This window comes from Citrus sinensis, chromosome 3 (genome assembly GCF_022201045.2).
Source record: "Citrus sinensis cultivar Valencia sweet orange chromosome 3, DVS_A1.0, whole genome shotgun sequence".
NCBI lineage: Eukaryota > Viridiplantae > Streptophyta > Magnoliopsida > Sapindales > Rutaceae > Citrus > Citrus sinensis.
Window position 1 is genome coordinate 3,389,812 of NC_068558.1, and position 70,238 is coordinate 3,460,049.

At 33.6% G+C, this 70,238-nt stretch overlaps 7 protein-coding genes across 12 annotated transcripts; 5 read left to right on the forward strand and 2 right to left on the reverse strand.

Annotated features, from left to right (window-relative positions):
• Nucleotides 1-6,724: 6,724 nt before the first annotated feature.
• On the forward strand, nt 6,725-10,398 carry LOC102610388 (kinetochore protein SPC25 homolog). Of its 3 annotated transcripts, none has more exons than XM_006476777.4 (8): nt 6,725-7,031; nt 7,231-7,296; nt 7,717-7,863; nt 8,624-8,737; nt 8,820-8,909; nt 8,998-9,120; nt 9,320-9,636; nt 9,787-9,994. In XM_006476777.4, the coding sequence occupies exons 1-8, from the start codon at nt 6,863-6,865 to the stop codon at nt 9,925-9,927; spliced, it is 1,167 nt and encodes a 388-aa protein (XP_006476840.2). In that variant the 5' UTR covers nt 6,725-6,862; the 3' UTR covers nt 9,928-9,994. The 3 variants fall into 3 exon arrangements, with proteins under 3 accessions (XP_006476840.2, XP_052294685.1, XP_006476842.2); XM_052438725.1 differs by lacking the exon at nt 9,787-9,994 and adding an exon at nt 10,006-10,398 and having other exon boundaries at nt 6,726-7,031; XM_006476779.4 differs by lacking the exon at nt 9,787-9,994 and adding an exon at nt 10,009-10,398 and having other exon boundaries at nt 6,727-7,031.
• Nucleotides 10,399-10,664: 266 nt separating this feature from the next.
• On the reverse strand, nt 10,665-13,464 carry LOC102611079 (short-chain dehydrogenase TIC 32 B, chloroplastic). Its single transcript, XM_006476780.3, has 8 exons — nt 13,281-13,464; nt 12,236-12,467; nt 12,034-12,113; nt 11,705-11,858; nt 11,533-11,611; nt 11,359-11,446; nt 11,208-11,254; nt 10,665-11,066 (listed from the first exon to the last, which is right to left on the reverse strand). Exons 1-8 carry the CDS (start codon nt 13,399-13,401, stop codon nt 10,875-10,877), a joined length of 993 nt encoding a protein of 330 aa, XP_006476843.2. The 5' UTR covers nt 13,402-13,464; the 3' UTR covers nt 10,665-10,874.
• Nucleotides 13,465-21,722: 8,258 nt separating this feature from the next.
• Nucleotides 21,723-27,565, forward strand: LOC102611384 (FKBP12-interacting protein of 37 kDa). Its single transcript, XM_006476781.4, has 14 exons — nt 21,723-21,836; nt 21,947-21,998; nt 22,094-22,155; nt 22,356-22,423; nt 22,536-22,572; nt 23,317-23,404; nt 23,546-23,610; nt 23,703-23,780; nt 24,435-24,482; nt 24,751-24,804; nt 25,540-25,701; nt 26,216-26,285; nt 26,364-26,419; nt 27,191-27,565. The coding sequence occupies exons 1-14, from the start codon at nt 21,810-21,812 to the stop codon at nt 27,350-27,352; spliced, it is 1,029 nt and encodes a 342-aa protein (XP_006476844.2). The 5' UTR covers nt 21,723-21,809; the 3' UTR covers nt 27,353-27,565.
• Nucleotides 27,566-30,283: 2,718 nt separating this feature from the next.
• On the reverse strand, nt 30,284-35,297 carry LOC102611874 (uncharacterized). 2 transcript variants are annotated; one of them, XM_015529927.3, is made up of 10 exons: nt 34,974-35,297; nt 34,556-34,661; nt 34,294-34,462; nt 33,591-33,648; nt 33,368-33,489; nt 33,195-33,272; nt 32,662-32,937; nt 32,234-32,442; nt 31,404-31,625; nt 30,284-31,044 (listed from the first exon to the last, which is right to left on the reverse strand). In XM_015529927.3, exons 1-10 carry the CDS (start codon nt 35,066-35,068, stop codon nt 30,934-30,936), a joined length of 1,446 nt encoding a protein of 481 aa, XP_015385413.2. In that variant the 5' UTR covers nt 35,069-35,297; the 3' UTR covers nt 30,284-30,933. The 2 variants fall into 2 exon arrangements, with proteins under 2 accessions (XP_015385413.2, XP_006476846.2); XM_006476783.4 differs by having other exon boundaries at nt 32,662-32,934; nt 34,974-35,262.
• A 3,365-nt stretch (nt 35,298-38,662) lies between these two features.
• LOC102612163 (galactinol--sucrose galactosyltransferase-like) lies at nt 38,663-42,685 on the forward strand. The gene is made up of 4 exons (XM_006476784.4): nt 38,663-40,179; nt 40,868-41,045; nt 41,150-41,517; nt 41,618-42,685. Exons 1-4 carry the CDS (start codon nt 38,959-38,961, stop codon nt 42,185-42,187), a joined length of 2,337 nt encoding a protein of 778 aa, XP_006476847.2. The 5' UTR covers nt 38,663-38,958; the 3' UTR covers nt 42,188-42,685.
• A 3,550-nt stretch (nt 42,686-46,235) lies between these two features.
• Nucleotides 46,236-49,764, forward strand: LOC102612466 (uncharacterized). Its single transcript, XM_006476785.4, has 3 exons — nt 46,236-46,672; nt 46,965-47,201; nt 48,329-49,764. Exons 1-3 carry the CDS (start codon nt 46,493-46,495, stop codon nt 49,487-49,489), a joined length of 1,578 nt encoding a protein of 525 aa, XP_006476848.2. The 5' UTR covers nt 46,236-46,492; the 3' UTR covers nt 49,490-49,764.
• A 7,150-nt stretch (nt 49,765-56,914) lies between these two features.
• Nucleotides 56,915-62,210, forward strand: LOC102612766 (tryptophan aminotransferase-related protein 2). Of its 3 annotated transcripts, XM_025098154.2 has the most exons (6): nt 57,910-58,046; nt 58,180-58,335; nt 59,363-59,666; nt 60,718-60,998; nt 61,286-61,584; nt 61,689-62,210. In XM_025098154.2, the coding sequence occupies exons 2-6, from the start codon at nt 58,265-58,267 to the stop codon at nt 61,871-61,873; spliced, it is 1,140 nt and encodes a 379-aa protein (XP_024953922.2). In that variant the 5' UTR covers nt 57,910-58,046; nt 58,180-58,264; the 3' UTR covers nt 61,874-62,210. The 3 variants fall into 3 exon arrangements, with proteins under 3 accessions (XP_024953921.2, XP_006476851.2, XP_024953922.2); XM_025098153.2 differs by lacking the exon at nt 58,180-58,335 and having other exon boundaries at nt 56,915-58,046; nt 59,363-59,639; XM_006476788.4 differs by lacking the exon at nt 58,180-58,335 and having other exon boundaries at nt 56,919-58,046.
• Nucleotides 62,211-70,238: the final 8,028 nt, after the last annotated feature.

Genomic DNA, 70,238 nt, shown 5'->3' on the forward strand with positions numbered 1-70,238 from the left:
TTTGTGACAGTCAGAGTGCCTTGCACATTGCAAGGAATCCAGCTTTTCATTCCAGGACAAAGCACATAGGAGTTCAGTATCACTTCGTTCGAGAAGTAGTGGAAGATGGAAGTGTGGATTTACAGAAAATCCATACGAAGGAGAACCTAGCAGATGTTTTGACCAAGCCGATAAATACTGATAAGTTTGTCTGGAGTAGATCCTCCTGTGGCCTAGCAGAAACGTAGGCAACATGATTATGGCGAAGCAGATAGGATGGTGTGGAGATTGATTGTTTTTCAATCTAATCTCCAAGTGGGAGAATGTCAAAATTATTGGCTGCAGCATCTAGAAGGTTTGAAGAAGCTGCAGCATCTAGAAGGTTTGAAGAAGAAAAAATGGGCTGGCCGAAATGCTTGAAAAGGAAATGGAAAAAGAAGCAGTTTAAAGAAGAAAATGAAGAACACGGTTTTGACAAGGAAAAATTATTATTAATTTAATAGCCATTTTTTGGCTATAAAAGGGAGAGCTTCCCATTTCATTGAGCATCCAATTCCATTATTCAGAGAGTAATTTAGAGAGAGTCGAGAGTTGTGAGAAATAATTCTTGCAGAGCAGAGAGTCTAGTGAGTGAGAGATTGGGTGTATTGGGGTTTTGGGTTGTGAGCCAAAATATTACAATACTTGTAATCCTTATTTCACTAGTAAAATATTTCCTTCTGTTTTCGCCCGTGGACGTAGGCTAAAAGCCGAACCACGTAATTTCTGGTGTCCATTCTTTTGTGCTTGTTCTTTATTTTCTTACAATTTTACTTTAGCTGCGTGTCTGCTTCACCCACCAATTTCCTAACAATTCTTTGGTCTCAAATTCGGAGAGATAAGTACTTGAAAAAGACACTCCGACATCCAAGTTAAGGTTTAATTAAGATTAAAAAAATAGAAAATATTAGTTTTTCTCTCTCAATATGAACAAAAGGTGAAATATCCCCATTTTTTTAGACATGGTTTCTATTTATAGATGATGAGTTATGCAGATTTAGGGTTTTGTCTTGAACTCTCAATCTAAGAACATGTGTCACCCATTATTTCTATACAAGTGGAGGTGAATATAATTTAAGGAATTATTATGGTCATGTGTGTTTCCTTAGTCGTATGACCTCTGGGCGTGATTTCTTTAGACTAATGGATTGCCAAACTAATTCTCTCTTCTTGCCATTTTTTTAAGCTCAAGAATAAATTTTCCTTAAGTGTTATTCTCCTGAAATAGCTTGGATGTTATTTACCCGGAAATAATTTAGATGTTATTTTCTCGGAATATTTTCTTTTATCTAACAGAATGGACGCGTGACATAGTTTGGTGCCTTTTGGAATAAGGCACCTACATGTGTGTGTGTGTTCATTATTTTAACAAGACCAACGTGTTTGATGTTACTTTAATTTCAATTGAGTTGTTTTTTGTGGTTTAGGAATTAGGGGCATCTATTGTACTAGGATGGAACTTAGTAGATTGTTAGTCATGTTCTATTGACTCATATACACACCGGTACATCGTGTGTGTTATATCAAGCCTCATAATGTGTTTCTCTAGAGTTTCTTTTTTTTTTAAAAAAAAAAAGTTTACATTTAGATTCATAACAGCTTTTTCTTATTTTCTTTGTTGAGTATAATTTTTTGCAAGCATAAATAATCTTTGTTTGTAAATTTTTTAGGCATTTTCTCATTTAGTCCTTGATTTGATGTGCCATTTATAGTTTACAAGTGAGCACTTTTGTCCGGTGGAAGTAATTTCAATTTGCATTATACTTTTTAATTTATAAATGTAAATGAAATGCACAACTCAAATTAATTGATTTATTTATAATACATCTTTTCAATCTCAAGAAACTGTATGCCATACACTTTTTAATCTAATGCAGGAATGAAATCGATATATATTCCATAACAAAATCTACAATGTTTTTTTTTTTTCATTTTTGATCAATAAAAATCAGAATTCTTTTGGAAATGGAAACTAAGTGAGATGGAACTGAGAAAAAAAGTGACCCTCTCTTATGTGAATGACGCGTGGCCTAGACTGCATTATCCTTCAATTTCTAAAATTTTTCTTTTTAACCAATTATCCATTTTTTATATGCTTTACAGATTGCGGTAACTCCTCTTCTCTTGATTTCAGTCACAAGTGGCAAAAGCATAAGCACAGCAATTGTCTAGCTAGCTACTATATTTGATGTTTCCTTTCGTGCATGCACACATATACACATATCCTAAATTTCAGTCACAGCAATCCTCTTCTCTTGATTTCAGTCACAAGTGGCAAAAGCATAAGCACAGCAATTGTCTAGCTAGCTACTATATTTGATGTTTCCTTTCGTGCATGCACACATATACACATATCCTAAATTTCATTTTATTTTGTAGTTTGTGCTATATAGATAATGACTATCTTAGAGTTATTATAAAATAAAACATAAATCACGATTACATATGAAAAATAATAAATAATAAAACATATATTATAATTTTAATTATGTAGTTATAAAAACGTATTCCAACCTTCGAGCTGTAATTAAACCCATATATATATATTATATTTTTGGGCTGAGCTAATATGATTGTACGGATGTCGCTTTTTGTTTGGTACCAATAATTACACGATTGGATCTTAAAAGAAGTAGCTATGATTTGAGATGAGAATAGACTATGAGGTGAAAGAGTTGTTCAAATCAAAGAATAATAGAGAGTTCTACCTAATGCTACTCTACTTCCTTTCTTGCGCTGGCCCTTTCAAAGTTATCCTGTAATCTTACGGAAAAAAAATTATAGAAGACTAATAAACTTCTCCTTTTTTTACTTTTTTTTTTTTTTAATTTCTTATTAAGAATAGGGATGGACAAAAAAATCATTGTCCTAAAAAAAAGAACCGGACCAACAGTTTAGTTTGGTTCTTAAAATTAAGCAAAAGTCTATTTGTTTATATGAGAAAAAAATTGAAAACTACAAAAAATAGAGAATGCGAAGGAAATTACAATTTGAAACTAAAAAAAACTAAACTGAACCAATTCGATATGGTTCGGTTCAAATTATTATTTCTAAAAAAACAATGATTTAATTCAATTACAAACTAAACTGGATCGAACTATTTTCGTATGAAGAAAATCATAACACCGCAATACTTGACCCAACCATGTATTTCATAAATAATTGGTCTTTCTTATCTGATCCGATCAAAACATGACCGCAGGAAAGATCAAGCAAATCTTCAATATTTATTGAAAAATAAGTTTCCGCTCGAGCATACTACTTGACATACTTACTGCAAGAATGAACCCACCTATAAACCCTAATTAGATGCGGATATGTACGTATCCAGTATCCACCCCTAATTTGGTGAATTGTGAGATGTTGTAATTTTTGTCAACCTTACTTCTTTGATTATTATTATTTTTTATTGGAAAAAAAGAAAATTTTATTGCTGAATGGGGGTGGTAAACAAGTTAAATAGTAACGAAGTTTAAGATTATGCTGCCAAAAAATCATTCAGACTTAAAATGTATGAACGCCTAAATAGTGAACAACAAAACCCAATTCAAGAAGCAAACAGAACACTAGTGATAAAAATAATTGAGTTTCCTTTTCTTCAAACATTTGGAATCTTTGAACCATATATTAGATCGACCAAATCGCTAGTTCATGATCATGGATAAGGTTTTTTTTTTTTTTTGGTTGACTAAATCAAGAAGATTGCAATTAATAATGTTAGTGATTTATATAACAGTCATAGATGGATTAATAATCTAACGAAACATGCAAGATCGTGTGATTTAGATATATTTAAGATCTTTAATAATCCAAACAGTACTTGCAAATTGATCAATAATATCATTATATCAAATCAACATTTATTTTCCAGATTCCAAATCTCTCTTATATGCAATATGTTCATCTTTACTTGGTACCACAACACTCGTGCATTTTGATAAAGGGAATAGTTTCATTGATTGAATGCTAGCTTTTGAGCAATTATTGAGTAACTAACTAACTATTAGGGAAAATCCCAATGGAAATTGCTTTTCTAATAAAAGTTTAGTCAACTATAACATCATGATTTAAACCAAGAAGCTTTTGCTAATTACGGCTAATGTAGGCCCAAAAACAAGTGATGCCTCACAATTGGATGATAGATAGTTAGATACAATCCCACGAATTTAATATAACCAAAAGGTATACGTGTGCGCGCGCGCGCGCGCGCACACACACGTACTTGATTTTTTTTTTTTTTGGTTTATATGTATTATATGATTTGTTATTATTGAATTTCACATTAAGGGCTTTTGGGAAGCTATTTTTTTGGGTTTCCAATGCGCAATGCTATTTGCTTCATGTGCTGCAGTGCTCGGTGGGTTGGTTTTCCTTTTGCTTTGAATTTTTTTTTGATTACATGAGACTATTGCTCAAATTACAACTCATATACATGAGACTATTACTGATATTTACAAATCAGACTATTACTGGGACCAACTGACATCAATGCTAATGGAGCTCTGCCCAAATTTTAACCCTCACAAATATTCGAGGGATGTCTACTCCTCACTCATGGGTAAGGGAGAAGACTACCTTCACTCAAATTAATTGAGGAAGGAAATACCCCCACAATGCTTTTGTGGGGGTTCGAACTGCTGCCCTCCAAGTTGGAGGGCAGCAGCCCTGGCCACTCGGGCTACTGCCCGAGTGGTTTCCTTTTGCTTTGAATTGACATCAAACTAATGGCACCCCTTGTTCCTTGGAATGTTCTTCCCGTCTTTCAAGGTTAATGGCCTTATTGCTTTTCCTCTTTCGGCTCCAAAGAAACCATTAATTAATATTACAAAGGAGGAAAAAAAAAAAAAAAGACAGTATAATCTACATGATTGTCTTTGTTTGCTTTCTTTTACATTCACTCTTTCAATCGGGACATGATTGACACATACATACATTTTGCTTCCATGCATGCATAACTACGCATAATCGAGGCCATTCTCAATTTAAACTTAAAAGTCTCATTAAAAAAGAGAAACAGTGTTTCTCGGGAGAACAAAGAAAGAGAGGGAGATAGATTGGGGTCGGACGTTGACCTCGATCGGCAATATGCGTATAGCAAGTAAAAAAAAAATGCAGAATCAGCATGTGCTACAAATCCAAACGCGGTGAACTGATCATGGGGTTTTCGTAAGTTTAAATACACGTTACGAATCAATCATAGAGGTCAATAGAATGATAGTCAACAAATAATACATTAAAGCGTGAGCAAAATATTCATATAATTTTACTCTTTAAACACCAAACTATTTACTTATATTATGAACAAAAAATAAGCTCTCTCTCCAAAGACCCTTTAAATTAAAAAAAAAATTATTTTAATCAAATTCTTCTCTTATTGAATTTAACTATCTTCCATTTTTTTTTCAGTAATTTAGTTATGACACTTTTCTCTAGATCTTTCCCAAAAAAAAAAAAAAAAATTTCCTCTAGAAGCTTTTCATTTCTTCTTTAACAAATCCCTAGAGGATGAGATCTTTCTCTCCTTCTCTAGTGGAATCTCGTTTTTCTTTTTGTTTTTTTTTTCGTTGCAGCCTCCTCCTCTTTATGGATTGAGAATGGTTGTCTTGTTTTGGCCTTCTCCACCTTTAGATGTAAGAATGGTTTTTTCTATTTCAGCTTCCTCCTCCTTCAAGTGTGAGGATGGTTGCTGCGTGTCTATTCAGATCTTGATTTATGATGGTTATGATGTTGGTTTGTTATGTTTTTCGGTGCATAGCACTTCAACTTTTAAATTTAGAGTCTACGTACCTCATATTTGTAAAGTTAAAGGGCGTGGACCAATCTTTACAGTAAATCTATTTTGGCACCTATTGGAAAGCTTAATTATATGGTGGAGATTATATCAAGAGAGCTAGGGTGACCCAAATGGAGCTCAAATTATACGAGTACCATAAATGAAAGATTTTACTTCCAGTGTATGGTATTTCTTCCGATTCTTCAATAAGATTTTATAGGTCAATCCAATTAGTTACTATAATGGATTTCTACATTTTGATCTTTGTAATGTATGCTGGCATTATATTGCAAATTATTGTATTGTTGTTATTTGTTTAATGAAATATCATATTTTCTTGTTCAAAAAAACTATAACACTTTTCTCTATTTAATGATAATGATATAGAAAATAGTATACTATTATTTGAAGAGTAAGAAGTTATTTGGTAATATTGAAGAGATAAAAGGACAATCTCATTTGAATAATTTTTTTGTAACCCTTATTATTACTGTAGCTTTTCAAATGAGAATTAAGATCTCATTTGAAGAACCTTTTGATGATACTCTTAATAGTGGTGCTACAAATATAAACAAAAATTAAGTGATAAGCTAAGTTTTTACTAATCAATGAATTAATGGTTGTAAGGTAAGAGAAACAAAAAATAAAGTTATAACTATTAATTTAGTGCTAATCCTACAAGTATAGCTTGCACATTTCCACATGACCTGTTTCTTGCTCTTTTAAGGCTTCGGCATCTAGGTCAAATTCCACCACTTATCAGCCCATGTATAAATAAAATTGGGAAGCCCGTTACGTTGAACCCTTTATTATGCTTAAGGCCTTGTTGTATTGCACAAGCAGAATTATGCACGGGCTTGAGCGATCAGGATTATGCAACGTGTCAACATGTCGTCTGCCCATGAAACACTGACGCCTAACGGCACACTCAGCTCGCACTTCGTGGAATGAAAGTGAAAAAATAAAAAAACAAAAATTGAAAGCAAAAAAGGGCGGGCTTAGTCGATCGTTAATTCAAATCAAAACGCTCTCCTTCTCTTTCTCTATTCATCATAGACACGCTTTACAGAAATGGAGAGCAGTGTGGAGGACTCTGTACGGACAAAGATGGAGTCGATGCGTGTGATCTGCGACAGAGAGATTACGATCAATGAGCAGAAGATGGACTCTGTCACGGCGTCGTTTCTGCAGTCACTGGAGTCAATCAAGGCCAAAGCACGAGCAACCGTCCAAAATCAATGTGAGAATCTGATTTCACTTCCGCTCAATGGCTATAATTAACGTTTTGCTAGTTGCTTTTACAATTCGTGTGAAATTAGGGTTTATTGAACTCAGATTTAAGGACTTCATATCTCTAATATTTTGAACCAGTGATTTCTAGTTTTACTTGAGATCATTCAGTTTCGTGTTTCCTTTTTCCCTTTTTTTCTTTTTAACAGCGAAATTAGAGAAGATGAAAGCCGATTTGAGAAAAGCTGAAGATGAACTCGTCAAAGTATTAGCAGGTACCGCTTTGCTAATGCTAAATTGAGTTACTATGATATTTGTGTTGCTTGATGTCACCAAAATACACAAGTAAGATGTGGATAACTATTTAACGAGTATCAAAATTGATATACATATACATATATATAAATAGTGAGTGTTAGAGCATTTAATTTATAGCATCACATTAAAATTCAAAAGAAGATTTTGTGCTTTTGTTAAGTTTGTTTTTTCTTTCGCAATTTGATGATTGTAGGTGAAATATGTTTGTTTAAACATATTTCATTGCCTAAAGAAGTGTATTTATTTTTTCATTTTATATGCATTGACATTTTTAAGTTGTGCTATGATGGCATTGATTTAAGTAGTTCCTATACATTTAGATGGAAACTATAAAAATGAAACTTGAAGTTTGTGTCCTTTCTTCTTTTTCTATATAGTGAAGACACGTAAGGAGGCCAAGCAAATGGCAACCAGGGACTCCATATCTGTGACAAAAGCAAGATTAGAAGAACTTAAAAGAAATGTGGAAGCTCAGAGGGCTAGAAGAGATGAGTACTCTGCAATTATATCTCAACAATCGCTAGGTGATTTGCTTTTGTTTTACTGGCTTGTGGGCTATACCTTCAGGGTTATCATCTCACATTTTATAAGCTGTGTGAAACCAAATGAAAAATCACAGTATTTTTTTATTGGGGTGTCTGTTTTCATGAAGTTGTAATTGTTTGTATGTATATTCAGTTGTTGTTGCAAGCCAACCAGTATCAGAAATAGTGATGTCTTGGATCTGTCCAATAAGAATTAGTTAGGGCTGGTGGTTGTGGATCATAGATCTAAGGAGGAGTTATGATAATGTTATACTAGGGTTGGATGCAAAAGGTGTTAGGGCAAGGTTGAGACTTTTGGCTATTTTTCGACTCCATTTTGTGTATATGAGAAGATAATATGGACTCATGTCAAGCTGACAGCTGAATTTCAATTAATTTTATGAGTTCCCTAAATCTGAAGCTATGATGTTCGTTTTAGCTGGGGTAGACAGTCTGTTCAATTGTTAGAATTTGTGATTTATTCTTTGACTATTCAAACTTGATGCATAGGAATCAAAAGGAAATGATTGTGAGGGGAATAGGTATACATTGTATGCTTTGATTGAAATATAACAACATAGTAAATTGATAAATGGGGCTTCATATGTGTTCTTCCTTATAGTCTCTTCATTTTTCTTGATAAATGGTGAATTTGTTACGTTGTTAGTGCATGTAACCCTGTTTGTCATTGAAGGAATGGTGTCTAGTTTACTGCTGCTTCTGTGACAGTTTTCTTTCTTCATTTTGGTGCCATCCATAGCTTTGGCCACGACTGCAGAAAAGACAAAACAAGACCTTGAACGTAAAGGACAAATTCAACAGGCCATTTCGTGGTACAATAGGGTTCTTGGATTCCATATTGAAGGTGGACATGGTAATCAATGTAATTATGTGCCATTTATTTTATTTTCCTTTTCAAGTTTGATTCTTTTACTTACAAGATCCTTTTCCTGCAGGGGTAAGATTCACTTTCAGCAACATAAATATGAAAAATCCAAATGAAGGGTATTCTTTCACCATTCGCCATGCAGATGATACCTACACCTGTAAGTACAGTTTCTGTTTCTATTTGATGGTTTTCATATTGTGATACATTCTATTAGATTCCATATTAATCTTTATCGTAATCTTCAGTGTTATATTGCGACCCACCATTGAATGACATCAAGGAGTTGATCCAAGAGTTGAACAGAACAAATGGCTTATTCAAATTTGTCAGAATTATGAGAGAGAAGTTTGAAGAAGCTGCAACAGTTGGTATTTTCAGCTCATCTGCAACTGTTTTTCTCACTCTGCTCTCTGAGCTGGCCACTGGGCGGTCTACTTTTCTGTTCTCTAAAATGCTATTCAAATTTACCAATGCAGCAGATAGTAAACTTTTATCGTTTATTTTTATTTTCCCATTTAAGTTCAACTTCTTTTTGTAATCAACCTTTTTGTCATTTGTGACTCCCAGGATTGTCATCGCAGTCGTCAACTCTTCACCAAGATTCTTGCACCATCAGTGTGTCTGCTCCATCCTTTTCAGTTTCAACTGACAGAAGTGAATCTCCAGCCAAGACTAATGAATATCAAATTCAACGTGGAGAAGTCAATAGACAAGTAAATGAAGTCATCCACGGACATGAGTCGCCAACCAAGAAAAATCAGCTTCATATTCAACATGGTGAAGTTAGCAGACAATCTAAGAAGGCTAACCATGGAAGAAACGTTAATCCAGCTCTTCTATCTCCTGGATCAGCATCAACTCCACGTCGTTCTACTCGCATTAAGGTAAACTTGATTCTATATTCTTGCATATGATTTTGTGTGTTTTTACAGTAGTGAAGAAGTTTATTTTCACAAGAAGTTAGGACTTAGGACGACTATTTTCCTACCTACCTAGCGCCTTCTATAATCTTGTTTATATTCATATTTCTTTAGGACTCCAATCTCAGTCTTGGGATTAAAGGTGAAATAAGACTTTTTCACACTGGATTTGATAGCAGCTATATGCTTCAAGTTTCCAGCTTTACCTGCAGGATTCTTGTGCTTGCAGTTGTACTCATATCAGATGTCATTTGAAGGAAATGTTTTGTTGGCATAGTTAGAATGTGATGTCCGTACTTTCAGTTATACTGAAGATACTGAAATATGTATTAGCAGGCTAAAAAATGAAGATAAAGCAGATGTTGCTATGCTTCAACTTGCTTGGTTAATTGTAATCTGTGGCTTGATTCTTCGCTGGTTAACATCGAAGGCCGGAACCTTGATCAACGTACTTGTACCTGAGAAATTGTCACTAAGCTGACATGTCAGCCCAAGCTTTGCCACTCAGCAAACCATCAGTCTCACTGGATTGCTTTGGGCCTTTTTATGTATTTCATTAACCAAATGAAGAGGGGGAAAAACGAAACAATGGATGAAAAGGAAGGGTGACAAATCTAAAATTCTCTTGTATTTTCAATCTACTCTTGATCTCAATTTTTTTGCATGATTCATGAGCTAAACTTTGTTGTCTGTATGTTCTAATGGTAACCCATTTTTTTGTTGTCATGTACTATTTTTTTGTCTGTATGTTTTAATGGAAAGCTTTACTTTCTACTCGAAAAAAAAAAAAAAAAGCAACAGTAAGCTCAAAAAAGAGTTTATGTTCCTTGTTCACTAACCGAATTGTTTCAATACAAGGATTGTTGCGTCAGCATACATCTTCAATATAACTTGTCAAGATTTAAACCTCAAATGCGACACTGGTGAGGCTTTCGGAGCCTCCATTCCGTATAATGCATGAAAAAGAGGAAGAGATTGGAGTAATACTACAATAATAATGAAACAGCCACGTCTGTTATTTTAATACTCATACAATTAGAGAAATAGTTATAACGGAGAGATTCTTTTATTCCTCACAGTCGCGTATACCATTGCTTGCTACTTTTGATTAAATATACAAATCCATGATGCTTAGGTGCATTTGCATATGTACATGGCGCCTAAATTTGTTGTTTTAACTTTTACAAATGCGAGCAGATAAGTCACAAGTGCTTTACTGATGGCTGACGCAATCGTCTGTGGATCAATGCACGGGTCTGCTTCCACAGCTTTTTAGCTTCAGATTCATCATTGGCCAACGCTGAGCAGTTGCTTTCATTGCAGTCTGCAAAGTATTTCCCACTGACACCTTCTATTTGCGGGCTCAGAGCTGCGTAGCATGTCGTTGATGCCCCCTGCATCCACAAATTTCACGCCCGCCCCTTTATCACAATTTGCTCAACCAAATTAAACCCTATTTCTCTCTCTTTAAAAAAATTTAAAAAAGAATCATGAATCTTTTGAACAAAAGAGAGAACTGGCATGTCCAAACAAACCTGAGATATTGATTTTAGTAACTTGGAAGCAATGAAGAACAGAGAATCTGCATGCAAAAATAAATTTGCGGCCATTGGACTTTATATTATTAACCATTAAAACTAGAATCCCTTATTGTGAAAATTGTTGTCAACTGGAACTAATTCTTGCCTGTAATGAAGCCCTTATGAGCTCTAATAATCCCTGTCTTTACAATGCCTGGATGAACTACATTGATAGTTACTCTTGCATTCCTTGCCTGCGAAATTGCAATAGAAACGTTTTTCTAATAGTATCAAATCATTTCCTAGCTATTTTGGTCTAAAATTTGGCAAGAAGTGTTACCTTGAGCTGCCTGCTCATTTCCTTGGCATGCATTATGGTAGCCAATTTGGACTGAGCATATGCGCATGTGCCATTATAACTGTAAGCATGCAAATACATATACATGTGTGTTAACCAATGGACTGAGCTTGAAAAGAAAATGAGATAAAAAAAAAAAATTGAGAAAATTTACTTTTTTGGATTGAGGAGTCGAGTGAAGCAGAAATCATCTCTCTTAACCCAACTGTGAATTACGGAAGACAGATTAATGATTCTTCCTTGCACACCTGTCTCGGCAGCTGTTTCTATCATCTTTTCTAATACCATTTCTGTCAATAGATAATGGCCTGCCAAAAGAATATCATAATCAAATGAATTATAAATACTTCAGTTTTCCAATGTGTGATGGATTTTTATCCCACTGATTAGATTATTTTACTATGAAATTTGAGCTTTTTTTTTCCTTCAAAGCTATTGTATTAATCCTAGAGGGGCATGCATAATAAAGAAATTGAGAATTACCCAAGTAATTTGTAGCAAATGTCATCTCAATTTTGTCTTCTGAGAACTCCAAATTCTTTGAATATACGCCCGCATTATTTCTGGGGGAGAAAAAGTAAAAAATCCCCATTATTAGTCTAAAAATCTCTCTTTAACCATTTGGGTTAAAATTTAAAATAACAATAATAAAAGAAGCAGAAAACTTGTAAATATACATACTCACATGAGGATGTTAAGGGGTAGCCCTAGAGCTAGAAACTGATGACAAAATCTCTGAACAGAAACCAATGAACTCAGATCAATCTCAAATAACAAAACCTCAGCATTTGGACTCTCTCTTTGAATCCCTTCCTTCACCTCAGCTGCCCTTTTCAAGTCCCTCGCCGGAATCACAACTCTCACACCTCTCTTTGCCAGTACTCTCGCCGTTTCGGCCCCGATGCCCGACGTCGCCCCTTCACACATCAAAAAGAAATGATAACGCGTGAGGATCACGATCAGTTTTTTTTTTTAATTGTTTTGATTTTCAGAGTATAAAAAATACCCAAGTGAAACTTTTGTTAATATTAAAATACAACATGAGACAAAAACCATATCTTGCTATTGCCACAACCAAAAAACGAAAATATTCCCAACTTTATCTTAATATATATGTGACTGTATGCTGATTGTAGGAATTATGGAGAATAATAATCCAAAATTCTTGAGCTTTACTGAGATTATATATCTTCAAATGATATTATTCTTCGAAAGAGAATTAGTATACTGCAAAAAAAAAAAAATTGCATGAGCAGTTTCCGTTTGGTAAACAAGAAAGCAATTAGTTTAAGATAGATCCGTCAAAATTTTCTCATTCCAGAACGAAATATATATGAATGGAGAAAGCAATGTAACTGTAGCACGGAATTAATTGGGAAGGGTGAAAATATTTTTCAGGAACAAGAAGAGCAAATATATATAAGAAAAAGTAAGAACCATGCAATTTTCATGAATCTTTGAAGGATCCAGGAGAGAGAGAGAGAGAGAGAGAGAGAGAGAGAGAGGGGGAAAAAATTAAAAAAATAGTGAAACCATAACTATTAGATATACGAGCTTAATTTACTCTTAGATATATGACACTCGATCAATCCCTTTGTTTCATAAACTTCCATGCACGATGCATCAGCAACAAATAAAAAGAAAAAGGTGACAAGATGAAATATGTTTCCCTTCACCTGACTGAAGTTGGTTGCTTAGTTATTAGTTATAATCTTGACTAATCTACTAACCGGTGATTATGGCAGTGAGATGAGAAGCAACTGAGCCTTGAGTAACTTGTTCAGCAGTCGATTTGGAGCCATAACCGCTGGGGCCTGCAATGCCTGCTAGATATCTCAGTGTTTCCTTCATTTTTAACGCATGTGCTGCTGCTTAGAATCTCAGTCAATCGCTCAAAACAGCTCTATCTATATGGAATGGACACAAATATATAGCAGAATATATAAAAGTTCTGAAATTTTCGGGTAATTTATGGACCACTTTACTTAGGTGGTCTCAAGTCTCAACCAATGAATTGCGTCACACATCACAATTTCAGAAACCAATTGGCGAATTGATTGGTGGACGGTTGGGACCTCTTATTTGACTTGGTCGACAAACGCTGATTTCTTAAGTATATTTAATTATATTTGTTTGTAATTTGAGAAAATGCGCCGTTATTTATGGTGCTTTTATCCCTCATAATTACTGTCCCTTCTTTATATTGTTGCTTCCTCTGGGCATTTTTCTATTTCAACCGCTGCTTCATGTACAATTTATTAAAGAATTATGACGTGAAAATCTGATATCCTGACATAATCAATATTCAAAACTTCTATGTAACAACCTGGGATCAATACATGTCGAAAATTATAGGATATAGAAAATCATAGTAACCTATCAAAATAAATAATGGAAAAATGTCAATAACTCCTTGGTTAATTTAGTTAGTACCTCCTCCCCTTATCTACAAGGACTAAAGTGGATATTTCAAGTCTCTCTAGAATTATGAGAATAATATATATATAGAGATGTTCCAGTCTGAAATTTTAAAGTGCGGGAAAGTCTGGGAAAACTTTAAAAATACACAGTTTTAAAGACTTACATAAAATTACTATATATATATATATATATATATATATATATATATATATATATATATATCTATAATGTTTATGGCGACTAGAATAATTTATTCGATGGTCTCTTAGTAAATAAAACATGTAATAAACTCAAGATCTACAATTTTCATGTTAAAAAAAATAATAGAAAAATATTTTGGTCTTGATAATAGCAAAATGCAAAAATCAATAATTTTCACTTGTAAGAAATTTGAACCACGTTAAAGAAATGGAAGTGAAGAGGATTCTGAAAAACAATTGTTTTATTTATATATAAAAAGAGAATGAGTATATATATAAATGTTCCAATCCAGTATTTTAAAGTGCGGGAAAATCCAGAAAAGCTTTAAAATCGCATGATTTAAAATGCTTAAAACTGTAAGCCTTTAAAGCTGTGCGGTTTTAAAACTTTTCCAGACTTTCCCACACTTTAAAATCTCTGACCAGAAAATATATATATATATATATATATGTGTGTGTGTGTGTGTGTGTGTATAAGTATATACACCCACACATACGCGCGCGCACACTCACATACATACACATAAAGATCTTAAAAATGAGTAAATATATGAATTTTGAAAGTTGATCTAGAGAGGAAAATATTGGGCACGAAATAAACTTAATTATGAGGCATAAAAGATATTCAACGAGTGACATGATTAAACTTGAAGGCTTTATTACATTGCAAGAAACCCAAGCGTACAAACACTTCGACCCCTTTAGCTCCAAGAGTGTTCAAACTTGGTAGCATACATAACTGTGGATGGAACTCTCACACGTGCACATCTAGAATACATTATAATAATAATTATTACATGCAATCTTATGTATTCAGAATGTTTTGGCAAAAAAAGATGGACAAGAAAATTGGAGAGAACAAAACAGCTTTTGGTGTTTGTGACCACCCGTGTCACTCACGTCTGCTTTTGGTCTCCATTAATCCATGGCCATGGCCATGGCCATTTTTTTCCCAATGCTTCACTGTGGGAAATGATGGCCATTGTTGGAGATTTGATGGACTAAAAGAGAGCATTGAGGTTGACTCTTCAACAATGGAGCTATGAAGTGTCTGTGCAAAAGGGACCCTTTGGTCTCCCATTCTGCATACATTTCCAATCAATTTGCCACTAGTTTTCGAAGCAATTCTCTAGGGCTTTCACATGTGATCTTTCTCTTATACTCTCGTTGTATTCTTCCACTCATGGCGTGTTCACAAAAAGTGTCAAAAGCGAAAAAAAAAAAAAATTGATGGGGAGCACATATTTGTAGGCTAGCCATTAATGCATGCTTGTTCCAAACAAAAGCACTTCCCCCATGATTCAAAAGCTAAAGAGGATTTTAGCTTCTTGTGCCAAAGGAAAGAAAATACTAACAATCTGCCTGTGGGCAAGTTTTCTTAATTTCAACTTCATTTTTTGTCTTTTCTATTTCTCACAGGTATTTAATTTTGTTAATTGGTTGTTGTTGAATTAATGGTTGGCAAAAGGAGAGAATTAGTAGTCTACACAATACGACCAATGAAAAGGATGGCGGAAAACATTCACATTGAAACTTGTAAGCTCTCAAATTTCAAATTAATCCATCATTTACTTTGCCTTCTTTGAATATGATCATCATTTTATTGAAGGAAGTTTAGTCCTAATTAACGTTATCAAATCACTAACAACTCCACCAAATTAGTCTAAACTGAGCTCTTAAGCAAAACCTTTAAAGATTTAATCTACTAACTCAACAACCCAATAGACAAAACCCTAATTAATAAAGGTATATATAAAAATTAAGTTTAAAAAAATAATAAGCGTGTGATTAGAAGAACCCTAGGGCCCAAATGTAACTATCGTTTTCCCTCCATTCACAATTTTTTTCTTACCTGAATTGATGCTCTCAACAAAGCTAGAATTAACAGGGCCGACAACCCTAAATTTTATTCAACACAATTCTCCCTTTTGTCATCCATGATGATTAAGAAAAGTAATTATAATTAAAAAAATAAAAATAAAAAGAGCTAGTGTATATCATCTTAATGAATGCTAGCCCCACGTGCCACATACAAATCATGGGATGACAAGTGTCCCAAACACTTATGGGACTTTCATACATCTCACAAGCCAATCACGGGATATAGTGGGACACAACAAAATCCTAGTGTTCTTATCTTATTGTAACTCTAATGTACATTATTAGCTCCAAATTATTAGCATCATGATCTAGGTTAAATGATAACTAAATCACAATTGAGTATCTTGATTTGCCTTGTTTGGAAGCTTATGAGGTAAGATTTGAAGAAAAGGTTGCCTGTCATTATCTTTATCCACCATATCTGACCAAAAAGCTAGGTAGCTGGACCCTTAATAGTGACTAACAAAATAAAAACTGTACAGTAAATTTGCTGTAGCTTCCATGTTCATGGAGCTGGAAGCTGGGTGAAGAACATGCAAGGTGGTACATCATCATCATTACCGACATGAAATTGAAACATTAAAAAAAATCTTTCAAAGTTAGGATTACTTTAAATTATTTATTAACAACTAAATGAGCAATTGAAGATCAAAGCAGTATAATTCAAAGACAGTATAATTGATGTGTTTGCCATTTCTTGGTGGGTGGACAAAATTTATACATGGAAGGGCAATTTCATTGTCATATATGTGGCAAAGAAAATGCAGCTAGCTTGATCATTCCTCAGATTTCAAAAGAATAATGATGAGTAATTTGTTTAGTTCAATGTTTTTTTTTTCAAAAAAAATAATAATAATTCAATGTTTCTTACCCGAATGAACAATTTTGACCAAGTCCTAGACCAATGAATTGTTTAAGAAACAATATGTTGAAGATATAAAGTGGTTAATGTGTAACGTGTACTCAAAACAACCAATTCCACCAAAATTTACAAAGCTGTTGATGTTCAACCCCTATTTGAGTACAAAGAAAGCTTGCCCGTGTAATTCTGCCACGACACGGTCCCCCTTAACTTTGTAGGGCTTGAAAGGTTGGACTATAAGCCCACTCCTAGGATTACGTTAAGAGAGCAAGAGCAAGGCCGAGATATGGAAAGATTTAAAAGCAGGAAGAAACGGGGAGCCCGCCCACAACAAATTCGATTAATTTTTTCTCCTTTGAGCATTGGAAACCCACGAACTTGGTTTGGGCCTTAATAACATATACCCCTATAACTTCTACATCTATTTTAATCTCTACTTTATACTGAAGAGGTAGATGCAACAGCTAATTAAAAAAAAAAAAAATTCAAGTTTGCTATTAGCTAAGTTAAATAAATTAAAACTTATAAATTAAAATATAAAACATATACTTTCACAACAATCACGTATCTAATTTTGACTACACATCAAAGTCTCAAATGTGTTTGGATGAATTCTGAATGAAGTCTATCTCCAACATGTTTGGATGAAGTTTATTGCGATATAGGCTTACAAATCGATCATCAGTGCTGAAAGCAGATTTAGAAGTAACAATGATAATTGAAATCGCCAAAATATCTCTCGCAATTCAAGACAATATAGGATAGTTACTACCATTTACCTTCCACCAAGCTAAAATATCAAAATGTTTCTCAACATTAAATGGTACTAACTTTTCACCCAAATAAGTGTCTAACTCATCCTTTATTTTATCATTACCAACATTAACAAAACTAGTAAACCCCAAAATCCATTCTGTTGAACTCCTATGGGAACTTAAACTCGACATGGAATGAGAAGTACTTAAAGAACTAAAGTTATACCTAGGAGAACTAGCAGCTGATGCATATCTAATTTTGTACACTTTTACTATATTTTGACAATCATCATGTACTATTTGGACAAGAGAAGTAGAGCTTTTAGAGCTATCTCATAAAAAGAATGAAATAAAATTGTTAAAAAAGGAAAAAAAAAATTAGACATTTCAACATCTACTCCCCAAAGCCCAAAGTTTTTACTTTTATTTGTAAAGACAACAATTTATTTAATTTTCAAATGCTCTACTAAAAAAAAAAAAGAAACGAAAAAATTTCAAAAGAACTTATAGGATAAAATATATGTTTATAGCCATTAAATAAGAAATACCAAACAAGCCCTTATTTATAACTAGCCCAAATTAGGAATGTGATTTTTTATGATTGCGTAAAGGTTATTTATATATAGAGTATCAATATAATGATGGAAACTTACTTTTACATTGTAATAATTATGTGGTTTTAAAAAATGTACTAATTTTTTACTTATGTCTGTCTCTTTTGTCAATAATTATATATTAGATTTGACGTGATCTATTAATTAATTTTTAATATAGTGCATATTTTCCTTTTATATCACTTGTACTAAAGATAGCTAAACCAATACAATAATCTTGTGACTACACCTCTATTAAGTTATAATTGCTTCATAATAATAATATTAGTTTGGTCTCAATATTATGGCTGTACAAAAATTTTACTACATATAGTTAAGGTTCATGTGAATTGCCTTTGCAAATTAAAAAGTCTAAGTAAAAAACTTAGTAGGCAAAATATTAGATTGTTTCGATTTCTCTAACATTCTTGAAACTCGTCGTTGAGAATTTCTTAGCTCAGAAGTTGAAACTTGACTATCTCGGTCTCGAGATTAAAAGTTCAATTCTCTTCACATGGCTGTGACGGTAGAATTTCACATAATTTAGGATAGGCCACTAGGCCTCTAAAATTTTTGGACTTACTCTTCCCTTGTTTGGGCCAAAATTTGGAGCTGGGCTTTGTATGAAATATGAATCATATATATGAAGGTTTGTGCATAAAACCGACTCACAGAGCATACAGTATAATACTTTTTAACTTTGAAGCCGTGATGGCAATCCGTCATTAAAGATCAAAATCACCATCATATAATATATAGCTTATTCTTTTGTTTATCTTCAATGTGTGCTTGGCCTACTCTTCTGGAAGGATTTTCATTCGACACTTTTCACTACATAAAGTATATGAGCTAATTGTACAAATATATTCTGGCAAACAAAGAGAGCAAAGTGTAAATACTTTACCTAAATAATTTTTTTAGTCACACATGTTAACGATAGTCCTTTTATTTAGTGGGTCAAATCTGTCAACAAATAAATCTCACTCTTAAGCGTATGTGGAGTATAGGCTGGGGGAGAATTATGACTTGTGTAATTCCAGCCACTGGTGCTGAATTAAACAAAACATCAAAGTTTCATGGTTATTATAAGACATAGGTATATGTATTCTTTTGATTACGGAGATTAGGATTTGTGTCCAAGGACATGCCACACTCGAATCGAATAGCTTGATTGCTTAAGGGTTACTGTAGTTCATGAATCAAGTTAGATGGCTTATGGCTAGAGGTTGTTAGTAGCAGAAAATGAGTAAAGAGGTAAAATTATACGAATAAGTTGATTTTAAAGAGGCTTTTATAAATTCTTTCAGCTATAATCACATCTATATTGGATTTTTCTAATTAGCTCCATTATTTTCCTTTATAAAGTGCACTTGCAAACTTGCACGACAAATATAAATTGTTATCGATATGTGTGATTACTTCAAGCATTACTTATGCCTATTTTATTTATGAATTTGCAAACACTTAACTCTTTGTATTTAATTTATTTAACATACGGGGATATTGCCAATGAACCTTTGGCCCAGCGGTTAATCTCTATTCTTACATTTAAGAAGGATTGTGAGGGTTAAGCATTATGCATGAACTCAAAACTCTCTTAATTAAACATTATGCATGATTATCCCTCGCCTGTGAGGAGTTAGATATATCTGATTATCCCTCGCTGGTGAGGTGATTGTAAATATCAGTGTAATGTCAGCTGTAATAGTAGTTGAGTTAGGTATATCTGATTGTACATAAATTTGAGTTGAGTTAGGTATATCTGATTATAAAAATCAGTGTAATGTCTGCTGTAATAGCAGTTGTAAATATCTGTATAATACAGTAATCTGATGTGTAATCAGTATTTAAAAAAAATACAGGAATATTAATGTCCTCGTCGCGTTGTAGTTGCTTTACTTGCTTGCTAACTTGTATTAGATAATGGTAGTGCTATTAGTTCTTAATTTGTTCACAAATTAATTCCCTGACTGAAAAACGAATAAGGTTATTGTAGGAATTTAAGATACAAGCTTAATTTATGGATACAGATAATTTTCAGTTTCATCCCCTGAGATTTGAGGTCCCTTCATTTAGATAGAATGTATAAGAGTATCTCCACTTTGCACCCCTACTGTTAGTATAAAGTTTAGTATATATTCAGTATGTAAGGGCATTTAAGTAATTGTATGTTAAATTGATTAAATATTTAAAAACGTTTTGAATTTTTTCACTTTGGAAAGTGGAATATGTCATAAACATTGTTATATTCAATGGGTAACAGTAAAAGCATGTTAGTATTCCACGAGTTTTACACCAAATCTAAAAAGAATCAATATATGCTAGATAATAACATAAGCATGTTAGTGTTCAATGGGTTAACAAATCTAAAATAATCAATATATGCTGGGCAATAAGATAAGTATGTTAGTGTTCAACGAGTTTTACATTAAATTGAAAACAATTATTTGTTTAATTTTTAACTTCACAAATCGAAAAAGTAAATTCATATCACCATTACAGCTCCTAACCGAATTCCTTGTTGTGATGAACAATATGTCAGGAAAGAAATCAGAACCAAGTTTGACGGGAGCTGATGTAAGAGTTCAAACTGATTCAAGGGCCATGAGCGAATACCGGCGACAACGAAGAACTCACCCACTTGCAATGGAGCGGCATGCCAGGTAACTAAAACTTTCCTTGTTTCTTGTATTTTTTTTCCTCCTTTTTACAGTGTTGGGATGAGCTAAAACTGAAGCTGAGTTCAACAATAATACTGATGTGGGTCTTCTAAGTTGGTGCATATGGTTTTTTTTTTTTCTTTAGATCATGAAAATCGATGATAAAAATTATTGTTTTAGTTGGTTATTTCTTCGTTGGATACTAATTTTGGAGGCTGACTGCTGCTAGGATTAAGAACTTGGCAATATTAATTTTATTTGGGTTATATGTTTTTTTCCCCAAATTATGAATATTCATTGCGTAAACAGTTGCTAGGTTGTTTAACAACTTAACATCTTGTTGAAGATTGATATTTCGGGCAAGATTTAGAGCAATAATATGAAAAATGCATGTATTTATTTATACTAATAAAATCTGCACCTGATGTTCTTTTTTTTAGTAATTATTAATTGTCCAAATTATTGAGCATGATAATGTTGGTTTGTAGATTGAAATGGGAGCTTGAGCCTATTTTTTGTTCTACAAACTTAATGAAGTAAAACAAATTTGTGAATGATCTAGTGACCAGTACATATCTTCTATTGTGTACTGACGCAAGGGTATTTTAGTCATTTACACAGTCAATTAATAGTCAACTAAACTTTATACTAACGGTAGGGGTGAAAAGTGGAGATACCTTTATACATTCTATCTAAGTGAAGGAACCCCAAATCTCAGGGGATGAAACTGAAAATTACGCTTACGGATACTTAGATCGCCACGTCATCAATATTAAACACGTACGTAACTCGTCAGACGGGGACCCCGCAGCTGATTTGTTTTTTTTTTTTCACTTGCATCGCTAAAATACGCCAAAATTAATTAAATTCTAGGGTTTTCCGTTTCCATGGCTTCACGGACTCATCTCGACGATGTAAGTGCTTCAGTCTCACTGTTACTGTACACAAAAGCATACATTATATGCGTTTTCTATTGTTTCCTTCAACTTAGGGTTTTAAATTGGATATATTTTTTTGAGCGTAGGACGACGATTTTGGCGGCGATTTTTCTGCTAATCATAATTCTAGACGTTCTGGTCAGTTCAATTTTCATGTAACGCAGTATTTTTTTTTTTTTTTTATGTAGAATGTGATTTTTTATTTTAAAAATTATTTGAATGAAATTTTATAGGCTCGAAGAGAAGCTTCGGTGATATTGAAGATGACGAGGACGATATTTTTGGTTCAAGAAAGGTATTTACTCAATTAAAACTGACACTGATGTGAACTAACTATTTGTGTGGAATTGTTGTAACATTGGACTTAACTGATTTTTGTAGCTCTCCTAAGCTCCATTGTTTGTATTTGATTGATTATTTTTACAGTTTCAGAATATTGAATTGGAATTTTCGCACTCTGTTTGAGGGATAATGTTTTGCTTGCCCTTGTTACAGGCTAATTCAAAAGTGGAAGAAACTGCTCCTGGAGTTGCAACTGGGATGATTTTGTCTCTGCGTGAGAGGTTTTATAAAACCACTGAAATCTCTTACTTTGCTGCTTAGATTCCTAATACTAGTGGTTGTCATGTAGTATTCTTCAAAGCTTCATTTTATTCTTGGGATTTTCTTTTGCAGTCTTCAGAACTGTAAGGACACACTTGCAACATGCCAAGTATGTATTTTCTATTAATTGGCATACTTATACATATATTAATTCTCTCTCTTTATATGAATGTGTGTCTTATTTTTAGTTGATGCGTGTCTATATGTCCTTGATAGTCCTTGAAACTACCAAGTTACTTGCGCTAATGTTAAAAGATAAGGCTATGACATTGAGGATTAAGACTGCAATCTCACTAAATTTGGATAAATTTTCCTTTGGAAAATCGGTATTTGCAATTTGTTCTTAAGGTCTGTAAATCTTTTTTTTCTTTCGGTGTGTATAAATTTTACAACATCTAAGAAAATCAGTCAGTTTTCCTTTAGAAGGACCAATAAGGTATGAAGGCCGGGTGTTGAACCTTATTTATGATGATGCTGAAGTTAATACATGGTACTCTCGGACCATGCAAACTTACATGGGATGTGGTTTGGTGATTGTTTTAAATGATTCCCCTTTGATTCTATTAGATTTGGCTTGGTCTTTTTAGAAAATCTTCTGTAAAATTGTCCTACTTTTAGGCTGTTGAAGCTACAAACTTGTATTAGTTATTCGGGACATCAAACTTGTATACATTACATGTTGGATGGTGTCACAAGTGTTCCAAGATTGCAATTGTCTCTAAATGGAATTTAATTTTGAAGATTTCGTGCTATTACTGGAACATGCTAAACGGTTTGGCATAGAATATGGTTCTGCCTCCTTTGATGCCTCCCAGAATTTTGTTGAGTTATTGAATTATGGCCATGTTTCCAGTTGGAACTTGAAGCTGCGAAGTCGGAGATTCAGAAGTGGCATTCTTCATTCCAAAATGAGCTCTTCATACCTCCTGGGACATCTCCTGGTTAGCCTTTCCATAGATTGTTGTACTTGCTCATTTTCAAGTTTATTTAAACGTGTAATTTTTCTTTTCTTTTTGGTAATCATATCATAAGTTCTTTATTTACGTTTCAGACAATTTATGTCTATTTTCTATTCTTTGTAGAACCTAGATTAGTCATCAATTATCTTCAGACCCTAAAATCCTCCGAGGAGATGCTGAAGGAACAGGTTAGTTTTTTTAAATTCTGTACCCGTAACAGGTAATGTGAGAAGGCATTTTTTCCTGCATGATTTCATCCATGTTTTATTCTTGTTATCAGTTAGAAAAAGCAAAGAAAAAGGAAGCTGCCTTCATTGTAACATTTGCAAAACGGGAGCAGGAGATAGCGGAGTTGAAGGTAAGACTTCTTTTTGTTCCTTTCCCACCACCCCCCATCTTTTGGTTGATGTGTCTATTTGTTAAAATATTATTAACATGGATATTATGATTTCATGTTGCATTTCCTTTTGGGAATATATTTATTAGAAAGAAGATTAGTTCATTTGAACCTCACGTGAGAGATTCGTTTGTCATGGTTCATTTTGCCTGAGTGCACCAGGGCACCTCAACTAGAGAGTGAGAATTACTTATAGCTTCCTTCAATCCCTCTTATGTGTTCACTGTCATGTAGGCCAAGTTCCTTGAGTTTAAGCTAATTGAAGATGAAGTATTATAGCAGGTGAAACTGATTGACTGATGGTCCTTTTTAATTGATATTATTCTGGAGATGCATAGGTTATTGGGTGAGACTTGAACAAATTAAATTGATGTTTTTTATTTCTCTGTACAAATAATAGGTTTGTCCTTTGCTAGACATTGGTATAAGATTTTCATGGATGGAGTGTGGGTATTCTGAGTGATGGAAATTTAGCAACTTGTAACTTGAGGCATTTTTCCTTTTTGTTTTTCAGTATTTTATGATGATTCTGAACTTTTCTCTTCTGTTAAGCTTTATTCTGCTTGCTCAATTGATGTTATGCTCCCCTAACACTGATTGCATCTTACTGTTCAGTCTGCGGTTCGAGATTTGAAGGCTCAGCTTAAGCCACCATTGATGCAGGTATTATAGAATATTGTAACAGGGGTATGCGGTATTTAGTTCTTGCTTCAGCTTTTTTTATGTTGTGTTATTCAGACTTGGATGTTTATATAGAATAAACTTATACTGTGTCATTTCCTCGCCATTGTTTGATAAGAAACTATAAATCTATACCTATCAGGTGTCTCCAATAAAATTGTGTAGATCAATCAAAAGGCTGACACTAATTGCTGTCCTGTTTTAATGATCTTGCTGGCTGCTGATTTTTCTCTGGTGTTTTATGTGTTAGGCAAGGAGGTTACTGCTAGATCCAGCAATTCATGAAGAATTTAGACGTTTGAAGGTTTGTGCTTAAAAATCGTGATTGCTACTTAAATTTCTCTTTGCCACAGTTCATATATGTGTTACCTTATTTTAACCAGGTTGGGTTCTTTGATGCTATATTTGTCATCGGAGTAACTTGTCTGAAAATTCTGAGTAATGCGGGGCCACTTGCTAGGAAACCCTTGGTTGATGCTCTGCAAACATATGTTAATATGGAGCTCTCGCTCATCCTGAAATCCTTTCTTTTGCATGTGGATATGGTTTCAATTGAAGGAAAGAAGTTGAAGGATTTTTAAAGGACTAGAGACCATAGGAAGCTGATAAGAGTTGCACTTTTAGCTTTGTAGAACTAATGGTTCTGCTTTCATTGATGATTGTTGTTGGGAAAAAAATCACTAATTAAGTTTTTTGAAACATCATTGTCGTTTTTATAAAAATGAAGATGCTGAGTGCTTTACCTGTGAGCCATTTGGCTGCTTAGAAGATTACATCTAACAATTGCTTCACTTGCTGTCAGGAAATGCTTTAAAAGGTTTTCTACAATGAACTGATGTTTAAATTTTTTAACACTTTGAACTTTAAAGTGAACTTTTTGCTGTCTTATCATGATGGATCTTTAGTTTTATTGCCATTTTCACCACTATTTGAATGATACTTGCATGTAAAAATTTGGACCCTTCATGTGAGCTTGCTTTTGTATGCTTTTTGCTCATCAGACAAGTTGTTGATGGTTTCTTTGATTCCACAATGCTAGAATTTGGTTGAGGAGAAGGACAAAAAAGTGAAGGAGCTGGAGGAAAATATAGCTGCTGTTTCTTTTACTGCAAACAGCAAGATGGGGAAAGCACTGATGGCAAAGTGTAAGACTTTGCAAGAGGAAAATGATGAGATTGGTCGTCAAAATGAGGAAGGCGAGGTATTGTAACTTTACTTTTTTCTTTAGAAAACCATTTTTATTTTTCTTTTTAAGTAATATTTTCTGCGAATATCATGTTATTCCTGAGTGGTTATTTCAAGGATTTGTTAATAAATCTTATTAGTGATAATATTTATTTTGTTTCCAAAAGAAATTTGATGGATAATTGTGTTTGCATATGCATGTAGAAAACAATGGCATGTCTATATATAGAAGGGTAAAAGAAGGTGGGCGGTGTGGTTCTCTGGTGTGGTAAATAAAGAGCGAAAGTTTGTTTTTGAACATGCGAGTTCCTGAAGTAGGACAGGAACATGTTTACTGCTGAGGATGGCTAAATTTCGATATTACTTTTTTGTTGAAAGTACTAAAATATTAAAATGCAATTTTATGTGCTTGAATTCAGAATTAAATTCCGTGACGCATTCTACATGACATTGTTGAAGAAATTTCGACATATCTATATCCTTTGCTCTAACTTATTGTATTGATTTCTTTTCTATATGTTGTTCTGCAGACACATCAATTGTCAGTAAAACTCGCTTTGCAAAAATCTCTAAATGCAGAACTTAAAAGTCAATTTGAAGGTTAGTGACTCTTAAATTGTGTTGCAATATGTCATCAGTTCGATCCCATTGAATCATTTTTCATTCTGTTGCTTGCAGCACTCTATAAACATATGGATGGACTGACGGATGATGTAGAAAGATCAAATGAAATGGTATCATCATTCTCATTCCTTTCCTATTATTTATTCGTATACTTGGATGAAACATAGCATACTTGGGGTTTCGCAATGAAGCAGCACAATCCTCTGATAGTTTGCCTAATGGGGTTGAAAAAAGAAATGGTAATTAGGGTTTATAAGTTCTATTTGGAATCTAATTCGTGGACAGAGATAAAAGAAATCTTGTTGGTGGGAATTTGAAGCAAGTAAAAATTGTTTCAAAGAGGTTGAATCACACCATTCCTCATTAACAGCAAAACTTCACAGATTTTGTCACCATTGATTTGAGCACATATATTTGTGCATTTGTGCTTTGTGTTTTATGCTTACATATCATCTATCATTCATTATTGAAGTCCTTGGATCCCTAAGTAGGAACTATATAAATATGAACCTTGATCAGGAAAACCCATACAAAGACCATGTGTCCCATTAGCTGATGTTCTAAAAAAAGAGTTCTTTTGGCTGACGTATTATGTCAAACCTGGAAATTCATGAGTTGCATCTGGTTCACAATTGAAGAAAAAAGAACATGTAGAGGGATATCAATTTGTCTAATGGTGGTTACCATGGAAGTTGATGAGGAAAAGCTATTAGACATAAAGAAGCCCCTTGTTTTAAGAATTTAAGATTTATTTAATGTCTGAACAAGGTCTGTTATAGTAATGGCTGCATAGCTCTGTAATTTGTTGAACATCTATTGTTGAATGAGTGCATGTGAATTTAAATACCCATTGCTTGTACACTGATGGCATTTCCGGTCAGGTGCTTATGTTACGAGAGAAGCTAGAAGAGAATGATCATGAACTTGAAAAGCTGAAACATGAGTTGCGCCAGAAGAGCGTATTGGAAGAGGACAAGAATGATTCAGTTTCTGATAAGAATATTGGAAATGATGTAACAGTATCTGGGGAAGCTGTAAGCTGAGATGTAGACTTGAGCAATTTTGTCGGATATTTATAGTTTTTAAGCTTCCCCCTTGGGCTTTGTTGTTTGTACTGTGTACATTAACTAGTTTATTTTTTATTTTTTAGTTTAATAGTAATTCTCGAATCTGAGTAGTCCTTTGGACGACTCCGAATGATAATATTCCCTAATTTTCAATTCAGTGCATTGCCCTTTAAAAAAGAAAAAGAAAAATGGTTAGTGCATTGCCAACTATTCCTGTAAGAGCCTCGGGCCATGTTTGAATCGAGTTCACATTGTCTTTAGAAGAAACTTGTTACCTGGTAGTGTAGTAATATTTCCTTGTGTCTCTCCACGTTTGAAAGCTTTCAAACATGGTGTATTTACTTACGGGAGTAGAAGTGAGATTTCCTTATGTCATTACACGTTTGGAATTTATAGGGTATATTTACTTATTGGAGTGGAAGTAAGAAGTGGGGTTTTTTTTGGTTTACTGTTTACATGAACATGCTTATTTAAGAGAGAATTTCGCTTCGTTGTTTCCATTTACTTTCGAAGTGAGGTGTGTGATACTTATTCTCACAGACACTTCTAACTTTTCCTTTTTTTATCATTTTCTTTACATGTAGTATAATTATATTTATTAAAATCAAATATTAAATATATTATAATATTACTTTATTTTAAAATAAAATAATATTACATTTATTTAAAAATAAAATAATATTACATTTATTTAAAAATAAAAATATCATATTTATTTAAATACTATTATTATATTATTTAATAATATTACATTTATTAAAAATAATAATTTGCAATAAGTTAAAATTATTTAAAAATATTATATTATATATTTATTTAATTATAGCATTATATTTATTTATATTAAGAATTAATAACAATGAATAGTTTATTCTAAGAAAATATTAATTTTGCACATTGCTATTAATCATAATGCTTCATTTATGTTGCTCCTATCAATAATTTTTAATTTACATAACTAAAATTAAAATTAATAAAAATTTTGTGATTTACATAATTAAGAATATTAATAATAATTATTAACTTATATGACTAGGGATGGCAATGGGCACCGCCCGCAGCGGGTTTGCCATTACCAAACCCAAACCCGCACAAAATTTAAATTACCAAACCCACCCGCAACCCGCAGCGGGTTTTAATTTTTTTACAAAAACCCACCCGCAGCGGGTTTTAACAATTACCAAACCCGCAATGGTATCCGGCGGATTTTTTGCGGGTTTTCGTATTTAAAATCACAAATGTTTAATATATAAATTTATAATAATAACCTCAAATTCCATATAACATACTCAATTTTATATTTAAATAATGTAAATGAAAAATTAAAATTTCCACATCAATTCAACACAAATTCTCAAATTTAAGTATAAATTACACAAATCCATTTAAAAAACACAAACTAGTATCTAAAAATAATAATTACATTTCATATTATCATTTAAAACAAGCTCCAAGAGAAGATATTCATTTCATTCACCACCATAAGCACCCATCCAACACAATGCCTATAATAATAATTAAGATTAATATTTTCAAATACTAATTCGAAGGACTTTAGATTATGACTTTAGAATAGGATATAGGCCACATACACACATACACAACTTTGAGCCTTTGGCTATTTGGTAATTTAATTAATGACATTATTTTCTTTATACATTTTTAGATTAAAATTAAATTAAAAATATTTGAAAAAAATATTACGGGTTTGGTGGATATCCATGCGGGTATCCACCGGATATAAGGTTAATACCAAACCCACCCGCATCCATGTGCGGGTTTTAATTTATAATACTAAACCCGTCCGCAACGGGTAAAATTACCCGCAACGGGCGGGTTTTGGCGGGTGGGTTTGGACGGGTTTGGGGGTTTGCGGGTACAATTGCCATCCCTATATATGACTAACATTAATCATAAAATAAATAGTTTATTTTAAAAATATTTTTTTTCACTTTGTAATTTAAAATTACAATTCTTTAAATAAGGAAAAATTATAATTTAAAATAATTAACTCTCAATCCGAGATAAAGTAAACACATAAATTAGATTTTGATTTTTATTCCACACTTCCATTCTAGTGAAAGTAAATAACTTACTTATACTTCACACTTGCAATCTCAACAATCCTAGAATTTTCACTCGTTAAGATTCTCAATCGAATCCAAAAAGTAAATTCTACTTTAATTCACTCTAACGTGATGCGAGCATTAATAATTCATTATTTTTTGCGATGACCAGTGACAATCTGAATAAAAATATGTTTATTTGAATCAGAGTCGCACAAGTAAGTCTTGTGATAATTCGTCTAATAATCGTGTTAAGTAAAGGATTGTTGTTTACCGACATGTCAACTAGTTTACAATTTAGGTGTAAGTTATGTTCAAAGCTATTAGATGTTATCAGAGGGCAAACTGCAATTTATCCCAATTAAAATAATAATCTTTAATTTACCTCTAAAAATACTATTACAAATAGAAAAAAATTCAATTTACCTTTCACATATCATTATTATTTTTTTGTTAATTTTTACAGTTAAGTGAAAAGTTCTCAATGGTCAACTAACCGATAAAAAGTTAAAACTCAAATTTTTAATATAGTTTAAATTTCTACATATACCCAAGTTTTTAGTAAATCCTAATTTGCACCCAAGCTTTCAATAAATTTCACTTTATACCCAAATTATTAATTTTTGTATTTTTTTTCTTTCTTTTCAAAATAAGAATATAGATTTCTTTTTCACTTTGTTCTTTTTTCTTTTTTTTTTCATTTTCAAGCTAATTTTTTCATCTTTTCCATTCACTTTTTCCTTTTCTTTATTTCTGTCAAAATTAAATATAGCATCAAGCAATTTAAAAATCCATCACTCCTCGCCACCGTCTCATAATCTTTTTCTATAAGGAAAAAAAATTAAAAACTAAATAATATTAATTTATTTTTTGCATTAATATAAAACAATACTATTTTCTAGAGTACCGTCCATACTAAAAAAATATTTTAGTGCAACTTAATGCACTATATTAAAATACACTACACCTAATGCCAAATGAACCCTTTACTCAGTACACTAGCACACAGTCAAAGACAGAGAAGTAGGAGTGTTTCTCACAATCACAAATGGGACATGTCTGCCTCCACAAGCCAACATATTATTTTCAACCATTTAATTAGAAGTATCCGACACGTGTTCAGTTTCGAGACCCAATTCTTCCATTTATCAGCCATTTCAAAGCACCCTGTAAACACTCTGTTTTGCTGAGTTCTGACAACGCCTCACCTCCGAGATGGAATAATTATCCACTCTTCTCGACGACTTGTTTCAACGCATCAACTTTTAACTATGCAATTCCTTGCTAGGTTTGCTATTTGCTCTCAATCCGCTGCCATGAGGAATGGGAAATCATATTGGAAGCAGGACAGCGGTCTCGAAGTTGTCCAGTAAAAATTTCTGTTGCTCAACCAAAACTCAAGTGAACGTCAAAAATCATACATTCACAGCTCTCGAGTGAGACTACGAAGGTAGTACTTATATTTTTACACGAGATGGATTCTGATTGTTTTCAGTGGTGCTTTGTTCTTCCCTGCGGCCATCCTAAGCCAGCATTCCCAATGTTTCCAATTGCTTCCAAAGGCTCCACCAACCCCTTTGTTGAGTTGCCAAGCGTCTCCCCCTGCAGAGGTTTTCATATCAGAAGAAAGAGATGAGAACAGCTTCAAGCTCATCTTGGCCGTTGAGTTGGTCAACAATCTCATTTGTTAAAACCGTTAATTTGAAAGTTGGCACCAAAACAAGCAATAAATAGTCCCAAATATTTTGATTTGAATGACACTTCACACTAGTGTTGGGGCCGATTAAACTATTCTTTTTACCTAGTTCAGACACATTGTAATAACAGTGTAATTATATGCAATATAGACTATTTTACTTGGTAGAGGCTCTCTAACTTCGATTATTTTCTACATAACGATAGATTCTTATTTTTATTGTCTTCAACAGAATGTCAGGAAAACAATACGATGATCTGATTACCTCTTTCCAACCCATGCTTTCTAAAATATTTCTGGCATAACTACCAGTTCCAAATGACATTTTTAAGGCTTCAGCTGCAGCATCCTCTGTACGAGTAGAATCAGGGGATAATTCTCTTCCATCATCACCGATTGCAGCTCTCTTTTGTCCTGGACCCACACCAATACCACCATGCAAGGTTCTTCTCTCAGCTGCTCTATCCCTATATGCACAGCTTCTATGCTGGCAATAGAGCGGAAAAAGCATTACAAGGAAACAAGGAAAAGGGGAAAAAAAAATTGCATGTGATTACTAGGCTATATATAAGCAGCAATAGCAGAGCACATTTGAATTTAAGATGCTGACATACATCACTCATGGTGCAAAGTCAACGTCGACTCAAACATGATGACATTATTGATGCAGAATATGCAGTGTCCTACACATTCTCTCAAAGGAAAAAAGAGTCCTATACATAAGATACTGAGGTATATCCATAAATGAAAAAGCGCTCAATTGATAAAAAAGTTGAATTCGAAAAACAGTTTATCAACAACTCCACTGAACAATTTTTCAAATGAATAAATGATAATCCTACTAATATCCAGCTGACACAAAATGCAGAAAAATGACAATGAGAGATTGGCCTATCGCAATGTTTTTGAAGAGCAACAGCATTAGTTACTGCCAATAGGGCAATTCACCATCATTATTACTCAAACCATCTTCCTTGAAATGTTAGTATGTCTTATCACAAGTAAAACTAATTCTTCAAGTATCTTTTAGGCACTTTCTATACAATATATATTCGTCAAAGATATATAATAGGTATCTCAGCAACAAATGATTACCTTTCCAAACGCAGCAAGATGATCTGGCAAATTGGGTGTACCCTTGCACTCAATAACTTCATCAGATGATTTTGATTCAATATTTTTAGTCGGTTCGGACCGAGGAGAAATTTCTGGAAAGCCCCAGTCCTTTGTTGGGTTACAAGAATCGTAACATGACAAGGAAGCTAGATATTTTGCACTAGGAGTCCGCAATCTGTACACTTGTCCTGAATGGGGTATATTGAAAAGCAGCCACATAAGTTCACAATTATCAATCATATAGTCACAAACAACATTGTAAATGTTTTTTAGAATTTCAAATCACCACATTATTTTTCGTTCTTTTTGTCCTCAACAAATGAAGCATATAAAATAACAAACAATAACGTCCCACTTGAATCACTAGATTGTACATGCTTTTAAATGGACAAAAGGCATATGCAAACCTGTTGTAACTCGTACCAGATCTCGACGAACCTCACATATTGGAGCGGTTCTCAAAAGACCACCACCAGAAGGCATTGAAGGATGGAGCTTCACCGACCGTCTCACCAAGTACCCAACCAGTCTAGCCACCTGATCTTTTCCACGCTTTCTGCGTTGTCTAACTCTTGACCATTCCCACAACTCAACAACTGGGAGCCCCAGATCTGGGTTTTCCTCAGGTTGAGTAACTTGACCATACTGAGATCTCCAATTTTCTTCTTCCCAACAAACACCTACTAAAAGTTGCTCGTAAGTTTCAAGCTAAATGTATGCATTTTCTTTTCATTTTATGAATTTATAAACGTCTTCCAAAGAGAACAAAGAGTTGATAATTTATGAGTCTTAACTGAATCTAGCTGAAACATTTTTCATATCTAGCAAAAGGGGTACAAATCTGTGCTTTTTGGACGACAACACATAGAGATTAAACAAGCAGTGGATTTAGGAATCAAAATGGATATGAAGTGATTTATAACTGATAGAAGGGATAAACCTTCTTCTGAGACTTCCTCACTTGAATGAATAAAACCATCCTCCGGGATCCATTCCCCTTCTTCTAGCTCACTATCTCCTGCATCCAAATAATATAGAACAGCTTATGCCTATTTGAAATTATTACAGCAATTAAATTTCAGTAAAATGATGTACAGAGAAAATGTAACCAACCATCAGCTGAAACCTTAAATTTCTCCCCCTCATCAGTCCCCAGAGTTATCATTGCACCATCATCAGCAGTGGCTACTTGGTTATAACCAGACAGATAAAGGTCAATCAGTGTTTCTTCTAACCTGAATCCAATGAAAACCATCATTAGGAAAGATATATTGCAGCAACACCACACTAAAAACAGCAACATGGACCAACAACAGGAGTAGCTGAAGTAGCTTACCATGCTGATGGTGGAGGAGGATTTTCAGGCGTTTGATTGATAGAGTGCTCCATATGTCCTGTTGATGAAAGGACTAGTTAATTGATCGAAGTCTCACCACCGAAGAAGAGATGCCTGTTGTTAACTAAAACTGTAAAAGATACTTTACGAAGTAGGCTCACTAGCTGCTTTAGCAAATAGGAGATTAACTGTGTGTCAGATAGAATAATAATTGATCATCTAACTTTTTCTTTTCCCCTTTTAATATTAAGTATAACGATGGATTTATCAGTATCTGATGGAGGAGGGCGTGTCTCAGTACCCAACTAGTTCCATTGGATTTGGAAGCTCAAAATTCCAACCTGGTAATTCTATACTGAGTTAGGTGAAATTAGATGCCTAACATGCATGACTCTCTGGCAAAATTCTTAAAGCGAACCCATTACTTCTATGACAACAGCAATTTACAAGCCAAAGATGCAGTTAAATGGATTACCATGATCATTTGATCCAGAAAACATACACTACAGATACAAGCACAAACCCATCAAAATCGTCAACCATCAGCTAACATGTTGTTTGTACAGCACCATGTAAGTTGTGTTGTATATAACTACATTGCCAAGCCATGCTTGTATAGAAATCACGAATTGGTCTTCCTAAATCACATTTTACAACACAAACAACATGGTACGTATGATACATAACAGTCAGCATGGCTCACCTTGACTGGACTCATCCTGACCACTTCTTACGCACATGTAATCTTCAGATTCATGTAGCTGGATTGACGAGTAATCATCACAATCACCACATACTTGTTTCCTTTGCTCATCTTGAACAGGATTCTCAGTGGCAGTTCCTTCACGTGAACTTCTATCACATTCATCAACCTGACAGTTTACGAAACCAGCGCTTATGATTGCTACTTGAATAAAATAAATAAATAAATAAATTTAAAAAAAGAAATCTAATAAAGGCGTTACCTTGTAAGACTCCAACAGCACATAATTGCCATTCTCAAATTTGTAATAAAGACCATCTCTACTACTATAGTACCATCCAGCGTTAGGGTCATGGTAAAATCCACTACTGCAGCAATTTGAGACAGAGAAAATTAGAATTAGAATTGTAAAAAAGTAATAGTAATAGTCATAATAAATGATAAATGGTAAAAGCATTTCAATAACATATTTTACTTTACTTAAGCCGAGTAAAATCCAGAAAATATATTAAACGCAGATTCGATTACAAAAGTTAAAAAATTTAAACGGTGTAATTCTATATGATATTGCTATGGCAACGAGACTCTCGAAGCAGCTCAATAAAAAAGAAAGAAATAAAGAAATAAAGAAAGAATCTATAGGTAGAAACACAAGAACAAGAAAAAAGAAAACCATAAACCTGGCATGAAAGAAGAGCTGACTTGCTTCGTCCCACACAAAGAGATCGCTGCTTTTTGTTTCTTTCGAATCATCTGGTTCGTTTGTTCCCGCCATTTCTTTTACCGCTTCTCTCTGTTCAGCTCCGAAAAGCTGAAGTTGGAAGAATATTCAAAACTCACCCAGCGTTTTATTGACAGGCGGAGTTTTTTCTGAAATTAGCACTTTTTTCGGGCTCTGGTGACCTCCCAGCCAAAATCACAAACAGGTAAACCAAAAACAAATAAATAAGTTGAAAATTCGGATTAGTAGTGGGCTGACTGAGGTTTGCACGTGCGCCTCGCGTGAGACCAGAGCTCAACTTTCTTTCCATATTTAAGTTAGGTCACGGCCCAGGGGAGCAAACCCCCATTCCCGTCAAATGAGGAGAAAGGTTCGAAAAGTTGCGATTGGGCTTTGGAAGCTTAAAACCTGAAACGGGCCCATGACGAGGTAATGTACTGCAGTCACGACAGGACATAATACGCCCAAGAATGTTGTATGTCCAATATGATGTGTCATAAGAAGAGAACAATTGAATGGATGAGGTCGTGTAATAATAATTACAGGAGACAGAGCTGACGAATGAACCATAGTGTGCACAGTGACAAATTTCGGGAAGGGTACATGATGACAAAGTATCGGCTTCGGCGCCCAGGAAATACAAAATTGTCTATCATAACTTTGTCGCTTCTGATAATCGGTGGGTTTATTTTGTCTTTAATTTTACCTTATTTTAGAAAGGAGACGAGTACTGGACAGAGGACATATTAACAAACGCGCGCGTCGAGAATTGGATAAATAGATTGGCTGGATTGGTACTCCCTGCATCATGCATCCACCTCACTGCTCTCAAACTGTTGATCAGCATTAGTAAGGCCAGACTTGACTTGCGACGTGGCATCTGCTTAAACTGTATTTGTGGCTCGTTAGCTGCACCCTCGCCTCGTGGACTGAATAAATGCAGATATTGCCGCATCCGTGTCACGCTCGGCCTCCTTCATGTCCACGTGCTCCTCAGGACATGGCACGGACAAACGCAAACCCCGCCACTTTGCGTTTCTCATTTTGTGATTTTTAATTAATGTTTTATAAAAATCAACCTATACGTACGCGGACTTGAAAATGGAGAAATGCCCCTGCCTCGGCTGCGCTGGCTAGTAGCTACTAGTAGTAGCTTCACCACTACATCCGTCCATGCGCGTGCGATTCGCGCTAATTTTCTGCAATCAGGGACAAATTAGTAAATACAATTCAGTTAGGCTTTAAGTTTGTTTCGCTAATCTATGGCGCTAGAGCTGGCAAAATTTGACATGACTCGATTATCCGACACGAATACGACAGCAATAAATAGATATGAGTTGTTGAATTTACACGATTATTAAATGGGTCGGGTCCGGATTAACACGATTTTTTTCCGTATCAGGTTAGGGTTAAAATTCTTGACCCATTTACCTGATTAATGACCCGATTATATTTTCTATTTTAAAATAATTTACAGATTCTTGTCATCAAAACTCAAATATTAGGATGATTTTTTTATTTTTTAAAAGGATGAATATAGACACAATATTTTATTTATAAAATTTTAAATACATTTAGAGCTTTAATAGTGTAAATGTATAAAATATTGGTAGACATGTATATTTTATAATATCGATATATAATATTATTTACACATATATAATTAAAACCTCAATAGTGTATGTAATATTTTAGTAGATATGTATATTTTATAATATTGATAAATTATATATGTATGTATGGATGTATGTATGTATGTGCATACACATGTATGACAAATTGTAAATATTTGATGTAACTTTTGTTTAATATATAGATATTAAGTGGGTTATTGGGTAATTCGATTATTTTTTCGTGTCGGGTTTGGATCTCAATATTTTGACACGATTATTAAATGGACCGAATTTAGGTTGACCTAAATTTGACACGACACGAAACTGACATGACACGAACATAATCCAATGACCCGTTTTACCAACGCGACTGCGGCGCATGGGCCCGGGGCGGCAGCAATAACTACAGGCCTCCGTTAGCTAGAAACTTCTAAGGGACCCTGTAAAATCATTTTTTTAAAATTAATTTTGTGAGGATCCTCTATCTTTATAGGGATTGCCATTTTCTGATAGGTCTATGCAACTCCCACTTTAATTTAATTAATTGCATTCACGTACAGTCCAGTCGCTTACACACATTTCTTTGCCTCTTTGGTGTTATTACTTTGTGGTACGACTAATCAAATTGCACTGAACAATCTATCTCTAAAATTCACTTTCTCAATCACAATTCTCTCGTCCTAAATAGTATGACATCGCGGTTTGTACAGTGCGCTACTCAATAAAGAAAAACTATTCGACGGCATCAACCATCGTGGATTGATCTAATCAACAAATCTTTTGGTTTTTAGACATTATATACAGCTTAATCTGCATTTGGATTGTTGACATTTCGCTACAAGTCTAGATCTTGAGACAGCCATTGATAAAGCCAAAGGATGAGAGTAGAGCATCCATGCAATTAAGACTGTGGCGTTAAGAAGTGTGTGAGATGAGAGTCTCCTTGCAGTTAGTTGCAAGTTGGCTGCAATCGAGACATATACAGTAAAGAAATTCGAGAAACATCTTGAAAAGCAAAGTTCGACAACTTGCAAATAAAGACGTAATTAGAGGGCCGGCGACTGGGTGAACAAAGAAAAGATTTTCCAATATATTTTAGTTCCCTGAGGCTTACTTTACATTACAATATCTTTGATCTTTCAAAGGGGAAAGGGCAAAAAGAACAAAACAGCTTACTTCATAATAGACCCCGCTTTAAGAAAAATGGTCCCCCGATCCAATACGTTTCCAAGCTAGAGGTACTCATTCAATTCTCAAATCTTGAAACCACACTGGATTTCTTGACCTTCGCAAACGTACATTTGCACGTAAAATTTGCTATTAATATTGGATCGGATTGATCTTCAACTCAAGCGAATAATCTCCAGGGTCTCAATGTATAACATACACCCACGAGCTAGGGATTTTGAAGAATCAAACTCATGAATTTGAGGGGCATAAACGTATGCTATTCTTAGCTTCATACTTCTGTAACATCCAAGACAACAGTTGAAATATTACCTTTTAGCGGTAGGTCTACGGATACTATTGGAAATATATATCTAAATATATATATATATATAGGGTTTTATCACTTTGAGGTCACCCATGGAGAAGCATGACCAAGAGTAAATGATCATTTTGAATTACAACTCTATAATATCTTAAATATTATAGTGAAATTTATTAAGTGATCATTAAGAAGATGATTAATCCAACAATTGTTTAAACTTATTTAGTGATCATTAGGAAGATGATCACTACTCTTAAAATGTTATAAATAGAGTGTAAATCTATAGATAAGAGGTTAAGCAAAAAATAAGTAAAGTGTAATTTGAAGAAAATTCAAATCAACAGAAGCTTAGAGGGTTCTTGCAACATGAATTGAGAAGATTTTCCAACTTTATGATCATTTTCCGACCATAAATCAGCAGTACAACCTTAATTTATTGGTTTTCCTCATATAATCTGAATATGTATTTAAATTCAAAATTACAAATTTTTATGTTAATTCTGACTCGAAAATCAATAGACACATTCTTTAGTAAAGATTAGAAATGGATAAACCGGAATCACAGTTATACCCCATAAAAATTTGTTAGTTGAATGACACAAGAAAGCAAAAGTAACTCCAACTTCTGCTTTGTTTCCACACACAAGCAATTCACAACCAAGCTTCTACTATAACCTAATGTCACCTATAGATTCCTCGATCTTTCCCCACCTGAGCTTCTATATATAGTATGCACCACCGCTTCTGGCCGTTATGACACACACAAACTAATAACTTAGAGACGTCCATAATAAAATCTCTCCAGTCCTCTCAATTAAACTTTCTTACAATTACTGTGCATGGCTCCAAGCTTAAGCAAAAATGTGCTTGATGCAATTGGCCTCCTTGACAGTCAAATACCACCATCTATTTCTCTGGAAGGTTCGAACTTTCTCGCCAATGGCCATCCAATTTTCACCCAAGTACCCATAAATATCATAGCCACCCCATCACCATTTACCTCAGCAAACAAGACCAAGCACATGGCCGGCTGTTTCGTGGGGTTTGACGCTGACGAGTCAAGTGACCGGCACGTTGTACCCATCGGCAAGCTCAATGGTATCAGGTTCATGAGCATATTTAGGTTCAAAGCCTGGTGGACCACCCACTGGGTTGGCAATAGCGGAAAAGACATGGAGCACGAAACCCACTTGATGATCTTGGACAAAAATGACTTGGGCCGCCCCTACGTCCTCCTTCTTCCAATCCTGGAGGGACCCTTTAGAGCTTCTCTTCAGCCTGGAACCGACAACTACGTGGACATGTGCGTGGAAAGTGGGTCCTCACAGATTCGTGGCTCGAGCTTTAGAAGCTGTTTGTATATGCGTGTCGGTGACGATCCTTACAGTCTTGTTAAGGAGGCGATGAAGGTCGTAAGGGTTCATTTGGGGACGTTTAAGCTACTTGAAGAAAAAACAGTGCCAGGTATCGTAGACAAATTTGGTTGGTGCACTTGGGATGCATTTTATCTTCAAGTGCACCCAAAGGGTGTTTATGAAGGAGTCAAAGGCTTAGTGGAGGGCGGGTGCCCTCCAGGACTGGTCCTTATTGATGATGGGTGGCAGTCCATTTGCCATGACGATGAACCCATCATTGATCAAGAAGGAATGAATCGAACGAGCGCTGGCGAACAAATGCCATGCAGGCTCATAGATTTTGAAGAGAATTATAAATTTAGGGACTATAAGAGTCCCAGGGTGCCCTCCAATAAAGGGATGGGTGCCTTTGTTAGGGACTTAAAGGATGAGTTTAAGAGCGTAGAACATGTATATGTATGGCATGCATTGTGTGGATATTGGGGTGGGATTAGACCCAATGTTGCAGGCATGCCTGAGTCTAGGCTCATTGCTCCTAAATTGTCGCAGGGTTTGCACACGACTATGGAAGATTTGGCTGTGGAAAAGATCGTCGATAATGGCGTTGGATTGGTCCCGCCGGAGCTGGTCCAAAATTTGTACGAGGGACTTCACTTTCATCTCGAATCAGTGGGGATTGATGGTGTCAAAGTTGATGTTATTCATGTAAGCTGTTACATTCTTAACCTCTTTTTTATAGTACAAATTATAAATTAACACTTTGACTTGGATGCTTCTAGAAGGCTAGAGAGTCATTAATTAGGGGACATTAATTAATTCATCTTTTAATTTTACGGTTTTAATGTCTGCGTCTGCGAGGTGTGCCATTATAGCTTGATCCAATGAGGTCATTGAACTATGCTTTCATAAATTAATTTAAAAATTAGATACAGGACAAATAATTACGCTTGGGAACAGTGTGACGATATTGAGGCATAATATAATAACATATATCTATGGAAATTGAATGTAGGAGAGTGGCATGATGAAATGATGAAAACGACTGCATGTGTTATTGTAAATGAAATTGCAGGATATAATGCCACCTACGTGAAAGAAATTCCCTGTCATCTCACTGTCATGGCTCGTGTCAATTCAGTGAGTTGCCTGCTAGCTTATCATCCTTGGGTGAGTATTAGGAATCTTGTCTTGCTAACACATTGTTGAAAGCACTTTCGACTTTGGGATGATTTTGTGCATTAGCATCCCAAAGTTCTCTTCTCGATCATGTTTATTATTAACGAATTAAGTTGGACCTCAGTATAATTGGTTTGAATTAATTAAGGGTTCTTGTTCTAACCTTAATTGGGTAGAAATTTCTAACTGGAGCAATTTTTCGGGTACATATAAACAGTTGCTTGAGATGGTGGCTGAGGATTTTGGTGGTCGAGTTGAGCTTGCGAAAGCTTATTACAAAGCACTAACTGCTTCTGTCAGGAAACATTTCAAAGGGAATGGTGTGATAGCCAGCATGGAGCACTGCAATGACTTCATGTACCTTGGAACAGAGACCATATCACTCGGGCGCGTGGGTGAGTCTATGTAAAAATTGCATTCAGATACCTCTCCTCTTCTACAGCAGCAACAATAATATGATGGGCTAGCTAACGTAATTTTATCTACGTATCCTGCACAGGAGATGACTTTTGGTGCAGTGACCCAAAGGGCGTAACAAACGGGACATTTTGGCTACAAGGTTGTCACATGGTGCATTGCGCTTACAATAGCTTGTGGATGGGCAATGTCATTCAGCCGGATTGGGACATGTTCCAATCTACACACCCTTGTGCCGAATTCCACGCAGCATCCAGGGCTATCTCCGGAGGACCAATTTACATAAGCGACTCTGTTGGAAACCACAATTTCGACTTGCTCAAAGCCCTGGTGATGCCCGATGGCTCTATTTTACGATGCCAATTTTACGCTCTTCCAACCAGAGATTGCCTCTTTGAAAATCCCTTACACGATGGCAAAACAGTGCTCAAGATTTGGAATCTTAACAAAGTAAGTACATAAACACTACATCACGTTTCTATTAATGAACAATTTCCTTGACAAAAGTTGATAATTATCACATTTCTAAATTCATATACATTTGCAACAGCATACGGGGGTGCTGGGGCTCTTCAATTGTCAAGGAGGAGGATGGTGCTCTGTAACAAGGAAAAATGTTGGCTTCTCTATGTTTTCAAACACTCTGACATGTCTGGCTAGTCCTAATGACATTGAATGGAATAATGGGAAGGACCCAATTTCAGTTAAAGGAGTGGATGTGTTTGCTGTTTACAAGTTCCAAGAAAATAAGTTGAAGCTGTTAAAGTTTTCAGATGACTTGGAGGTCACCGTGGAGCCATTCAATTTTGAGTTGCTTACAGTTTCTCCAGTAACAGTCCTGCCAAAAGGATCAATCCAATTTGCTCCAATTGGGTTGGTGAACATGCTTAACACTGGCGGTGCTGTTCAGTCTCTTGCTTTTGATGATGATGAGAATCTGGTTAGAATTGAAGTAAAGGGTTGTGGAGAAATGAAGGTGTTTGCTTCGGAAAAACCATTGATGTGTAAGGTTGATGGAGCAAGTGCTGAGTTTAGTTATGAAGATCAGATGGCCACAGTTCAAGTTCCGTGGCCTAATAATTCTTCAAAATTGACCGTGGTCGAGTTCTTATTTGAGTGACTCAAAAAAGCCGTTTGTTTTTTGGAAAATGATAAGTGAACTCTAGGACGACAAAAGGAAGACAGAAACGGCAGCCACTTGCTGCCGTTTCGTTTACTTATAATTTCTTTTTTATTGGGCCCACAAATAATAAAATAAGTTTAAAAAAGAAAAATAATATTCTCGCAAAGCTGCCATCTCCAAGCAAAGTCACCTTCGCGTTTGGCTCTTTTCTTTCTCCCTCATCACAACTCTTGCTCTCTCATCTCCAAGCTGCCAGCCGCTGCAACAAGCTCCACCGCAACAGTCCCTTTTCTCACAATAATCGCAGTAGTATTTTGAAGTGATTTGACGACTCTTTCTCTCACATCTGCGATTCAACTCTTTAGAAGTGATTTCACAAAATAACTTTGTATTTGTTTTTCTTTTTTTAAGAATGAAGGATGCGGTAGTGCTTTTTTTTTCCTTTTTTTGGATTGTATTACTTGGTGCTTTGAACGAAATTAATTTGTTTACTAAGTTGTGTGCTTTTGCTTAATCTTTTCTGGCCACTTACATTTTACTTCGTTGAAATTGTAATTAATCTTAGAAGTATCCTGCTGAGGATTGCAACACAAAGAAGCAAATTAAAACAAAACACGGGAAAAGAAGAAAAATAATTAATTAAACAACATAGTCGCTTTAAACACTACAAAAATTACAACAACAAAAAAAAGCTTCACTTTAACTGACAAGCATGGGAATTTTGATCAAAGTTATAAACTCTAAGTTTTTTTTTTTTTATGGCAACGGTGGGCAATAAATTTGATAAACAAACTAGAATAATTTGACCAATATACATAAAGATCTAAGCTCAAGAGGTTGCAAAGTTGATGGAAGAGATAAATGGCAAAGTCAAGAACAAAAGCCAAGAACAACAACAACAAAAGGCTCAGTGATGACATTATTACTAGATCCAAGCTTTTGGAAGTTGGAGTGAAGCTTGATCGCCTTGAATGACTTCTTCAAAACCCACCCTCAAAACCCAACTGATGTTAACAGATCGATTCGTTGGATGAGACAGTTGTGTATGTGAGGGTATGAGAGCAAAGAGACTTGTTGTTGTACTGTTGGGAATGAGGCAACTGCATGCAGACGGGAGAAAGCGGTTGCTGCGGTGGAGCTTATGGTAGCGGCTGGCAACTTGGAGACGAGAAAGAAAGAGTTGCGATGAGGGAGAAAGGAAAGCAGTGTAATGAAGGAGAAAGGAAAGAGGCAGACGCGTGAACTTTGTTATTTTAATATTTTATTTTCATTATTTTTATTTTTTAAACAGAAAGAGAAATAGAAGTAGGACTTACAAAAACGGCAGCGCCCGCTGTCGTATTTGTCGTCCCTTCGTTCATTTAACACTGCTCTTGTTTTTTTATATGAAATTTAAATGGCTCTTAATGAAATATAAATAGGTCTAAATGTATATATTAAAATAATATATTTATATTTTTTAATTTTATGATGTCTCAAGTAACAAGTTTGTTGTTTTTATAACATCTATACTTGATGTAATAATTTAATATTTCTACATTTATGATTTTGAAAGTGTTATATATACTTAAAGTTTGAATAGATATATATTTATTGTGTTTTCTAGTACAATAATTTTTATATGTTATAAATATTTATAAGGCAAGCATATGATATATAATTTATAAAAAAAAATTGATAGCATTATTTTTTACAATTTAACATAGTATCTTTGTATAAAAAAATTATTATTTGTTCGTAAGAGAATTTGTTTAAAATTCAAACTGAATGTATGTTGAGTATTTAATACCAAAGTAAAATTTAAGATTAAGGTAAATTCTAATATGATATTTAATAGTTGGCAGGAAATAAATATATTTCATGAGAGTATTTGTGAGAAAAAAATTGATTATCTATTTAAATATTTTATTCTGAAAAAAAGTATGAAAATTTGTTTTTTTATTTGGATAAAAATGTTTTATAATAAGATTTGAGTACAAAAACAAACAAATGAAAATATCAAACATTTTTAATTAAATTAAATTAAAACTTTAGACATCAAAACAAACAAGTTCCCTGTATTTATTTATTTATTTTTTAATAACATAACTTGCATTGAGTAATGTGGCTATAGTTTTTGGATTTTCGTTAATAAAGTGTTTTTGTTTTTGTATCAATTTATATACCGGCCAATTGTTGTACAAACACTTATACCACACACAAAAAGTAATTGTTTAACTCACAAATTGCACCTTGATTAAATTAAAAGAGCCACATTCAAACGCTCTCTCAATAAAATACAATACAAGATATTAGAAAAATTATGAGCAAAATGTTTGCCTTTTAAAATCTATGCAATTTCTCTCCCAATATTATCGAGGCAACATAACGAATGAGTGAATAATATAGAAATGAAAAAACAAATCGTTCTTTAAAAATCGTTTGATACTGATTATAATGATTAGTAGAGGGAAAAACAAAAAAAGATTTATTGTCTACGAAACGAAAAATCTTTAAACGCAAAGAGCTTGCTATAATCACAATAACAACAAGATTAAGTTCTTTTACCTTTTAAATTATTTAAAATTTGAGTAATATTACTCGTATAATGTTATTGTTGTAATCCAATCTACGAAAGTTACATATATTATTTTTTCAGATATACAAATTAACAAAAAAATTAGACAATTTATTGATTAAATTAACCACAAAGATTGGTTTTAAGATGAGTTTTATATAGGAAGTGGTTATTTGAACCCATGATTTCACTCTTTAGGTTCATTAATTAATAAATTATTTAATTGAACAAAATTACATTTTTAAGGATAAGAGAATTCAGTTAAAAAAAATAAAGGTACTTTCCCACTATGAACCATATCTTCTCTCTCTTTCTTCATTGATGAACTTTATCTCTTCTCTCGAAAATTTTTATTGGCAGTTCATTTACATTCTAACTTGCTATGATTAACGATAAATTCTCATCAATCATAAAGCCTCTATAATTTCATGAGAACATAAATTAATGGGCTCAAATTGTCTGGGTCTTTTATTTAATAAGTTTACCTTTTATAATATAAGGTGACTAAATTGTCTTAAAAAATATGAGATCTTATTTTAATAATTTTTAAAATTTAATTATGGCCTCATTTCAGATTGAGGTTGAAACTTAATAAGCTGTTTATTTAATAATTTTCTCTATTTTGACGGTAACTTTTAAAAGCATATATGAATTGTTTTTTCTAAGCAATTTATTAAATAAGCTACCACATCTTTTTAAAGTTTCTATTATAACCTTAATTAATATTTAATAAAGATAGTTAGTCATATTTTTGCATACACGCTAATATATGAGCCATTAAATATAATATTACCACCACAACTACTATATATTATCTCTAATATTAAAGTTTTGATCTAGTAAGTTCATATTTTTCATATTATACTTGTATTTTCTATAAGATTAAAAAAAAGCTTGTATATAATTATATAATTTTTTTTGGCAAGGTTTTTTGAATTATGAAGAATTTCACATGAAAATTAACCATAATTTTTAAAATCAATTTCATAACCATGGCTTTTAACATTCAATCTATTTATACTTTTTTTTATAGTTATAATGTTTATTGCAACAAGTTTAAGGCAAAAGTAATGCATATTACTATTTTATTTTATCTAGATTAGATATTAATATGAATTTTTATCATATTTTATGTAACAAATTATTAAATTTTTTTTACTTAATATAATTTTAAGTGTTTTAAAAAGAAAAGGGCATGTCTATTTTTATCATTATATAATAAAATAACACGTTTGTAGTAAAATTTACTAAACGCATGTACACTGCTTTTCAAACTCACAGTAATAGCAACAACACAATTTATCAAACACTAAATTATTTTTTTAATTAATTACTTATTACATCGACACATCATAAACAACTTATTTAACCAGTAATCCCAAACTGCCCTCATATTTGATTAACTCTGTAAACTTTTTGTTTTATTTAAACTTTTTTAAAATAATGTAAATTTATTGTAATTATCTGTTAAAAGTGGGCCGAATTTGGAAAACTTGCTGGACGGAAGTGCGATCAACGTGAGGGAGAGAATAGAAGATTCCGTGAAGTGTCGTACTCTATCTGGCCTTTTAATCTTGATCACGTTGTATCCCAGCAAATCACTAACTGTGCTTTGTGAGTGGCGCAGGGAAGAGAAGTAAATTGAAATTCCCTAATCACTGTTCACGATCCTCGGATTTGTTAAACCAACATCAGCGGAAGAGGAGATAATTTTTGAACTTAAAAAATTGAATTACAAAAATACAATGAGAAACTCAAATTCGTGGACTTATAAAGATAAGGAAATCACAGAACTTTCCAGAACGCATCATCAAACTGACGATTCCTCAGACGAAGCAGATGGCGGAGACTATGGATTTCAAGCTCTTTCCTCTGATTCAATTCAGCTTCGGCCCAAGCACAAACCTACACGGGTCAGCCTCAGGGTATTTCCTCTCCCTCATTACAATTTCGTTTTCCTTTTTCAATTCCGAGGAATTTCTTGTTTTTAGTTATTAAAGACTTCTTTTTCTTTTTCTTTTTTTTTCCCTCCCCTTCCGTATTGTAATTTTATTTTTATTTAGTTCATATTGATAATAGATTTTGGATTGTTTGATTTTTAAAATTATGGCTAAGTTCCACGAGAAACGTTAATTTTTGAATAAATGTTGTGGCTGCTTTGTGTTTTCATTGTTGGTTATATGTATTTGAAGTGGTGCTTTGAATGATGGCACGCAGAGTAAGGGTTCTGTGGATGGCGGTGAAGCGGATTTGATCTCTGAGATTGATCAGAAGATCAAGGAACATGTTGGTAGTGTGTTACATGAGGTGAGCGGTCTGAGTGCACGAGTGACTCAGTTAGAGAGTAGGATGCGTCGAGTGGAGAATTCTGTTGACGATTTGAAGGTAGCCATCGAATATAATTATGGGAAGACTGATGGAAAGCTTAGGGAGCTGGACAATATTATGAGAGAGGTATTCTTTTACATCCAAAGTCTTTTGTTTTTTGCGATGTTAATGCTTAGTTTGTAGTTTTTGTTATTAAATTTCATGCATATGCTGAAGTTGTAAGAATGCAAAATTGTTTATTCAACCCATCTTGTAGGAATCATCAGGTGGTAAAGCAACATAAAAAAGCTAGATTAATCAGTTTTAACTTCATTTAATTATTGATATACATGAGTACCCATAGAATGCAATCTCTCTCTCTTGGCTGATTGTCTGTGATATTGTTGTACGTATGGTAACTGTTAATCATAATGTTAATGATTGTGCACATGTATTGGTAGTATCTTTTCACATTGCGTTGGAACAGTTTATCAATTGCTATAAACTTTTTGTTTCTTCATTTCTTGTGGTTTTTATTTATTTATTTATTTTTCCGTTTGAGGATTGTTGTCTTATTATGCAGTTGGTCAGTGTAAATTTGTTCAAGGTCACTATCGATCCATCTGAATCTTGCAATTCAGTCCTCTAGGCTTTTCCTTTGTATTCAATCCTTTAAAACAGTTTTCATTCTACAAGGCTGCCTTTGGAGAAGACTTTCTGCCATTAATATCTTTTAAGAAGTTGGTTTGCTGGGTCACATGTTTAAAGACATCTTCTTCTCAAGCTCCTGTATAAATTATCAGCAAAAGGGTATGGATTAGTTCTAGAATTAAGTGCTGGTAATCTTTTGAGTGATTTTGGGACATAAACAGTCATGGATTTTCTTCGTTTTTATCTGTCTTCTATTTTGGCATACTTAGTGTTTTTAAGAGAGGTGAATTTAGTTGCAATGGCAGTTGATTTCTTGACAAGTCTGTAATCTGGCCGAATACATGTTCACTGTGTTAATATGCAGTTGTGCATCACAAATTTGCATTGACAGACATGATTTATCATTGTCTTTTTTGTAATATACTAATATATAATGATTGACTTTTATTTTGAATGTCAATGGGAAGCAACAGAAACTTGTATGTTCAATAGAATCAGAATTTCTCATGGAGGTTCCGTCGACAATCAACATCAGATTTTGTTTTGCAGTTTTATGTTGGTGTTAGCTGGCATTTACTTTTAAAGGTTTGTGTCCCTGTGCAATCTAATGTGATTTCTTTCAGGTTCAAGGTGGTATTAAGGACTTGAAAGATAAACAAGAGATAGCAGAGGTTCAACTGCAGCTGGCAAAACTTCAATTGTCCAAGGGTGACCCCCAATTGGGAAAGCAGAGCAGCACCTCTCAAACTGATTCATCTAAAGAAGATGCTCCTTCAAATCCTGTTGCTTCTCCACCCCAACCTGCTTCTCTCCCTTCTAGTATTCCTCATAACCTACATCATCAGAACCCTCTGCCTCTGCCTGCAGCAACTGCTCCACAGCTTCCTAGCCAATTAGCAGAGAATATTACCCCCTCTTTTGTGCAAGGACCACAATACGAGTCTTACAGCCCATCAACTTTTCTGAATCTGGAAACCACACATCAACAATACCATACGCATACAAATCAGCAGTCACAGCCACCTGCTGCTGCACTGTATCAAAATAATCAGCCAAAACCTATGGAAGCCACACATCAGCAGTATCATTTGACTTCAACTCAGCAATCACAGCCACCACCTCCAACACTGCATCAACCTTATCAACCATCACCTCAACCTCCATCAGTGTCACAGTTGGACCAGCAGCCTCATCTGCACCCACCTCTCAGTGCAGCTTATTTTCAAGCACATCATCCATCAAGCCAGCACCCTGGACTTGTTTCTTACTTGCCATCTCAAAGCATCCGACAATCCTCTTCCTCTCTAGCACCTGCTGGGTTTTCCCCAGCCCAACAGTTAAATGTGGATTCTACTCAGCCAATGCATGACCAAACTCCGAGAAGGCCTTATTCAGAGTACCGTTCTGGGTATTCATTGATGCCAGAGCACTCAAATTCCAAGAATCTCTATCCCTATGGTGAATCACCTTTTGGCTCCAGCGGTACAAATATGAAACTTTTGCGATCTTCAACATCTCCTTCGGAACCTAGTGGTGGAAGTAGTTTCTCTCAATTGCCAACAGCCAAGATATTACCTCATGCTATTCCAATGGCATCTAGTGTGGATAGTGAATCAGCTTCTGTTGGGAGTGCAAACAGGGTGCCTGTTGATGATGTTGTTGACAAGGTTGCCACAATGGGCTTCCGGAGAGACCTGGTGAGAGCAACTGTGAGAAAACTGACAGAAAATGGGCAGTCGGTAGACCTCAATGTGGTGCTGGACAAGCTGATGAATAATGGGTAAGTCCAGCCTTGGAATGATAGGTTAGCTTGTGTTATTGTGTGTTCCCTCTGGGCTTGGTTTGATTTGGTCTGTATAAAATTCGAACTACATTTCTGTATCAACATTTTCGAGTTAGGAGATCATTCATACTGTTTTTTTATTGGGTTGATGTGTAATTTAACATATTAATGTGGTACCAACAAATCACACTGAATTCTATTGGGAGAGGAAAAAAACACACACACACTGATTATGCATGCCAATAATAGTTCTTAATAATGTATTTTCTTTCTTCATAGGAGTTAGTTCACTAATTCTCAAGATTCCTTTAGTTCACTAATTCTCAATATTTCTTCTTAAGCAATGGGGATGTTAGATTAGTATTCATCTTGAACCCAATTCTCATCCGGGCAAAATGCCCTGAAATGCCTTGCCTTTTTTATTAGGCTGTGGCCAAGATTTTAGGTATATGTTCCAGTCAATCACCCTTGGGACAACCCTTTTTCGTCCCGTGTTATGCATGGCTATATTTTAACCATTTGTGGTGCTGCTATAACAAAAAATAAACTTGATCGGTTCTGGGCCGCAGTGTAAAAATTGTTTGCCCAACTTGTGTAAGTTTTCTCTAAAGAGTCCGGTTCATACCTTGTTCTGTCTAAACGCTAGCAATGATGCGTGTGGGCAAATAAATGGGAGAAAGTGCAATTAGGTGGAAATCATCCTCAGAAAAGTTGATATCTTGTATGTCAGTATGAGTTGCCCCTTTCAAGATCTGTTGTACATGGGATATTAAGGCCCCATGTCCAGTTGCTAACCAAATTTATTATTGGGAGAGCTCTTGATAATCTCGCACTTGGACTTGGGTGATACTTTATCACTTTTTGAGGTGTCTTTTTAATGCCTTGGTATTGTTGGGTCCCACGTATTGGTTGGCTTTAAGCACTTCCGAGTCTGAACTTAGGTAGAATGAACACTTTGCTCCTAAAATTTAGGCAATCTTTTCCCAGAAATTTGTCTTTAAAAGTCAAATGATGTGATTCAGACTTTAAAATCTTTCATTTCATGCTGAAAATAGAAACTGAAGGCTGAAGCCATTATGCAGCTGATTTCTGCTTAGATTTGTAAATTAGACCGCTGTTAATTTGCTTAACGTTACTTTTCTTGACATGCAATCAACTTATCTAGAGTTCTTCAAACTGTTCAGACAAGACCGGAGGTTAGGTTGGTCCAAGCGACTCAAACAGGTCCACTCCATGAATTACATAGAGCTTACATTAGATTTCTAGTGGCTCAGAAGAACTTGTGACGATTTTGTTCTCTTTTCTCTGTTGATGGTCCTGTCGTTTGGTGGGTTTGAGTTCATAATCTACCACCCATGACAATCATTCCACGGATCAGAAACCCAGTAGGGGACCTTGACAAAATGCCCGCTTCAATGGTCTTACGATTTGATTGGCATTTTGCAACTTGAGAAGGACCATCCCCTTAATTGCTGCAGCTTCAGGACTCAATAATCAATATATTCCTATATAGAGGACCACATTTTGTTATTGTCATAATTATTGTTATCATTTTTACTGTGACCATCCCTTTGATTGCTGCTAAGATTAGCCATTAAATCATGTGAAGTAGGTTTATGATCAATTCGTGTAATTTTTATTATGGTTACTCCCTACTTTAAAGAAGAAACTAGTCTATCTTTTGGAGGGAGAAATAACTTCCACTATAAAGAAATTGAGACTCATTAGGGGTGTGTTTACTTATTGGAGTGGGAATATGGAGTGAAGAGTCATCCCACTCAAGGATGGCAATGGGCACCGTCCGCGGCGGGTTTGCCATTACTAAATCCAAACCCATACAAAATTTAAATTACCAAATTCACCCACAACCCATAGCGAGTTTTAATTTTTTTAAAAAAACCCATCCGCTGTGGGTTTTGACAATTACCAAATCGGCAATGATATCCTATGGATTTTTTGCGGGTTTATACATTTAAAATCACAAATGTTCAATATATAAATTTATAATAATAACTTCAAATTCCATATAACATACTCAATTTTAAATTTAACCAATGTAAATGAAAAAATAAAATTTCAACATCAATCCAACACAAATTCTCAAATGTAAGTATAAAATACACAAATCCTTTAAGAAAAACCACAAACTAGTATCTAAAATTAATAATTATATTTCATATTATCATTCAACACAAGCTCCAATAGAAATATTTATTTCATTCACCATCATTAGCACCCATTCAACATTATGCCTACAATAATGATTAAGATTAATATTTTCCAAAGAATAATACTTTTCAAATATTAATTCGAAGAAAAAAATTATTATAATGAAATAATTCATGCATTAAGTTAAAGAAAAATAGACCATACAAAAAAAAAAACATTGTTTATTTTGCACTTTGCACAATTATATATATATTTTTAATTAAAATTAGATAAAAAATATTTAAAAAGACATTGTGGGTTTAGTGGATATCAATGCGGGTATTTACCGGATATTAGACTAATACCAAAATCACCTGCATCCAAGTGCGGGTTTCAATTTGTAATATCAAACCTGCCCACAATCTGCAAAATTATCCGTAGCGGGCGGGTTTGCGGGCGCATTGCCATCCCTAATCACACTCTAGTGTTTACATGCTTAGTTAAGAGTGGGTGTGAGAATCTCAATCTGTAGGTCACACCTACTTTTGGAGTGTGGAGTGGGATTCCCACTCCCATGGGGGAGGTGAGAGTGAGATATTATTTTTTAACCCTTTTTCTTTAAATATAACATAATTATATTTATTAAAATAAAATATTAAATATAATATAATATAATATAATGATATTTATAAAAATAAAATAATGTTACACTTATTTAAAAATAATTATATCATATTTATTCAAATGATATTATTATATTATTTAAATATTATATTTATTTATATTATTTATTTATTAAAAATAATAATTTGCATTGATTCTAAGTTAAAATTACTTTAAAATAATATGATTATATTCACATAGAGTCAATAATATTACAACATAATATTATTATTTGAAAATATAATATTATTATATTTATTTAATATTAATATATAGTTTATTCTAAGAAATATTAATTTTCTCCTATATTATTCATAATAATATTTTATTTATGTTGCTCTTATCAATAATTTTTAATTTACAAAATTAAAATTAATAAAAAAATTATGATTTAAGTAATTAAGAATATTAATAATAATTATTAATTTATATGAATAAAATTAATAATAAATTAAATATTTTATTTTAGAAATATTTTTTTATCCACTTTGTAATTAAGTATTATAGTTATTTATATAAGGGTAGAATTATAATTTAAAATAATTCACTTTTAATTTAAGACAAAATAAATATGTAAATGAGATTATGATTTCTAGTTTCATTACAATATAAATAAAAAATTTATTTGTCCTTTATACTCTCGATAAAAAAATTCTCACTTTTCAAAATTCTCAATTTAATAAAAAAAGATAATCGGTATTTAAATTGAGTCTTATGCATCAGGTAGGGGTGGCAAAATGAATAAACTAATTGAATCGTAAACGAATTAGGTCAAAATTCTATTGATTCATATTCGATTCGTTTATTAAACGAATTGAAATTTTAGGATTCGGATTTGATTGGTTTATTAAACCAATATTTGGTTCGATTCGTTTAGTAGAATTAATAAATGAATCGAATCAAGTCCGGATTCGTTTATTATTCGTCCGGATTCGTTTATCCTATTTCCAATCCATAATGAATCAAATTGAATTGGGAATCGTTTACAATTTGTTTAGAAAAATATAACTAATAAACAAAATTAAGCAAATAAAATATAAAAAAGCCACAAATTTAATATCCTACAACAAAATACAAATAACCCAAACCATATTCTAGGATTAAATACACAGTCATCCAAATTACAATATTAACCTTCAAATTTTAAAAAAATTTCAAATAAATTTAAGGACAAAAAAAGTAATTTAATTAAACGAATTTTAAACAAATCGACATGTATTGGATTTGTTTATAATCCGTTTGTTAAACGAATCTTAAACGAATAAACGAATCAATATCTTCAAATTCGGATTCAATTCGTTAATATTAATGGTTTTGAATTTAAAAAAATTGATTCGTTTAATAAGTAAGTGAATTCGATTCGATTTGAATCGAATCGAACTTACCTATTTATTAAACGAATCAATTTTTTTAAATTCAAAACCATTAATTCGCATTGAATCGAATAAATGAATCCTCACTCATATTGCCACCCGTAGCATTAGGGTGTGACTGGGCTGTGGGGGCCTAGTAGGGTTGGCAATGGGATGGGATGAGATGGGATTTACCAATCCCAGTTCCATCCCGTATATGCAAATGAGATGAAAAAACGTCTCAATTCCATCCCTATATTTTTTTTGGGACAAAAATATGTTTCAATCCTATCCCAAAAGAGATGAGATCATGCGGGATCCCATCCCAATTGAAAAAATTTTCATTCTTAATAGGTAATGAGATGGGATGAGACAGAATTTATCAATCTCACTCATGTCCCGCATATGTAATTGAGATAAAAAAATATTTTAATTTCATCCTTAAATTTTTTTATAGGATAAAAAAAATTTATCCCGATCCTATCCTAAATGGGATAAGATCCTGATCTCATCCCGTAGAAAAAAATTGCCATCCCTAAAATCGAGGATAGAGTTTTGAGAGGATTACCATTACTGAGCTCTTAATGACATCAAAACTGGTCCCGTGTCTTTCAAGAATCAAGACCTTAAAACCTTCTTTATTATTTTTGCATGATTGATTGATGATCTTTGTGGACCCTAAATCTGAAAATCAGCTTGAGGTCCAGGCTATTTGTACGTGAGGAATGTGGTTGTGTGATCCCTTTCATCTTTAATGACATTTCTGATAGAATGGAAAAAAATGAAAAAAGAACAAATCAATATGGAGATGGCACTGAACCTCTACATTGACCTCCGGCTGAACATCTTGCAATAAAGAACGGTTGAGGAGGCAACACTTCGCAAAAGCTAGCATTGACTTCTGTTTAAAATAAAAAACATACGGCTGAAAACTGAGAAAAGTAAAACACTCCTTGGGTACTAATAATGATTGTTTTTTGGCACGTTGCAACGGGAATCTCGTGTTTTCATGCTTCCAATCTCTGGAGTTCCTTAATTTAATTATTCAAGAGGTCAAAGCAAGCACGATCAAGAAACAAATGAATTGGATTCCAATTGTCGATCGGGTATTCATCTTACTGCTTTTACTTGATATTTAAACTCTTTGATTCAAACAACATCAAGTCAAAATACAAATGATAAGGGCCAAATGAATGCCTCAATTGTTCATGGGACGGTGTTGGAATGTGCGGCTTCTAACAGACCATTATTATTAACACGAGTCCCAATAATTATTTATTTATTTATTTGGGAAAAAAGCTAAGAAAGTATTTAAAGATGGCCAACGGGCGGGTGGCACGTGACACAGCATGTGTCTGTACAGTACGACACGATACGAGTATGTGGAACGGCACAACGCGCACGTTAGTTGGGTCAGACTTAGAATTTTAGGCACGTGAAACTTAAAAGCATGACACAATTAGAGATGAGCTAAAGCACAATACATAAAAAAATACTTAATAAACACTCTTCATTGGTGGGCCAGCCGAAGTATATCAAAGTAAAATCTTTTAATGAAAAATAAATATAAAATGTTATGATTTTACAAATGTTTTGAAATTAAAAATTTTAATATATTTTATTAGCACATAGGCTTTTAAAAATTAATTTAAGTCTTAGAAGTCGTTTGTTTTTTTGACTTAATGACTTAATTGACTTAATTTTATTCAGTTAAATGATTAAGTCTATTTGTTTATTCAACTTAATAAAAATTTCAGCCATTAAGTTATTAAGCAATTTTTTAAAGTTTTTTTTTACTTAATATGAATGATATCATTAAAAAATATTCTCCAAAGTATCACTATGAAATTAATTAATTTTTAATTTTTTCCTAAATAAAATTTAATAATTAGCATTATTACTCATCTTTAGATAACTTGTGATGATATATAGTGGTAGACTATTATTATTATTATTATTATTATTATTATTATTATTATTATTATTATTGTTTTCTTCAAAAATTAGCATTATTTATTTTTATAATTTTATATGAATATTTTTCATATGAAAACTTCAGAAACTATAATAAAATTGATTAACATATATAATTTAGAATATTAAAGAGTTGTATTCAATTAAATATGATTTATGTTATGATAATTTATTAACTTATTTATATTTCTTAAGATATTTATTATTTGTTTAACATTTACAATTTATATGGGCATAAATGTAAATATATTAGTTTTCATATTTTTTAAGTTGAAAAAAAAACAACTTAATATTTATTTTTAGTGTTTAAGATAAAAAATAAGCATATGATTCAGATTCAAACATCCAATTTTATTCAGAATTCAGACTAATTCATCTCTATTCAAGTTTTAGACAAAAAAAAAAAGCAATCTTAGTTTTAAAAAAATATTCTAATTGTTTTATACTTATTAAATGAATAAATGAAATTTGAATGATTTGTTTGAATATTTTTATATTTTGGCCGCTTGAGTTTATAGATTTGTATTAATCATTGCTATAATTTAAGGAATTAAATTTATATATTGTTGTATAATAATTGGTTATTGTGAAATTAAATATATAGTTGTGAAATTGTGATAAATTGATAATGAAATTCTAATTGTTCCTTTAATAAAAATTATAATTATTGTTATTATTGTTATTATTATTATAAGTGCATAGGCTAATTTATTTGAAAAAGCACGCCACACATGTGAACTTAAAAAAAATATATTGGTGGGTCTTTTTTTGGCACGGTCCACGACATGAGTGAATTCGTGCTGTGTGGGCTGTGCTGGCCTTAAAAAAAAATTTAGGCACGGCATAACACGACTTGTTCACTTAGTGGATCATGCCATGCCGGCTCATGGACCCTAATGAGCCTTGATTTGATGAGTCGTGCCGACCATTGATCATCTTTAACAATATTCATTCATAGAGGATAGTTGTTTTAACTTTTAAGATTAGATAAATTAAGATTACATCTTTGGGTCTAAGAATTTTTTTTTTTTTAAAGTTTTTGATGTAGAAGAGAGTTTGGAATTTATCCAAATAAAAATTTTCAAAATTAACCAACGGAAAAAATGGTTGTTGCTGGGAGTGGGACATATCACAATAAAACTCAACTCAATTTGTTTTACAACTCAGAAGGAGTCCTTTTGAAAACAGAAGGCAGGAAATAACCCACAGAGATGCCGAGATGGAGTGAAAATTACAAAAATAAAAAGCTAAAGACAGAAGTTAAAGAGAGGAAAAGAAAAAAAAATGGAAAAGTATAGTGATTAGTGATTACTGCAAGTGCAAAACTGTACATGAACTGAAAGCAACTTTCTTTTTGCTAACCCTTCTTTCTCGCGCTTCTATGTAAACACAGTCCATAGTCTATATATACACACACACACGGCACACCCCTATTTATATTCACAGACGCACACTAACTACATACACTACTCGAAAAATGGAACAGTGATCTACAGTTGGTTCTGTGCTTGTTTTCTTCTTGTTATTTAAAAGATCTGGGGAGTGGGAGGCATCGAGAAACTGAGAAAATCTCAGTGGATTTCTTGATTCTTGAGAAAATAAAATATCTTGTCGGTAGTCAAGGCTTCTCTGCTTCTGTGCTCCATACTCCTCCTTCCCCAGCTCTTTCATCACTCCTTTTCTCTTTCTCTTAAGCAAAATGGTAGTAGCACTGTTTTTCTATTGACTTTTCTTCTATTCAAGCTCCAAAACTGATGGAACTTCTTGTCCTTCTGGTGTTCTTTTAGCTATCAATAAACACCCATTTGGCCTTTCGAATGAACTCACACAAACCTTCTTTTTGAAAATTTTCTCAAGTTCAAAAAAATAAAAAATACAAATTTCCATGCTCAAAGGCTGAGTCCTTTATTACTTTGTCAAGTTTGCCTCTTTTAGTTTAAATACACACCAGAAGACAAAATGTTTTATTTACTTGTTTTTACTTACCATCTTTCGTTTTCATCTTCTGGGTATTTTCTATAAAGACTCTTCTTTACTCTCCACAGGTTCACGTTCACCGAAACAACTTTATACTCTTCTCTTGCACTCTGGTTTTTTACGTTGTTTTTAGAAGATGGCCAAGATTACGCCTTTGTTCTCTTTGAAGAACCTGTTGGTGGTATCTCTAGCCTTGAACGTGAGTTTGATTTGGAGGGCTATGCATGAGAGTGAAAAATGCAACTTTGATAGTAGCTTCTCTCTGCAACAGCAGAGACGTTCTGTAATGGCAGGCTGTGTCTTAAAAGAAAAGGAGCACGTTAGCGAGAGGACTCATCTGTCTCTTTCATCTTCACCATCACCATCACCATCACCATCATCTTCGCTTACTAGTACTGACATTCAATCTCAAGACGGAGGGGAAAGAATTATCAATGTTGACCAGTAAGTGTTGCAATAATAGAGTTTTAGTTTTGTTATGTTAAATTTTAGTTTATGGGTAAAATTGTCCAATCCAAGGGATTTACGGTTTAATGCACTTGCTTAGAGGGCTAAAAGGGAATTGTGGTATTTCCAGTTGGGCATCTCCAACTTCACAGTTGCTATTTTTCTAATGTGCTGCTGCTGCTGGGACAGTAAGGAGTTAACATTTCCCAGTATCAATGCTTTGTCCCAGTGATGCAGTATTTGCCAGGGTAGACAAAGACAGCTCAAACTCAAAGAGTCATTGTTTGTAAGTTGAGATTCTCAATGGTGCATGTTAGAATTGAGCTTTTTTTTTTTTTTTTCGTTTTTCCCCCCTTTTTGGGTACTTGATGATTGTTTTTGTCCTCTGTCTGTTCCCAAGTTGAGGGGCTGGGCTTATGCTTGTTCTTCATACTAACGTGCAGCATAGGTGGTACTCATTGACGATTTTCCATGAGCAGCATCATCATGTACCTTAGTTTGTGGACCTCAAATTCTCTACCCAAAAAAAAAAAAAAGGCTTCAGTTTTTTAGCCAGTTGAAAAGAGCTCCTAGATGCACAAGATAGCGCTTAGCACAGGTCACTATAGCTTTTGAACAAAGTGCATGTTTGTGGCAGGCTAATTGAAAAAGAAAAGAAAATAATAAAAAAGATGCATGTTAGTTTGTGGGGCCAGATGGCTTTGTGCACACTCATATCATGCGGATTTCTTTTGTAGTTGTGGCCTTTGAGAAGATCTAAAAGTCTCATTAAAGGATTTGATTTGTCTGAAATCTGTGAACTTTGGCCGCTTATATTGCAAATTGTTGCTTTTAAAGTCTCTTTTAGGTAAATGGAACTGGGTTGTCTGGATCTTGCTCCTTGTGGGGTCCTGTTTTGATGTATGCCTATTACAAATACAAACCCATCTTTTGGTCTTTTGGACATTTAGTGTTATGTTGATATGATGTAAGCCTTGCATACACATATCTAATCATTGATCTGTTGATATATAGGGACGTGCCAATGCTGCCTTCCCATATCCCTGATGATAGCTTAAGAATCCCAATGCAGTGACTGTTCTTACAGTTTGTACAGCTATCACAGTGCTTTTACAGTTTCACTTCACATATCATAACCTAAGCCTAGGACTATTTGTTAGCACGAGTTGTATATCGACTATATTCTAGCTCAAATTTGATATCAGAATATATTTATTGATATTATGTTGTAACATACATGATTTTTATATGCTTAATTTACTACCAATAGTTTGCTTAAGGTTTTAATTTTATTTGTATTTTGTTTCTTACAGTGGGGATCCAACTATGTATGAAAAATATTGGCAAAAAGTGGGTGACAAGACCACAATCGTGATTCCTGGCTGGCAATCTCTGAGTTATTTTTCTGATGTCCGTAACTTATGTTGGTTCCTGGAGCCTGAGTTTGCAAAGGAAGTTGTTAGATTGCACAAAGTGGTTGGAAATGCAATAACGGAAAATCATCACATTGTTGTTGGAACGGGTTCAACGCAACTCTTCCAGGCTGCTCTGTATGCTTTGTCTTCACAGGATGCATCGGAACCCATTAGTGTAGTTTCTGCAGCCCCTTATTATTCTGTGAGTGTGAATATAATATGTTTGATTCTGTCTGCTAGCTAATTCTGACATTATTGTCTTCTTTAATTAAGTAGTCATGGAAATTGCCACTCGTTCCAATATTACTTAGTAAAAGTAGATGTGCTTTTTTCTTATTGATACTTCTTATTGTGGTATTAATGAATCTGCGTTCCAATATTACTTAGTAAAAGTAGATGTGCTTTTTTCTTATTGATACTTCTTATTGTGGTATTAATGAATCTGCCATCGTGGTTGATCTCAGAATGTGTCATCTTTTAACATTCAAGTGCATTGAAAACATAGTTGTGTTACTTTGTAGTTGATTTTGTGTCCCCAAAATACTGCAGAAAAAATAATTAGTGGCATTATAGTTGCTCCTCCCTTGTAATATTTACAACCTTTAAATTTTGGTTTGCTCTCTCTCTATCATGCTAACACGTGCATGTGACATACACAGATTTTGCATATTTCCATGTGGGAAAACTGTATAAAATAATCTAGAGTGCATATGGTTATTCATATATTTTTTGCACTTTCAGATTACTTGAATTTGGAAGTTAATAACCTGCCAATGGCTGACCTTTGTTGACTTTGAAATGTGATCAATAGAGTTCAACTGTTTGAAATAAATTTCTAGATCTATAGATACATGAAAAGAATGCTATGGATGTATGAAAAACAAGTTAGAAAATCGAGATCTTGCACGTTTATATACTTTTTCTTCCAGACATTGGGAATTACTTGTACCATACTTTTACACGATAGTACAAGAAGGCTATTTGACTTTTTATCCTGTGTTCCTCTATTATGTCAAACCAAAGGATTCTTAGTCAGAATAATTCCTGCTCGATAGAATGATGGTGGTTTTATTTGTTGAAAAGTTAATCATAATGTTCGTGCTAGTCAAGCATTATTTGCCAAAGGACATAGAAGATAATATAACCTCAATGTTTTTATTCCATATACCAATGTTGCTTGCACCACATCCCAGCTGGATGTTTAGAGCTTTGAGATATGTTGGCTTGATATTGATTTTGCTAATTACTTGCAGTCTTATCCTTCCATTACCGATTGCGTCAAATCTAGGCTGTATAAGTGGGCTGGTGATGCTAAAAGATTCAACAAAGATGGTCCATACATTGAACTAGTGACTTCCCCAAACAACCCTGATGGATCTGTCAGGCAATCTGTGGTGAATCGCAGTGGAGGGATATTGGTTCATGACCTTGCATATTATTGGCCACAGTACACTTCGATAACCTATCCTGCAGACCATGATCTTATGCTGTTCACTGTCTCCAAAAGCACTGGCCACGCTGGGACACGAATAGGGTAAGTTGATCACACTGCTTGTTGTCATGACAACTGTTTGCTCACTGATTATCATATAGATGAAAAATTAGTTTCTTCCAAGGGAGATTGAGTTTAGCATTATAAATACATAAACTTAATGGTTTCACAGCATAGTGGTTATTAGGAGCAGTCCTTTTGGGTTTCTGGCTACAACTAACCAAGAATATATATGAGCATGGATAGGATATATACAAGTTTAGGAAAGAAAATGACTGCATATGCAGTTAAATTTCTAACATTTCAGTGCTACATCTTTAATCTTACAGTTGGGCTCTGGTTAAAGACACGGAGGTGGCAAAGAAAATGACCAAATACATAGAGCTCAACACCATTGGTGTATCCAAGGATTCACAGCTTCGAGCAGCAAAGGTTTTAAAAGTTGTTTCTGACAGCTGTAAACCATCCGGCAGCGAAGACGAGTGCTTCTTCGAATTCACCAACCATCAAATGTCCACGAGGTGGAAGCAACTGAGAATGGCAGTGCAAAAGAGTGGTCTATTCAGTGTGCCAGAGTTGCCCTCCCAATTCTGCACATTTCTTGGTCGAGCTTTCGAGCCTCAACCTGGTAACAGTTCAGTTAATGGTTTTCATGTGACATTCTTATGAATTACAGCTCTCTTCAATGCAGACTCATGTAGTGACATTAACCTAGTAATTGATCACTTTCAGCTTTTGCTTGGTTAAAGTGTGAGCAAGAGATAGAAGATTGTGAAAGCTTCCTTAAGGGCAACAAGATCTTGACAAGAAGTGGGAAGCACTTTGGGTTTAGTCCAAAATATGTTAGGATAAGTATGTTGGATCGAGATGAAAACTACAATCTTTTTGTTCAGAGATTGTCGAAGATCCTTTCATGACATTGCTCATTAGATAAACATGTTGAAGATCCTTTCATGACATTACTCATTAGATAAACGAGAGAGAAGGGAGGCTTGAACCATTCTTGTACGTGTTAACAGAAGAAAGCGACACAATTTTACTGATCTGTTTGTAAGAGCTCTACTAGTTTTGATTTGTCCTGGAGTTCATCATGTACACGTAGAATAATGAGCTGGAGTCTACTTTTTTTTTCCCCTCTTTAGTTGATTATCAATTCCAGGTAGAATTGCTATAAGATCGATGTAGAAATAATTTTTGTTGATGCTTCTGCATAGTGATCTTCTAAAAGCATCTCAAGGTTCGTCATGTTTGATATTTTCCAGGATACAATAAGTGGAAAAAAAAAAAGAATTTAAAGGAAAATGAGGTATATCATGACAAAATTTTCAGTGATACATACATGTTCTCGAACAACTGCAGAATTGGTAAAGCTTAGTTAACACCAGAAGCCTGTGGGCTGTGGTATTGTATGCAAGTAATATTGCGTATTTGTAAAACTTGCCACCTCCATATTACTTGCATAAGGTAGGTCTCCACCTTCATATACCTTAGGATTGGAATGTGTTAAGAAATTTGTCTGTTTTTTAAATAAAGATGACTAAGTAATTTTCCCAAATAGATACAACTTATACAAAAAATGAATTCTTCTTTTGTAAAAAGTAACTATTATTATATATAGGGAGGCTGAATCTATTTATTTGCGTGACACAACAATAATTTTCTCTGCATCTAGACATTTCTAGTGTGAGAGAAATGTGTTTTAGTGTAAGATAAACGATAGGTCCAATGAGAAATTAGGTGTTATTGGGGTTTTGGGTGTGAGGAAAAATACGAGAATGATTGTAATTTTACGTAGTCAAATTTTTCTCTCGTTATCCTTTATAGTAGTGATTTTTCTCTATTATAAGGTTTTTTCACGTAAATTCTTATGTTGTGTGATTGATTTTATTCTCTATATATTTTTTATTTATTATTAATTTTATACTTTTACTTATAAGATTTTGGGTGGGATTAAAATTTCCCAACGAAAATGTGGTGTAATTTTGAAGAATAGTAACATATATGAAATGTTTCGGAAATTCTCCATCTTGTGAGAGTGCATGGTTCTCCTCATACTTAGGCCATTTGAACTTAACCCTAATTCATATTTTGAGCCATAATGCATCAAAAGTAAGAACATCCTAACATGCTTTGAACACATCATTAACTCGACGGCCACCTCAACAAGGTAACATATGGAACTCAAGCATTCTCAAATCCGAGATTTAGAAATCGATTCTGACAAACTGTATTATGACACTCTTTCTCTCTTCATAAAGCCTATCTTTATTCTTCAACAACTGGTCAACTGTATCAACTTTTCTAAATAAGATTAACATTTAAACGTAAATGAAAATTTTAAAAGATCTATAACTCGATGTCTCAATTGTGGGTGCTAATTGGTAAACTCTATTAAAAAAAAAAGGAAAAAAAAAACACTTTGATCTAGTTTACAATTGGGTTACCAAACTGAAGGTAATTTATGCAATTGCACATTCACACTGCACGTACGAGAACTCACTTAGCTTATTATCAACCCCTGCACAGCCCTTTGTTTAATTGGACCCACGCACTGTATAAACTAACAAAAGAACTTCCAAGCAATCCTTACAAGAAAATGAATTATACACACTATCACTTTTGTGATTATATGTTTGAGATTTCAATAATGTTAGGGTTCCTATTATTCTAACATTTCAGTCTCAACTAAGGTAACTATTTATCTATGTAACTACCGCACCAATTAGTCAACAGTGTTTGTTTATTAGTTCATCATGAATTATAATTTTATCTTTATATGATAAACATTAATAAATAACATATTGTGATAATTGTAGACAAGTTGTCAAATTAACCGGACAGAAAATATTAGGGTAGTAGTTGAAACCCTAACCTTCATATTTAGATTTAATTTATTGTTTGTTCATGTATAAAACAAGCGACATTAACAACCTAAATATAAACACCTGATATCATATGACAAAGCTAGTTATTGTATACAAATGGATGGCATGGGAAATTCGAGAGCCTTGATGTGCTCTTGCATAACGGAGAATTACCGAAATATTTCAGGTTAATTTCTCCGTAGATGAGGTGTTATATAATTATGAATTATTACTTAATCAAATTAAACAGTTTATATTTTTATTTTATAATAATGAATCAATATGGTAAGATTCCATCAATTAGCATGATGCGTGTAAAGGTAACATGGGCAATCAATCTTGATATGTTCTTAATTAATTTGCTGTTGTTTCCACTTTCCAGCCTCTTGGAAGACACAGCTTGGGGGAAGCTTCGACAGCGTCAACTTCTAATCTCCCTCTTAAGGATGTTAAAGCTTCATTGAAGTACGTAAATTTAATGAATCAATTACGTGTCATCATCATATATAAAACTAATAGAAATGAAAATTAATCGGAAAATATAATCCATTCTCCAGAAAACTTTATATATAATATGCGCTTCATTTTAGAATTTGTAACTGAGATCCAATTTTTGTATGAATAATTTTCTAATGAATACTCTATGATATATAATTATTTTTTGGGAGATCGATGAAGAATTAATAAAGAATGAGGAAAACGAGGTACTGAATTGACTATTTGATATTGTTACAAAGTTTCAGTAATAAGCTCCGCACCGTAAACATAATTGCGATGAACATCTTATAAAGCACTTAACAATTCCACCTCCTCCATTTTATCAGTTGGTCATATTACCATGAAGATTAAGTTCCATTTTGGTATTAAATTTAAGTAGTTATAGTTTAAAAGTTACACACCAAAGTATTTGAAATGCCTGCGGTAGTTTGGAAACTAATTAAGTTCATTTAATCAACCAATTTTGTAATGAAAAATTTATAATATTTTCATTATTTTTATTAAAATTATTATTTAAAAATCAACTTTATTATACACTATTTAACTTTTATTATATAATTATAATTTTTTTTTTTATGCCGGCTGTAACTTTAATGTTCCCATATCTTAATACCAAAAAACCAATAAGGGTCGAAGAGGGGAGAATAAAAAGCTTCTCAAAAGAATATTCGTCCTTTATAGCTTCTCTCCCATCCCTAGATGACTAGATCTCGCAACAAAGAATCAAATTGATTACCCAAGGCCTTAATTAATTGTGCAATATATGCTAGTACTATTGATGTTATTGATTCATTTCATAAATGACAAATGCAGTCGATTCATGTTTTTAAATGATTTCTTCCATTCATAACAACTAAGTAAAAGCTTTAAATATTATTTAACATTGGAACGATAGCCAAATTTACGTCCTTTAAAAAAATAAAAATAAAGAAATTAAAGCTAAATCTATTTTTTAGATTACAACTGTAAAAAACCTACTTGTGTGTGTGTGTATTGTGAGAGAAGAAATAAGGTGATATATTCACTTTCCAAGGAAAATAAAATAAAATCAGAATATGATAAAATAAAAATAAAAATAAAATATGAACCTCTAGATCGTTTGAACTCTGAACTATTGGAAAGTCAAAAGTAAAAGGGACTCACATATTAGATTCATTTTGAATGCACCGAATCCGCATGCTTTTCTTGACAAAAATTGACAATTTAGAGGAGCTGGAGCTGCATGCATGATTTGTCAAAAATGAAGAATTTAGTTGCTGTTTTTCAAGACATTTTGCTTCCGATTTCTTAAACTTTGAAATGCATTAAATGGTAAAGCTCAACTATAAATAGAGAAGCAATTCTCATTTGCTAACATCCCCAAAATGTAGTGTATGAGAGCTTATGTGATGAGCTCTCTGAAGGAGTGCAGAGAGAATTCTCTATGAGAGAGTTCAAAGAGAGGGAATATCTATGGGCTCTTAAAATGTTTAAGAGAGCATTTTCTTGGGTGCTTAGTTGGGTTTTGCATTATTTGTAAAGATGTGAGAGAATGTGTGTCCTTGGGAAAATGTTTATTTCAAGTGTGTGTGAGAGTACTGGGTGTATTTGAGTATTTGGAAAGTGAAATTTTGTTACTCAAATTTGTACTCTATTAATTATTAGTAAAATGATTATCTCTTTACCTCCGTAGACGTAGGCTTTATTGCCGAACCACGTAAAATTTTTGTATCCTTTATTTTTCTATAAATATTTGGTGCGTATTGATTCCACATTTGCGAACAAGTGGTATCAGACCACAACAAATGACGCTTCCACAACACAATAAGTGGTATCAAAGCTGAAGGTTTGTACTTAAGATGCATGGCACTGTTCACACTTGGGGTGAACAATACTGTTCATGAATACACTGTAGTTCAAGGTTAGTACTTCGGGTGAATAGTATTGTTCATGAATACGGTACTATTCACAAATACGATGCAATCAATAGTTCATACTTAGGTGTATCAAGAGCCTATAATATGGTTGTGTGGATAAGTACACGTCTAGGTAAATTTTATCAATAGGTATAAAATTACCTACGGAGTTTGAATTTTAAATGGGACCATTGTGACCCCTCCAATTTTTTTTGGAAATTTTTTTGGTGCATTTTTCATGCACAAGTGTAAATAGTTGTTGAAATGGCAGAAAAGTCGAATGGAAGATCTACTTAACTATTTCGAAAGTTGTTTGTACAAGTGCTAGATTAGAGGAATATTCCTAGAGGCGAGATTGGTCACCTCGTCATGTAGCACTGGTTGTAGGAAGCCATGAGATGGATTTTCAAAATATTGTGGGAACAACTTTGGCATGCAGAACGCGAAGTTATGGATTCCCTAATTCAAATTGATCTTGAGGTTGCTATGAAAGACAAAAGACATAAGTGTGATGAAGATGTTTTGAGGTCATATAAAAAGGAAGACTTTTGATCATATTAAGTCTTGCTTGTTCAAAGAAGTAAAGTACTGGGTCAAAGATGATGAGTGCGTGATTATTCTGTGACGTACTTTGGAAGAAAAGTGCATTGCATTCATATAATGAACCAAGTGCATGGCTTTCGAATGAAGCCAAATGTGTCAATGCACGCACAAGTATTAAGATTTGAACAATCTTGATGAAGAGATCAATAATGAAGTTAAGGCTAAGATTCTTCTGCACTCACTTCCAGAATAATACAACCATTTTCTGATTATGTTGTTGCATGTAAGAGCATGATCGTCTTCAAAGATGTCGGCGCAACATTGAACAATTTAGAGCTTTGAAACAACGACAAATATTCTAAATAAGCATCATCTGAAGCTTGAATGAGCAGATGATGGATAATAAAGAAAAAAAAAGATAAAACATGGTGGAAAGAATTCTCGAACTAAATCGAGAAGAGAATACCCCGAGATGAGTGTGCTTTTTACTGTAAAAGGGGCCACTAAACGAAAAATTGTTCGAAGGCTCAGGAAAAAAGATAGGAAGAAACCAGTATCAGCAAACCTAGCATGCGACACTGATTATTCATTGAACATTACGCTTAAGACGTATATGGCAAGTTTGAACAAGTGGATACTTGACATCGAAGTAATCTATCATTTGTGTTACTTTAGGGAATTATTGGCGGATTTTTGTGTTATGGATCTGGTATAGTTGTGATGAAGAGTGATCAACATTGTTGCAAAAATAAAGATAAAAACAGTTCGAGTCATGATTCAATGAAGTGATCAGAAAATTAGAAGAAGTTAAGTACGTTCATATTATTAAAAGTATTTAATTTTCCGTAGATGCTTTGAAAGCTAAGGCTACAAGTTACTATTGAAGATAGTACAATAAAGTTCACACATAGGGCAATTGAGATTCTGTAAAAATGTCTGGCATACCAACTTATATTATTGGAAGGGAAGTACAAGCGATGATGTGAACATTATTTGACGCACAATAACACCGCCGAGCTATAGTGTGTACGATCGGAGACATGCATGAGAAAGTCATTGCAAATTGAGATGAGATATGGACTTCTAAAAAGGTGTCAAAACCTGTAAAATAGAATTATGTGAGTATCGTTTGGTAGGTAGGAAAACAAGTATCAAACTTAGCATGTATGAGAACTGTTGGGTTATTTCTATTGCTTTGGTGTTAATGTGCAAATATACACAACAAGTAATATACTGATGAATATTCAGATCGTCTCTACAGGGATTGATGTTATCAGATTTGCTACAGCAATCTTAACAGTGCAGTTTTGTTCTAAATGAAAATAAAACAACTAATAAAACCAACAAACTTAATTGAAATAAAAATGAAATAACGAAAATTCTCACATCAAACACAATGACGTAATCAATGGGAATAAAGTAATTAAGTGAATAAATTCATTTAATAGCGCTGACTGTTTTTTCAATTATAGTACTTTTGCTACAGCATCTACTACATTACTGGGCAAAATCTTTCATGAATCCCCAGCTGTCGCCTGTTGGATATTTAATACCTAATGTGACCTAGCATTGACAAATTATTACACTAACATTAAATATATCATTAAACATCCTAAATTTCATTTACCCTACAATGTGAATTCATATGTCTAGTTCATCACTAATTTTAGATCAAGCATGACCCTATTGAAATTAAGATACACTCAACTTGGGAGACCCGATTTAAAACCAAATATTATCTTAATTTGATCAATTAAATTAGACATTTTTTAGGTTCTTTCTTATCTAGTATCCATTAAATGGGTGATTAGCTGAAATAGGGAATTGAAATAAATACAATTAAGACAAAATGCTACAGCAAATACAGAGCAACACACATATGTCAGTCAAACATCCATTAAGATTGCTTATCACTCAACCACAATCAAATTTAGTTCATAATTTGCGATAAACAGTAAATAAAATTGTTTCAGCCATTAAATACATCCTTATAAATAAATAGAAAATAAAATAAAAAGTCGAAGTCCATTCAATCTTGCGATATGTGATTCCTCTGTTGCAGCCTTCAAATCCCTCTTATTTTCTATTTTCCTTTTGTGTTCTCTGTGATTTTTCCTTAAGTGACGGCTCTTTTTTTTTTTCTTTTCACGCGTGCTCATTTTATAACTAAAAATTAGGGCAACCGAAAGTATGTGGCACGTATCCTCCATTTTAAAAAATTTTATATCGCAATCTTTTAGTTGTTGCGTGCGAAATCTAGTCTGTCATTGCCCCATAATTGCTATAGTAACAACTATAACATCTGTACTATTCTAGACTTATTTCAATTCTTCTATAGCTAAGTTCTTTCATTGTCTTTGCAAGTCTATTGTAGCAGCATTCCTTACTTAAAACTTGAGCTTTCGGTCACCTATAGTTATGCATATAATTTAAGTAGAAATTATCCTAAAACAACTCAATTTATTAAAAATAAACTAAAATTGATGTTCATGCAAAATATAACTAAAATGCAATAAAAACACATCATTTACTCTTTACGTATTATTGATTTAAGTCTAAAAGTGACATTATAACTTTAATTTAATAAAGTTATCAGGAACCAACATAGATTGCATCAATTGGTGGTAATCATTATTGAGTTTTATTGTTTCTTTAGACACATGTTGGTGTACACTATACGAGCATATGATAAGGTTCTAAAGATGTTCGTTAAATGAAAGAAACTAGTAGAAGCTCAGCGTGGTAGAAAGATTAAAATATTGTATACTGATAGGGAATGATATACTTGTGATCAATTCTTGTAAGTGTGCCAAAATGTGAGTTTAAAATAACGTTGCACAATGAAATGTACCCGTGGATCTGAGCGTATGGATCGTTACTAGAGAAAGTATGATGTGTCTTATCTAATGCTAATTTAGATAAGGGATTTTAAACTGAAGTTGTAAGCTACGCAAGTCACTTAGAAAACTAGATTTGTAATTTGCTGTAATTAGAGGTAAAAATTATGATTCCTTTCGATCTTTGATAGATTCAAATGTGGAGTTTTAGGATCTTGAAGAGAAAAAATTTGTGTATTACAGAAATGTTACTTTTGATTAAGTTTCGATGTGAAAGGCTTCTAGTTCTCAACATGTGGAAAAACAAGACCAATGAGATATTGCAGTGGATGGAGTTTGATGCAACTATGACTAAATAATGTTATATCAAAGAAGAGTTTAACTTTGGAAATGACACTAAGAGTTAAAGAAGATGTTGTTTCACTTGATGTCCTATAAGAGGAAGAAATAATTGATGAAGTAGATAAAGATGATAGAAACAAAGAAATCAAGAAGAGAAACCTAGATGGCTTACATAGTGGTAGCATTTACACTTCCAATTACTAATGATGACAACCCTACCACTTTCAGTGAAATGGTACATAACAATGAAAATAATCAATGGAAATTAGTCATAAGTGAAGAGATGCAGTCTCTTTATCAAAA

What these genes read in the sequence shown, in the direction of transcription:
- LOC102610388 (XM_006476777.4), top strand. Translation starts at nt 6,863, where the DNA reads ATGGAGAGCAGTGTGGAGGACTCTGTACGGACAAAGATGGAGTCGATG. An exon ending in AGCAACCGTCCAAAATCAAT is followed by an intron (nt 7,032 to 7,230) that starts GTGAGAATCTGA and finishes TCTTTTTAACAG; the next exon opens with CGAAATTAGAGAAGATGAAA. An exon ending in TATATCTCAACAATCGCTAG is followed by an intron (nt 7,864 to 8,623) that starts GTGATTTGCTTT and finishes TGCCATCCATAG; the next exon opens with CTTTGGCCACGACTGCAGAA.
- LOC102611079 (XM_006476780.3), bottom strand. Translation starts at nt 13,401, where the DNA reads ATGAAGGAAACACTGAGATATCTAGCAGGCATTGCAGGCCCCAGCGGT. An exon ending in ATTTGCTACAAATTACTTGG is followed by an intron (nt 11,859 to 12,033) that starts GTAATTCTCAAT and finishes TTCTTTTGGCAG; the next exon opens with GCCATTATCTATTGACAGAA. An exon ending in CGACTCCTCAATCCAAAAAA is followed by an intron (nt 11,612 to 11,704) that starts GTAAATTTTCTC and finishes GCATGCTTACAG; the next exon opens with TTATAATGGCACATGCGCAT.
- LOC102611384 (XM_006476781.4), top strand. Translation starts at nt 21,810, where the DNA reads ATGGCTTCACGGACTCATCTCGACGAT. An exon ending in ACACACTTGCAACATGCCAA is followed by an intron (nt 22,573 to 23,316) that starts GTATGTATTTTC and finishes CCATGTTTCCAG; the next exon opens with TTGGAACTTGAAGCTGCGAA. An exon ending in ACCTCCTGGGACATCTCCTG is followed by an intron (nt 23,405 to 23,545) that starts GTTAGCCTTTCC and finishes TATTCTTTGTAG; the next exon opens with AACCTAGATTAGTCATCAAT.
- LOC102611874 (XM_015529927.3), bottom strand. Translation starts at nt 35,068, where the DNA reads ATGGCGGGAACAAACGAACCAGATGATTCGAAAGAAACAAAAAGCAGC. An exon ending in CCTCCTCCACCATCAGCATG is followed by an intron (nt 33,490 to 33,590) that starts GTAAGCTACTTC and finishes CATTGGATTCAG; the next exon opens with GTTAGAAGAAACACTGATTG. An exon ending in TGAGGAAGTCTCAGAAGAAG is followed by an intron (nt 32,938 to 33,194) that starts GTTTATCCCTTC and finishes AGCAACTTTTAG; the next exon opens with TAGGTGTTTGTTGGGAAGAA.
- LOC102612163 (XM_006476784.4), top strand. Translation starts at nt 38,959, where the DNA reads ATGGCTCCAAGCTTAAGCAAAAATGTGCTTGATGCAATTGGCCTCCTT. An exon ending in TCAAAGTTGATGTTATTCAT is followed by an intron (nt 40,180 to 40,867) that starts GTAAGCTGTTAC and finishes ACATATAAACAG; the next exon opens with TTGCTTGAGATGGTGGCTGA. An exon ending in CATATCACTCGGGCGCGTGG is followed by an intron (nt 41,046 to 41,149) that starts GTGAGTCTATGT and finishes TATCCTGCACAG; the next exon opens with GAGATGACTTTTGGTGCAGT.
- LOC102612466 (XM_006476785.4), top strand. Translation starts at nt 46,493, where the DNA reads ATGAGAAACTCAAATTCGTGGACTTATAAAGATAAGGAAATCACAGAA. An exon ending in CTACACGGGTCAGCCTCAGG is followed by an intron (nt 46,673 to 46,964) that starts GTATTTCCTCTC and finishes GATGGCACGCAG; the next exon opens with AGTAAGGGTTCTGTGGATGG. An exon ending in TGGACAATATTATGAGAGAG is followed by an intron (nt 47,202 to 48,328) that starts GTATTCTTTTAC and finishes GATTTCTTTCAG; the next exon opens with GTTCAAGGTGGTATTAAGGA.
- LOC102612766 (XM_006476788.4), top strand. Translation starts at nt 57,739, where the DNA reads ATGGCCAAGATTACGCCTTTGTTCTCTTTGAAGAACCTGTTGGTGGTA. An exon ending in CTGCAGCCCCTTATTATTCT is followed by an intron (nt 59,667 to 60,717) that starts GTGAGTGTGAAT and finishes AATTACTTGCAG; the next exon opens with TCTTATCCTTCCATTACCGA. An exon ending in AGCTTTCGAGCCTCAACCTG is followed by an intron (nt 61,585 to 61,688) that starts GTAACAGTTCAG and finishes GATCACTTTCAG; the next exon opens with CTTTTGCTTGGTTAAAGTGT.